Source organism: Gossypium raimondii, chromosome 9 (assembly GCF_025698545.1).
Source record: "Gossypium raimondii isolate GPD5lz chromosome 9, ASM2569854v1, whole genome shotgun sequence".
Classification (NCBI taxonomy): Eukaryota; Viridiplantae; Streptophyta; class Magnoliopsida; order Malvales; family Malvaceae; genus Gossypium; species Gossypium raimondii.
Genome location: NC_068573.1, coordinates 48956053 through 49009179, shown reverse-complemented (window position 1 = coordinate 49009179; position 53127 = coordinate 48956053). Strand labels below are relative to the sequence as shown.

The 53127-nt window shown below is 32.1% G+C and overlaps 9 protein-coding genes across 13 annotated transcripts; 6 read left to right on the top strand and 3 right to left on the bottom strand.

Annotated features, from left to right (window-relative positions):
* Positions 1-2853: 2853 nt before the first annotated feature.
* On the bottom strand, positions 2854-4993 carry LOC105800727 (pectinesterase). The gene is made up of 2 exons (XM_052620534.1): positions 3864-4993; positions 2854-3784 (listed from the first exon to the last, which is right to left on the bottom strand). The coding sequence occupies exons 1-2, from the start codon at positions 4852-4854 to the stop codon at positions 3084-3086; spliced, it is 1692 nt and encodes a 563-aa protein (XP_052476494.1). The 5' UTR covers positions 4855-4993; the 3' UTR covers positions 2854-3083.
* Positions 4994-7993: 3000 nt separating this feature from the next.
* LOC105800725 (exopolygalacturonase) lies at positions 7994-9834 on the top strand. Its single transcript, XM_012632018.2, has 5 exons — positions 7994-8289; positions 8358-8684; positions 8798-9087; positions 9247-9466; positions 9582-9834. The coding sequence occupies exons 1-5, from the start codon at positions 8080-8082 to the stop codon at positions 9813-9815; spliced, it is 1281 nt and encodes a 426-aa protein (XP_012487472.1). The 5' UTR covers positions 7994-8079; the 3' UTR covers positions 9816-9834.
* A 684-nt stretch (positions 9835-10518) lies between these two features.
* Positions 10519-12331, top strand: LOC105800724 (multiple organellar RNA editing factor 3, mitochondrial). Its single transcript, XM_012632017.2, has 4 exons — positions 10519-10973; positions 11080-11177; positions 11765-11830; positions 11942-12331. The coding sequence occupies exons 1-4, from the start codon at positions 10618-10620 to the stop codon at positions 12052-12054; spliced, it is 633 nt and encodes a 210-aa protein (XP_012487471.1). The 5' UTR covers positions 10519-10617; the 3' UTR covers positions 12055-12331.
* Positions 12332-14244: 1913 nt separating this feature from the next.
* On the top strand, positions 14245-15910 carry LOC105800723 (ethylene-responsive transcription factor RAP2-3). Its single transcript, XM_012632016.2, has 2 exons — positions 14245-14533; positions 15045-15910. The coding sequence occupies exons 1-2, from the start codon at positions 14329-14331 to the stop codon at positions 15629-15631; spliced, it is 792 nt and encodes a 263-aa protein (XP_012487470.1). The 5' UTR covers positions 14245-14328; the 3' UTR covers positions 15632-15910.
* Positions 15911-19414: 3504 nt separating this feature from the next.
* Positions 19415-21842, top strand: LOC105800721 (60S ribosomal protein L19-2). Of its 2 annotated transcripts, none has more exons than XM_012632015.2 (5): positions 19415-19628; positions 20301-20423; positions 20515-20828; positions 21351-21397; positions 21484-21842. In XM_012632015.2, exons 1-5 carry the CDS (start codon positions 19517-19519, stop codon positions 21512-21514), a joined length of 627 nt encoding a protein of 208 aa, XP_012487469.1. In that variant the 5' UTR covers positions 19415-19516; the 3' UTR covers positions 21515-21842. The 2 variants fall into 2 exon arrangements, with proteins under 2 accessions (XP_012487469.1, XP_052476504.1); XM_052620544.1 differs by having other exon boundaries at positions 19467-19628; positions 20306-20423.
* A 4534-nt stretch (positions 21843-26376) lies between these two features.
* LOC105800720 (probable polygalacturonase) lies at positions 26377-29287 on the top strand. 2 transcript variants are annotated; one of them, XM_012632013.2, is made up of 6 exons: positions 26377-26566; positions 27195-27512; positions 27592-27712; positions 27785-27959; positions 28051-28121; positions 28309-29287. In XM_012632013.2, exons 1-6 carry the CDS (start codon positions 26555-26557, stop codon positions 28983-28985), a joined length of 1374 nt encoding a protein of 457 aa, XP_012487467.1. In that variant the 5' UTR covers positions 26377-26554; the 3' UTR covers positions 28986-29287. The 2 variants fall into 2 exon arrangements, with proteins under 2 accessions (XP_012487467.1, XP_012487468.1); XM_012632014.2 differs by having other exon boundaries at positions 26378-26570.
* A 751-nt stretch (positions 29288-30038) lies between these two features.
* LOC105800719 (uncharacterized) lies at positions 30039-33762 on the bottom strand. 2 transcript variants are annotated; one of them, XM_012632012.2, is made up of 7 exons: positions 33629-33762; positions 33477-33531; positions 31720-31838; positions 31190-31326; positions 30873-31020; positions 30629-30785; positions 30039-30389 (listed from the first exon to the last, which is right to left on the bottom strand). In XM_012632012.2, exons 2-7 carry the CDS (start codon positions 33487-33489, stop codon positions 30298-30300), a joined length of 666 nt encoding a protein of 221 aa, XP_012487466.1. In that variant the 5' UTR covers positions 33490-33531; positions 33629-33762; the 3' UTR covers positions 30039-30297. The 2 variants fall into 2 exon arrangements, with proteins under 2 accessions (XP_012487466.1, XP_012487464.1); XM_012632010.2 differs by having other exon boundaries at positions 33625-33734.
* Positions 33763-36922: 3160 nt separating this feature from the next.
* On the top strand, positions 36923-39192 carry LOC105800717 (hypothetical protein). Of its 2 annotated transcripts, none has more exons than XM_012632005.2 (6): positions 36923-37540; positions 37676-37893; positions 38148-38379; positions 38445-38530; positions 38610-38701; positions 38799-39192. In XM_012632005.2, exons 1-6 carry the CDS (start codon positions 37238-37240, stop codon positions 39044-39046), a joined length of 1179 nt encoding a protein of 392 aa, XP_012487459.1. In that variant the 5' UTR covers positions 36923-37237; the 3' UTR covers positions 39047-39192. The 2 variants fall into 2 exon arrangements, with proteins under 2 accessions (XP_012487459.1, XP_012487458.1); XM_012632004.2 differs by having other exon boundaries at positions 38796-39192.
* Positions 39193-39570: 378 nt separating this feature from the next.
* On the bottom strand, positions 39571-41959 carry LOC105800718 (protein DEHYDRATION-INDUCED 19 homolog 4). Its single transcript, XM_012632006.2, has 5 exons — positions 41624-41959; positions 41381-41529; positions 40936-41013; positions 40358-40617; positions 39571-39865 (listed from the first exon to the last, which is right to left on the bottom strand). The coding sequence occupies exons 1-5, from the start codon at positions 41703-41705 to the stop codon at positions 39757-39759; spliced, it is 678 nt and encodes a 225-aa protein (XP_012487460.1). The 5' UTR covers positions 41706-41959; the 3' UTR covers positions 39571-39756.
* Positions 41960-53127: the final 11168 nt, after the last annotated feature.

The following is a 53127-nucleotide window of genomic DNA, read 5'->3' as shown; positions in this document are numbered from 1 at the left end:
TCTTCTCGATGAATTTAGGTAATCAAGTGTTCATTTTATCGAAACCATACCATTTTTAAGATTTCAAAATGTTGGATCCTAACTTACTGGATATGACATTTTGTATCTCGATTTTTAAAAAAATAAAAATAATAAAGGCAATATTTGGTGTTTAGGAATTTCGAGGAAATCGAACCCTAACTCACTGGGTTTTGATTTTCTCATTTGATCCAAATAATCAAATATCCTTCTCAAAATGCATAGCTTTTAAAAGTCAAAAGATAAACTTAATTTTGAGGATTTGAAATGTTGCACTCTAACTTATTAAGTGTGACAATTTATTCCTTTGAAATAAGTGAGTCTTATCATCCAATCCATTCTATTCAAGATAAAAGGATCGTATTTTAAAATCTTTTCAAATTTTCGACATTAAGACATTAAACAATCAATTCGGTACCAATTTTGGGCGTCACGAGGGTGCTAACCGTTCCTCGTACGTAACCGACTCCCGAGCCTGTTTTCTCAAAATTCGCAGACCTAAAATTATTTTTTAATGATGAACCGATCACACCTTAATAAAAGATTGGTGGCGACTCCCATTTTATTTTCAAAGTTGATTCCCGTTTTTCAAATTTCAAATGAAAAGGTGGTTTCGACAGTTTGTTTTTGTTTATTATTATCAGCGAAGGTATAGTTTTATTAATAGGATAAAATCATAAGCCAATGTTATAAATAAAGACACGAAACATAAGGCGATACACAGAATAAGGACCAAACCGCGTCAGCTTACCACCAAAGGAACATGTCGAGACATTCCGCTTCTCTAAAGATGTTGATGAAAGTATTAGCAGAATTTCCAGATCAGTTGATTCAATCAACAAACCATGAGATTCGAACTTACCAGCATTGACAAATAGCTCCAATGCCATTTTGATGGCACTTAACTCAGCTCCGCAAACACCGCAAGTATTAGTAGCTGCTGCAGGGAAGAGAGCAAGGATACTGCCATTTGGTCCTCTAAGACTGCCACCACAACCAGAATAGTTGCCTTTTACTGATGCATCGACGTTAAGTTTCAAATATCCCAAGGGTGGTGGGAGCCATTTAGAATCCTTTCACAATCCCACGGATTCTCCCACCCAAAGCCTTGAGAGATATCAGCACCATCGTAGTTAAAAAAAGAAGTTGGTCTAGAGAAAGAGATTTCTTATGAGCAAGCCATAGGAACCAGAGAGCCACTCTTTACGACCTTTGTGCTGGGAAACCGTTCCAAGACATTCCACTAACAAGTCTTTTTAAAGAGTTTTGTAGGCAACAGGTCAATTTCCACCACTCAAAATTACAAGTGAAGAGAACATGATATGTCGATTCAATGGTTCTTCTACACCATGGAGCAAAGAGATTGCTCTGGACTTTGAATAAGAAATGACATCGAGGGGATGCGGTCAATAAGGACCATCCATATAAAGCTTTGAACCTTAGGCGGGACAGCAATAGACCATATTGTTTTAAAAGTGTTACCATTATCAGAATGTAAAAGAATAGCCGAGAGTTTCTGAACAGAAAATTGTCCCTTGGGATCGTGGCGCCATATAATTCCATCTTTCAGGTGTTGAAACAACGTAGTGTGCTTGACCAAGGCTTGAAGCTGAGATATCCCGATCAAGGAAGCATCGGACGAAGAATAAATGCCAGCTATCATGATCAAGGCTACCATCAATGGCGTAACCAACAACTTTTGCCCATTAATTTAAAGCGAGAGCAAAAAGACTGGGAAAAGAATCTTTAATCGGTTTCTCACCACACCACCAATCGATCCAAAAGTAGAACACCCTTACCTGAACCAACAAAGCAAGAAAAATAATTACAGTCAATAAACTTAACATCTTCTATGATGCAACGCCCAAAATTCGGCATGGATTGAGGTTTTGATCAAGGCAGAGAGAATTGGCGTCGCTAGCACATTTCCAAAGCCACTTGGCTAGGAGAGCTTGATTTTGGAGCTGTAAATTCATAACCCCAAGACCTCCTCCTTTCTTGCTTTTGCACACCACTTCCCATTTAACACGTGCTAATTTCCTTTCCGATTCACTATGTAACCTCCCCAGGGAAAGGCGTTCCGCAAAACTAAGAAGCTTTCGTTCCCATTGCGGAAGCTTGGACCTTACCGTTTGAATAATAGGTTCCCAATCCCGAGGATTAACACCCAGACGGAAGCCCAAATATTTAAGCGGAAGGTGGCCAATTTTGCAACCACGCTAACACCAAAATAAAATTTATAGAAAATATATCATTTTCAAAAATAATATTTGTATTCAATAGTATATTTATAAATTAAAATAATATTTATGTTAAATGATAATTACAAATTAAAAATATTAAAAACTGTATTTATATTAATTAAAATATATTAAGACATTATTTTAATTAATGATATACATAACAATTTTTTTATTTTTTTGTTTAAGAGCATATCTATACTATACTACTACATATCAAAGGAAGGCTCCTACTTTTTAATTATATAAAATAGTACTATATTAAAATTTAAGATTTAATTTTTATATTTGAGTTTTCTTTTATATAAGATCATTAACTAATCTATTTAAAATGCTGAGATAAATTTAAAGAATTGCTAACATCATTAGCTTCTTTTTCTTTTTTTTTTTGTTAAATTCAAGTTTATTATAAAGATATTTTTTGTGATATTATTATCAAGTGAGTTTTTGTTTAAAATTTAAAATGTCATACCAACAAATTTAATAAAAATTTAGGATTAAATTTCAAATATAAAAAAGTTTAGAAACTTGAAGCCTCTTATAACTTTAAATTTTAACTATTTAGTCCAAAATAATTAACCCAACACAAAGCATCGATCGAAATTAAGTTGGTTAGACTTTGTATCTATCTCCGATAACATATTATTACTTTTAATTCTATAATAAGAAAATAATTACATATTGCAACTTCCATAATAATGATGAATTTTCCCTTTTATTCTCATATGGGAGGAGGGGATATATAATAATAATAATAATAATAATAATAATAATAATAATAATAATAATAATAATAATAAGACTAATGGCGATGGTTTTGAAAGTTTACACTACAGGGACCATGTCGGGATAATAAGGAATGCCGGCTTGTGGAACCCATTGGTCAGATCCAAGAAAGACGCCAGGGGTCCATTTCTTGGCTTCATTTATATCAATTTTCTTGATAGCTGGCCATGTGACCCTGCCTTCAGTTTTGGCACCAGGTCCCTTGTTTTCGAACTCAGCAAAGTAGGCAGTGTCCAATCCTTTGGTGCCTTCCATGGGGGCATAACCCTCTGGTGTAATGATGTCTTCAATCGTAGATTGCATTATGATGGCTCTCGCCAAGGGTTTCCAGGGACGACCAAGGTACGTCTTACTCTTGTCCTTCACGGGAAGGTAATCAGGGGCACCCGTGATGGTACAGTTTTGAAGTACAAGGGCAGAGTCAGTGTCTATGTATTGCCTTCCAGGTGCTGTAATCATGTTGTTTTGGTTCTCACCTGGCTTTCTCACGATGATCAAACAATTCTGGAACACGCTTGCCGAATCCCCAAAGATGAAGTCCACCGTCCCACTGATGACACAATCCCTATAAAATTGTTGCCCTTTGTGAGGGTAAAGGGTGTCTTGGTACCCAGTGAAATGGCAATTGAACATGATGACTTTATTACTAGTTGCCCTAAAGGCCACTGCTTGATGACCTTCGGGTCCTGCTGTGTTCTCAAATCCAATGTCCTTGGCCATGAAACCGACCCCATCCACACCTACAATATTTCACAAACATATATACTAGTTAGTCACCTCACCTCACTACCAAACTTATATGTACATAATACTACTTACCAACTGTTGCAGTTTGAAATGTTTTGAGCGGATGATTGTTAATGCAGTTAATGTCATTGGTGATGATGGTCTTGGTTGGGCCATCACCGATGAACATAACATTAGTCATTTGCTTGGTCACATTGATTTTTTCCTTGTAAATACCAGCTTTAATGTGAATAACAAATCGATTGGGACTTTTCTTAGGGACTTCTTCCAAGGCCTTGGTGATGGTGTCATATTTCCCACTACCATCCTTAGCAACCACAACATCAGGCTTAATAATCGGTGCCTGAAGTAGTTTCCTCTCAGCATGGCCCATCCACTCAGGTCCATCATTAGACAAGAGCTTACGTTCGAACCCAGTCGTGTCGATGCCATCGAGGCCTGGAATGTTAAGGTCCTTCAGGACGGTGGATAACTTAGTGACCATGGTTAAAGCATTAGCAGTAAGCTCCATTGAAGTCTTCAGCACTAATTTCATCTTCTCCGCTTGTTCATTACTTACCTCCGCGAATGTGTCTACACATGTTTGTTGGGTAGTTAAGGCACCGCTTAACCACACTCTCAGGTTCAGTAAGTAATCACCGATCTTACTCATATCGTATTCCCCCATCTTATCAAACGACAATTGCAGGTCATCAATCGATAAATCCAACACTTCTTGACAAACCTTAAGCGCCTCTCTGTTGTTGTCATCTTTATTTAAGTCTTGGATCGTCGTTGAATTCGCCAACACTTTCCTTACTTCCTCTATCGCTGCTTGGAAACTCGACCTTATCAGCTCCTTAGTGTCGGTGGAATTAGATGACGCAAGGCTCTTCTCACAAGCATCCTTGAAATGTGTGGGTTGACAAACCGCCTGCACCGCTTTATTTGAACTAGATATACTATTGCTCTTTGAATCACTCTCCTCTTTTGTATGAGTCTGTGACACACCCACCACTACTGCCACTACCACTGCCACCAAGAACACCGAACAAATACCAATAACAGCAACGTTGTTCGCCATTTCTTTTATTTATTTTATAATAAAAAAAGCATAAAATCTTTCTCCCCTTTCTTTCCCTTGAAAGAAAGTCAGAAAAAGAAAGAAAGAAAGAAAGGAACTTAGTTTGAAGCTGTGGGGGCTGTTTATTACTTGATGCCCCTTGAGCTCAGGCTTGAATAATCTCTCTTTCAAATGTAATATTTATACTACCAAAGTAACCCCTTTTTAGCAAATTAATTACTATTTTTAGTTAATTATTTGCATGGTGGAGAGTGATTCTCCCCAAATTGTTACCAATTTTCATTCCTGTATGTAAATTTGTCTCATTCAAATTTAAAAATATAATTTAGGATTATGAGAGAGAAAAAAAGATTATTTTATCATTTTCAATTTTTATATTATTTAAATTTTGTAAAAGATTTTCAATTCCAAATTTTATCTCTTCAAAATCAAATTGAAGATAAGATTAATTTAACAAATGATATATTTAAAATACGCACAATTTCTATTTAGATTATAATCTAATATTGAATTTATTTTATTTAAATTGAAATGTAATCATTTATTATGAATCAACTTATATCAAAATTTTAAAATATTTTCCTACTATTTACCCGGCTTGGATAGCAAAAACTGAATTTTATTTTAAATTAATAGGATATATAATTATATAAATATTAAGATAACATAAATGTAGGCCTTTTCTAAACCAATAAATTTATCTCAAATTTAAAATATAAATTTTGGAATTTTTTAATTTTTGTTAAGACAGATACCAATTTACTCATTTTCAAAATTGATAGGGATCAAAGGGATATTTACATCAAATTGTTACTTGAGTTGTTGGAATTGTAAAAGCCAACTCGACTCGAACTCAAACTTATTCGAGTTAATTCGAAAAAATCAAATAACTCAAATAACTTGTAATTCGAAAAAATTTTGATTTTTCAAATTAAATCAAGTTTTACTCATTGTAAATGGAAGATGAGTAGTGATTTCAATTTCATCTATATTTCATGTTAATCAAGAATAGAATCAAAAAGTTAATGGAAGAATAATGGGGAACCACTTCCTTTTCTTATTTTTTTTTTTTCATTTCTTTTTCCCCTAAGAAAATTCCTTGATAATTTTATTAATTTATTTCTAAAAAATTTAAATTATGGTGGAAAAAAATGGGAAATGAAAAAGCTTCAGCTAGATATCCTAGACTTCCTATATAAATATGGGTGCCTAAGCCTCTAATTAACCATATAAGAAAGGGCAAAAAAACCAACACCAAACGAAAAGAAATACGTAGCTCCATGGCATGTTCAATAGGTCATCTTATCAAGGTTGCATCGGAATCAAAAGGCCGGCAAGTCGGAGACGCAACGGTTTATCGATGTGCAGTTCCGAACCAATACATTTATCATGGACCGCAAGTTGTTACCCTTGTCCAACAACCCGATACCGGAGTTTATCATCAAATTCCAATCACCACCAACTACGCAAGATGGTATGTTTGTCAAGTTCGCAGCAAGTGCCATCGATTTGATCGAAGGTCAGATTGTTCAGCAAACCCGGCCCAAATTGAGCAAAGTCTCATTAATAGTAAGTAATTTTGAATAATTTTTCAGCAATAGTAGCTTGGGTAGTAAAATACATGTGTTTTTTAGTGATTTACCATAGTTGTATTTTCTTTTTGTCTTCTGTATTATGATCTTATGTTTCTTTTTCGTTTGATTTTCAAGCATCAGGGTCTATAATATACTTATGCTTTCAGTCGGTTGAATCAAATCACGTAAGAAAATTTAAATGTTATAGTAATTAGTTAATAAAATGTATATTTTAGCTTCTACTTACTTGAATTTAAAACCGTTAATCAAATTGATACTTTTTATTGATACATGATTAACTTTGTTAACCCATCATCTTGCGTCACGTATTTTAAATTAATAAAAATTTATTAAGTACCAATAAAAAACTAAATTAATTAGCGCTTTCAATGGTGCTAAAATATAAAATACAAATTTAACTAAATGACATGATAAATCATTTAAATCTCAATATTACATAAATTAATTTATTTAAAAATTAAACTTAAATTAAATGTGGGTTCTTTGGATTAACAAATATTAGATTAGATTAATTATTAATTTTATGAATATTGGAATCAACTAAGGATGACAAAAGGCTTTGAGAATATCACTTCGTTAACCAAAATAACTTACTTTTTTCAAGTGGAAAGTATTTCTCCTTCTTTTCTTTTCTTTTTTCTTGTCTCAGCAATGAATTTGAATAAAATTATTCCTACTTTTCCAAATTTGATATCCAATTAAATATTTTGACTTCAAAACTTGATTGGACTTGTTGGTAGAATTAATCAAGTTTTTCTTTATTCTACTTGATGTTGAGGGAGCTTTAAATAATTCCATTTCTATCTCTGAATCTCAATCCACTTCAACCATCTAAGCTATTATCTTCCAGAATTTCATAGTCCTCTAAATTTCTATTTCAAATATTTAACTTTTTTTTTAAGGGAAAAGGATGACATTGAAGAGCAGTACAGAGGAAAAAAATTGGGTTTCAATTGTTGACTTTAAAACAAATGAAATATTGTAATTCACCATCGAAAAAAAAAGTTTCAGTACCTCGATCAAAAAGTAAATTCATCATTTAATTAAAATTCCATCCACTTCTATTATTAAAAATAGTCAACATGAGATACATGTATTGCATGTCATATGTCATTTTTATTATTCTGTTAGTTTTAACAATAATAACTCATAATTAATTTGAGTAAAAGGGACAAAGATATTTTTACCATGAATATATCTTCTTCATCCACCTCTAAATAAATTTGAGAATTAATATTTAATGGACTCTAAGCCATTTCACTCTTATCAACCAAGTTTCTAATTTTCGAATTTGAAGTACAATTAAAAAGCAACCAATCATCTAACTTTCGATATATATATCAATCACGCCGGGTTTTCTCTACACCATTCACGGCGAACACACAAAAATACAGAAGGATACTTACAGAAGCTATATTTAGAATAAAAAGGTGACCAAACTTAAATTCTTCCGATAATTTAGTCCTTTCCCATTGTAAAATTGTGGCAAGAATTTTTCTTAAAGGGCTAAAACATTATAAAAAAAGAAAAACTATGGCTTTCCACAAATTAATCTCATTGTTAAGTCTCTTCACTTCAATCCTTCAAACTTGAAAAGAAAAATTGTAGCTCAATTTGAAAGGTGACAGCAATGGCATTCGTCACTAAAGCTCGAATTAGCCTCATTCTTCTCTTGTGCTTAGTTGATCGCAATGGTTGCGAACGGACAGGTCCGTTTAATCCAGCCGAAGCTTTAGTTAAAGCTAAAAATGCCGCTGCCGGTAAGTTAGGCCCTGATGTTAAAACTTTTAATGTGTTGGACTACGGTGCAAAGGCCGACGGAAAGACCGATAGCTCGATTGTAAGTTTCGTTCCATATATGTGTATATATATTATGGTGTTGTTTGATTGAATTGTGGTTTGCTGCAGAATTTTATAAGGACATTCAAAGCTGCATGCAATTTCCGTGGAAATGCTATGATGGTGATCCCTAAAGGGGACTTCTTAATAGGGCCAATCATATTTCAAGGGCCTTGCTTCAATCCATCTTCTCTAATTATTCAAGCTAACGGAATAGTGAAAGCACAAGCTGATTTGTCGTATTTTACCGGAGGAGCCGACGATACGGATTGGATTACGTTTCAAAGCATCAAGGGATTGATTCTAAGCGGCACCGGTACATTCCATGGCCAAGGTGCTAAGGCATGGAAATACAATGATTGTGCCCATAAGTCACATTGTGTCCGTTTAGCCGCAGTAAGCTTCAAAATAACAATTGGAGATTAGATTTTTTGTTTTTTCTTTTTTTCCTATGATTTAGTTTGAGATAAATTGAAGGATTTAACATTTATGGTGTACAAAAAATGCAGAATTTCAAGTTCAATAAGGTAAATGATGCAATCATCAATGGGATAAATTCCATAGATCCGAAAGGGTTCCACATAATGGTCACCGTTTGTCAAAACTTTAGGCTTTTAAACCTTAAGTTGCAAGCCCCTGGAGATAGCCCCAACACTGATGGCATTCACATTAGTAAATCGACTGTAGTGAAAATAGCCCATTGTGTTATTGGCACTGGCGATGACTGTGTCTCGATGATCCATGGGTCTATCGACATCAGTGTCAACAAAGTAATTTGTGGCCCAGGTCATGGTTTCAGGTATTTTTATATCTTCCATATCCATTTTACAGTCTATGTAAGATTTGAACATGCAATCTCTCTTTAGCAGTGCATTGTGCCTCACTACTGCACCCACCTATACATTAGACTGGTTAATTTTGCATACTCAAAGGTTTGCTCATCTATAATCATTGACAGTGTTGGTAGTCTCGGCCATTACGATGACGAGGCAGATGTTAATAAGATCGTCGTGACAAACAGCTCGCTAACAGACACAACAAACGGGGTTCGAATCAAAACATACAAAACCGATTCCCCTAGTAAAGCTTCGAGCATATTTTTCACAGACCTAATTATGAATCGAGTCAAGAACCCTATTATCATAGACCAAGAATACGGAAATAGACGTAGTACTCAGGTAACTTAAACTTATTCTCCCAAATTAACAAATACCAATTTCCCCGTTCGGAAAACTAAAATTTTGAGCTTTTTGGTTTCGCTTTTTTGTTGCGTATTATACGAAAAAAAAAAAGACATCGAAAGTGAGTATTAGCGACGTTCGATTTGTGAACATCAAGGGAACTTCAATAAGCAAAGTTGCGGTACAATTCCTTTGCAGTAAATCGAATCCTTGTGAAGGCATTCAAATGAATAATATCGACTTACAGTACGTCGGTCCACCACGTGACCAACAGCCTTTCGAATCTAATTGTACTAATGCCAAGGTTTCCTACATTGGGTTACAAAATCCTCCGCCGTGCCGTTAGGGCGGCGCATGGCATTCAAAATCACAGGGTAAAAAAGGATAGAAAGTAGTGGAGCTAGTGTACAGTACCATGGTAATGTTGTGAATACATCTTAGCCAATATAGGGTTTAGAGAGTATTTTGTAATGCATTCAAAAAAAATATGAATTCCAATTGTCTGTAAAATTTTGGTATAATTATGAATATAGTTTATTTTGCTTTACGTAAGAATTTGGTTCTAATACTTTAAAAAAAATTAAAATAAGTCATAAGTCTTATATTTTCAAAATTCCTATAAATAAAATTATAAAGACAAAATTTTAAATTTATAAAGAGTATAAGAACTAATGATATATTTTAACCTAACAAGAATTTAACTATTATTATTTCAATCAAAACTGAAATTTTAAATTTTTAAAAATACAATGACTAAATCCACGTGTAATATAAAGATTATAATTATAATTATTTAAATTTAAACTAAAAATATTTTTTTTATGTAAATTGAATTCTATTCAATCGGACCGGACTGAAATGCAAAAATTATTATACTTGGGCCGGGCCCTTGAACAGCTATACATATAAGCTTTAAACTAAAAAGGTTAGGGTTTGTAACGCATAATTGGTTTTTTATGGCATTAATGAGTTTATAATTTTTTCAATTTTTTTAATTTTCTGATTTTTTTTATCTATTATTTATTTTTTCGAAAAATTCCTTTCTTTTAACAATAAATCGTTGGAACCGGTGACCTACATTATAGTCACAATCTAGTAGCGTCGAAGAAACAAGGCTTATTATCAGAGAGAACCAGCGTTGCCGGAAAATGGCTTCCGTCAATGCCCGACGATCTCTATCAACCCTTCTAAGCCGCGCCCTCTCTTCTTCTTCTTCCTTTCCTTCCCATTCTCGCCTCACAGTTGCTCTCCTCAACAAAACCCCAGTTTTTACCCCCCAAGCAACCAAAATCCAGACCCGAACCAAGACATCCGCGTCCGGTTACTCGCCTTTGAACGATCCATCTCCTAACTGGAGTAACCGACCGCCGAAAGAAACGATTCTCCTCGATGGCTGTGATTATGAGCATTGGCTTATCGTTTTGGAATTCCCAGAAGACCCAAAACCTTCCGAAGAAGAAATGATCGATGCCTACGTTAAAACCCTCGCTTCTGTTGTCGGCAGGTTTTTAAATAATAACAATTCCTTCAAATTTCATTAATTTTGGGGGGTTTCCGGGAATTTGAGAATTGGGTTTTATTTTTCTTTTTTGTTTGTTCTAATCTTGTAGTGAAGAGGAAGCAAAAAAGAGAATATACTCTGTTTGTACAACGAGGTATACTGGGTTTGGTGCTTTGATTTCTGAGGAGTTGTCTTATAAAGTTAAAGGTAATTTCATTTCTCATTTATTAGGGTTTAAGGTTTACATGGTTTTCTTTCTTTCTTCCTCTTTTTTTAGTGTACTTGGAGGAAGAATTGCGTTTTCTGAAGCAATGGGTTTTCAGAAAAAAAAAAAAGAGAGAGTAAGAATTAACAGTGATTTTCATTGTATGTGATGTTTTATTAGCTGTTTTAGGGTTTTAAATCTCCCAATGTTATTTCTTTTTATACTATTTTATTAGGGTTTAAACGGTTCCCCCTCATTCCCCAATTGTTTTGAAGTGCGCAGAAGTTGGATTATATTTTGCCTTTTTCTACTCAAAAAATAGCAAACTAGCCCCTATAATTCTCAAGAGAATGACTAATTTGCTCTTTGATCTAACATACGTGGACTAACTTGCCCATTTTCTAAGTAAAGGGGGCAAAATATAATCCGACTCTTAGTACAAGGGCCTCCACGGTACTTTTAGGTTTTAAAATTTCTAAATTGTTAGTCTCATTTGTTTTTGTGAGTGGTTTTGAACTTATCATTGATGAGCCTGCCACTTTGTTCTAAAATCAATCTTTTTCATACAATTGACATTATGTTTCTATAGGGTTACCTCATGTACTCTGGGTTTTACCGGATTCGTATCTCGATGTTCCGAACAAAGATTATGGAGGTGGGTAGTTTAAAGAATTCAGGAGTTAAAAGATTATGTTTGTTGCTTATAGCCATAGAAATTCCCATTCTCAACAAATTTATTCTCTTTTCTTGATGGATTGATTATCAGGTGATTTGTTTGTTGATGGGAAAGTCATTCATAGACCACAATATACAAGCTCGGTGCAGCCATCCAGCGGCAGCAGAGTTCGAGGACGTGGTGATAGGCATATAAGAAGATAACCTTTTCGAGACTATGGTAACAAGAAACCGATCACCACCGCCATCTACATCTTCTTCCCTTTCTTAGGTTCACCGTGTTGGTCTGGGCTTTTCCTTGATTTAGGAGACTTTTAGAGTAAAATGCTATTGGTTGACATATATCTTGTTTGATGGTGATGAGTTCATACATGTTTATCTAGCATATTTATGAAAGTTGGGAAATATGAACATTTGCATCAATGTTGGTTGAAATCTTATATGGACAGGTAAGTGTATGATACGAGTATGTTTTTGTATATTTGGAGGATTTTTGTTGGATCGGGTCCTTGTATCTATTTTTAAATATATGTTTAACACATGAATCGGGTGCGGGTTCTTTTAGGGGTGGAAATTATGAGGTTGGGTAACATTGCTTTGAAAAAATGATTCTAAATACTTAGACCAGCCTTAAGCACTACGCAGATCCTTTGTTTTGTTTCTGTATTTAAAAAATATTACTAAGATATCGTCAACATTGTCATTACCCTTCAACATTATTTTTCTAACTAATGATTATTTACTCGTGATCTTTCAAAATTCCTCCATTGAATCCCTCATACTTTTCTACTTATTTAATTTGGTCTTAATTCATTCATTTTTCTTGGTTATCATTTCGCCTTTAAAATATTTACATTAATGACTCTTCAAGTTTTTTATATTTACACTTTAGCCCTTACTTGAATCAATACATCGTAATATACTTCTTAATCAAATTTTTAATTAATATAATTCAACTTCTCTCCCTTTTATCACTTTATTTCCTTTATTTATTTATTTATTTTATTTCACTTTATTGATGATAAAATCTCAATTTTTCAAACTTTCAAACTGTAACGACTTTTGGGGTGTTACAGTTAACGCCAAAGGTACACTATAGTTCATCAGCTTCGTTGAACCTTCAATCTTGGCCTCAGATTAGACCTGTCCATGGGCCGGGCCGCCCGGCCCAGCCCGACGGCCTGCCCGAAATATGGGAGGGTTTGGGTAAAAATATAGGCCCGAAATATGGGCTTGAGCAAAATTTTAGGCCCGTTTAAAAAGGGCAGGCCTCAGCAAGATTTTTTGCCGGCCCGCCCAAAAAATATTAAATATATATATTTTATTTTAAAATATAATAGTTTTTATTTTAAGTTTTTTACTTTCATTTCCTTAACTAGTGTTACAAAATAATAATAATAAAACATCAAGTTTGTTTTACTAATCAAATGTTAGATTTTGTTACAACAATTAATACAATTAATAATTTGATAAATTTACTAATCAAATGTTAGATTTTATTACAACAATTAATACAATTAATAATTTGATAATTTTACTAACAATTAATTTTAATAACAATTAGTTTTAATTTTATTAAAAAATAATTTTAATTTTAATTTTAATTTTAATTAAAAACTGGTCGGGCTGGGCCGGGCTTGGGCAAAATCTCAGATCAACTCAAATCCCTCAATGACCAAAAGATCAAAACCCTATCTTCATTTTCATCTGATTCATCTACTGTACAATCAAATCCCGCTTGGCAACCCAACAAATCGTCACCCACCAACTCGTCCCGAATGAAGCCATTCCAGGTTATCTGGACCCAGTTCCATGGTGGGTGACATTTTGGGAAAGAGCTGGACCTCATCGGGTCCTTGAGCAGGTAATCGTTCTGGGATTGGAATTGTTAACAAGAACCCTAATTTGTTTGGGGATTCGGTTAGCTCTGCTTTTGGACAAGGAAAAATTAATAGTAATTCTGATGTCCCTTCGAAAAATGGTAATCCCAATTTAAGGGCCTAGTGGATATAATAATAATAATAATAATAATAATAGTAAGAGTCAGAATTTAAAATGGTAGGTTTGTATGTTATATTAAAGAGTAAATTGATCTTTTATAGTAAAATTTTCATTAAAATCTATTCTTAAAAATTAACGTTGCTATTAAAATAACTGCACAATTACACTCAATTGTATCATATGTATCTAATTCGATAGAAAAATTAATTTACTCTTTAATATATTATTTTGAAAAGGATAACTCTTAATATAATCCAACTCCATAATATTATTACCTTCAAAGATACACCCTAAAATCTAATATTAAAATAAGAAAAGCTAGAAAGAGGTGATTGCAAATTTGTCCGTATATTATAAATATATATTTTGGTTTGTATTATAATTTATAACCGTCGGTCTATAAATCCTAGACCCCAATACCAAAGCTTTTTCCATCTGAAAAAAAAAACAGGTTTTCTTTTAAGATAACACCCAAAAATGTGTGGAGGTGCAATTATTTCCGATTTCGTCGCCCCCAAATATGACCGGCAATTGACCGGCGATGACCTTTGGTCTGAACTTGACATATTCTCCGACCTCCTAGGTTTCGACAACAATGGCAAAAGCTTTGTCAATCATCAGTTTCATAACAACAACAACAACAAGAAGCTCATTAATCCAAAAGACAATCAACTTAACAAAGGTCTGGTTTTCTTTTTCCGGGTTTTCTTCAAATTTTTGGTTCTTTTTTTTTGTTCATAGAACATTTTTCTTGCATGAACTTGAAGCTGGAATATAGAGGTTTAATTATGATTTTAGTCCTTCTATTATATTAAAATTTAAGATTAATCACTTTAATTTAATTTGGTCTTATTTGGGATTTAGTCCCTTAATTTAATGTTATTAGTAGACTCAGCTTGATAATATTATTAGTTATTATAGTAAGGTGGTCTTTTGAATTTTTTATGGCTGCGTGAAAATCCAAATGCTTAAAGTTGCTATAGAAAAAAATTCAATTTAATATCAGCAAGTAATGGTGTTAATAATATGATCAAACTATGTTAAATTAAAATGAAAAAATTTAAATTTCTAATTTCAACATAGTAGAAGAACTAAAACCAGAATAAGACCAAATATAAACATACAAAAAAATGGGGGTTTTTTCTGTGAAATTTTTTTTTTATTTTTTTCTTTGGGGTTGATTTACTGATTAGAGAGAAGCGAGACGATTCAGAAGACAAGCCAAGTCACTAAAAAGGTTGAAAAGACTCAGCGAACTCGGAAAAACTTTTACAGAGGAATAAGACAAAGACCATGGGGCAAATGGGCGGCTGAGATTAGAGACCCTCAAAAAGGCGTCCGAGTTTGGCTCGGTACCTATAACACAGCCGAAGAAGCGGCTCGAGCCTACGATGAAGCCGCCAAGCGTATCCGTGGTGATAAAGCCAAGCTCAACTTCCCTCAAACGCCCACCAAAAATCAAGCAGCTTCACCAGCTCTTACTCTGCTTCCTCCTGCTAAGAAAAGGTGCATCGTTCCCGAGTTAACTCAACCGAGTTTCCAGACTGACTCACCACCTTATCCTATGGGTCTTGGGTATGGAAGAAGTGAAGATTATAAGCCGATTGAAGTGGTGGAGAGTGAGTTGGAGTTGAAAGAACAAATCTGGAGCCTGGAATCATTCCTGGGCTTGGAGACTAACCATGAGACTATGACTCAGCTGAGTGGTAACGGTGGGACTGACTCACTGGAGCTTTGGACACTTGATGACCTCGTAACTCAGTATAAGCAACGGCGCTAACATGTTCATTAGTGGGGGCGAAAATTAAATAATAGTTAGCGTTAATCAATGTTTTTGTGTTACTTAGGGTTTTTTTATTTATGCTATCATGCATTATATATATATATATGAGAATAAAGGATTAACGCTTTGCTCTTGCATGGATTAGTTAGCGTTAATCAATGTTTGTGTGTTAATTAGGGTTTATTATTATGTTGTTATATATGTATATGCTTATGACTTTCATGTTTGTATCAATCCATTAGTTGCATTATATATATAAGAATAAAGGATTTAACACGCTGCAGTTTATCAATGCATTTGATGTATCCTTCATGTTTGAATGGATATGGATGAAGATTTTAAGCGGCCGGCTCTATGTATATATGTATCACATACCTGCATTGTTTTTTATACGTATTTGGAGTAATTAAAAGTATATATTAATTTTTATCAAATATATATATACAGAGGTATTATTATTATTATTATTATAGAAAATCCAAAGCTAATTTTTGTAACAATATCTTATTAAATAAAAAATCAGGTTGCTTGGTTTCGATATTTTAGGTAAGATCATTTAATTTGTAAAAAATATAATTATTTAAACTTATTAGTTGTTTTCAGTAATATTGCTTATGAAAGAATATATGTAAAAAAAAACAGTCTTAATTGATCCCTCAAAATTAAATATCCAAATCCAGAAGCGTAGAGATTATCAAAGAATCCAACTCCAAATTGACAGCTTTTGCAACGCAAGGTTCAGCCTACTGAAAGGGATGGATGTAACGAAAAAATAGAGCATGCATGCACCAAGAGGAAACACAACTTCACTTTTTACTTGCGAATAAAATTAATTATTGCTATTATTGTACGTCCAAAACTACGCCTTTGCCGCATCAATTTGGTGTCTTTTAATGCTATATTAAATGTATCCATCATGAAAAACCCCATTTAAAGAGAGACGAATCTAAGGGGTTTAAATTGTGGTGAAATAATATATTAATAACTTATGTTTTGACATTTAAAAATTTTATAGATTGAGAATTTGTTGGTGGGAAAGCAATTGAAATTTGACAGCTCCATAGGGAAGATGCATGAACCTAATCTATTGGTGCGTCATGAATATTTGAATGATTATAATCATATATCATTTTATTTCAAAAATAATTCCTCACTTTTTGTCTTTATTTTGTAAACAAACCTCTACTAATAGAATCATCGTAGAAATAGAGATTTATATAATTAGTCAGCCTAATGTTACCTTAATTTTAACTTAGTTTATATAATTAAATTAATGGGTTTCTTTTTTTTAATTCCGTATATGAATAATGTTTAATTATTTCTACTTTTTTTTAATTAGTAAGTGTTAAAGATTTTTAATGAAAGTGGTTGAAGCCCTCTCCTTATTCTATTTGAATTTTTTTTGTTATTTTCTAATTAAAAGACAATGAAAATTTTATTTTAACTTTTTAAAATTTAATAGCATCCTTGGTTTTATTCGTTAAATGGTACAACTGCACATTTAATCCCTTCTGAAATTTATAATTTAATGTTAATTAGGTTTTGGTCTTGTTGATAAAAATTGAAGTTTCAGAATATTGAGCATCGAGATTGAAGCCTTGCCATGTCTGAGATATTCCCCGTATTATTTTGAGTTTAAGTCTCATTATATGTGGGCTTTGTTCGTATATACTCTAAATTTCAATCTGTGATTACTTTTATTAAGTTGATTCTAGTTCGAATTAATCAGACATGTATTATTTATAATTCGTATTTATACTCTTAAATATACTTATGAACTCCTTAAAAAATTAATAATTCAAATAATTATTTTTGACATTATGATTTTATTTTTAAGTTTATCTAATCCCATACATAAATTTTATAACTTCACTAATCCCTGATTGTATGATTGATTGTCAATCTTAACATTTTTATAATAAATATACACCCACATTATATCCAATACACATAATTAAATAACAATATAGTATGATTTTGGGAGTTAATTTGGTCACAAGTTGTTTCATGGGATCTTATCTGATGGGTCCTTGAAAGCAACCTTGGAATGCCACTTGAAGGGTTCTTTATTATTATTTTGTCCAACAAAACATTAAAACATTCAACTTGTAATATTTTAATTAAAAGAAATGTACGTATTCGAATCATATATTATTTATAGAAACATTCATGCACAATTCTAGGATTTGGTTCAGGTTTTTTTTTTTTTTTATAAACTCACTAATATAATTAAATAATTTCATAGATTTTGTCAAACGAATTGATACATAATTGCTCAAACTTTAATGGGTTACTTCAATTCAATCATAGCTAATGTCCACTTGTGTCTTCTTTTTGGACTTCCATTTAAGAAAAAAAAAATCTCTCCTTCTTAAATGCCACTCAATGATGTAATGAAAATTGGATTTCTCGAAAAAAAAAACCATAAAAAGGTTTAGGCAAATTACTTTTAATCGATTAATATAAAGTTAATTAAATTATTAATTATTTTAAAAGTTTAATTAAGAGTTTAATTTCAATATTCAATTTATATTTAGATTAAATGTCATCACGTAGCCTAATAAATGTTTGGCACGGTTACTCTAGTAGAAAAACATAGGTGCTTAACTGAGACAAAAAATATTTTAGTATCAAATTGAACATTAACGTCAAACTCAAACATTGAACTGAGGCAAAATAAAACTCAAGTATTAAATTAAAAAAATTTAAATATCAAAATAAAAATTAAACTAAATTTAAGTATTAAATTAAGACAAAAAGATTTAAGTACTAAATTGAAAACTAAACTTGTACCAAATAATATATTAACCTTAATATATACGGCTCAATTTAAATCTATACTAAATAATTTCAATTTTGATTTAGTAAGATATATTTTTCTTATTTTGTACATTTCAGAATGTTTTGGTGGATATCAATTCAAACCAGGTTGGTAAAAGATATAGATATTTTAAGCTAATTATTAATCTCTTTTTTTTTATATAAATAAACATACATTATTATATAAGATTAAAAATATCAAAAGTATCCCTCATTTTGTCCTGATGAAAAATATTTGAGACTTCATTAGGGATAGCATAAAAGACTCGTAAGCTTGATTTTCACGTAAGATTCAACTTGGCCAAGTGATCTACAATTATGTTATATTCTTTAGATATATACCTCAACCACCATTGTTCTTCAGCTCTCAAGAGTTGTCGTGCCCTTCTAAATACTATAATGCTTGAATCTTCCCACCTATTATTAGCCAAGGCTTTGTTCATTTCCGTATTGTCAAATTATTTGTATATTAGAATTACTATAAATATAATTAAAAATTATGAAGCACAACTCGAAAATAACCTATCATAAATCAGAATTTACGCAAAGTTGAAGCACTTCAAGTCTCAACCAATATTCAATATTCTATCACAAATAATCAATATTCAAAGTATGGGGAAAAGAAAAGGAAATCAATATTCATATTAATATTTTAATTGAATTAGTTAACGATGATAATTTTTACCCTAACTAAGGATATTATAAAAGTAAAATAGATAAATTTAAGTAAAATTAAAATGCATAAATTAAATGTTCGAGATTTATTAATTATTATGGTTTGGGTCCGGATATATTTTGATTGTAATGATTAAATTTAATTATAACTATTGCTATGTAAATTATTTGAGATTGTACTAACTTAAAAAAATTTACACGGACTAAATGCATAAATTAAACATAATTGAGGGATAAAAACAAAAAATATTACCTTCATATTTCAATACCCCAAACCCTATCCCTAAATAAAAATATCGTTACCGTTAAAATAGCCACCTCCACATTTCTTCCCCCAAAACCCTCGATTTTCCGGTGATAGAGGGAGACGAGAAAGGGGAAACAACAATGGTGTCTTTGAAGCTTCAGAAGCGGCTTGCCGCTAGCGTCCTCAAGTGTGGTCGTGGCAAGGTCTGGTTGGACCCTAATGAAATCAATGAAATCTCCATGGCCAATTCCAGTAAGTTACTCTCTCTTGAACTTTTTTTTTCTTTCTTTCTTTGATTCTTTTTAGAAATACAGTCCAAATTTGTTAATCCAATATGCTGTAGTATATAGATCGAAGCTGTTATTGTTTGTCAGTGATTGTTTAGGGTTTGTTTGGTTTCTAAGTGAACATAGGAAAGGAAAATGATAGATTTAGGTTCTGAATTTCAAGTTGTAGGAATAGCAATTGATAGTGCAGATTCGGATATTTGCAGTTATTCAAATTGCTTTTGTCGGATTTGGATGTTTTAATTACCATGTTGCAGATTCGAAGCAGATACAGATATTTATCTATTATTTGAATTTTCTTTATTTGGTGGATATTACTTTTTAAATTATTTTTCACGTACTAAATGTGAATATTTGACGGATTCAATTATCTGATGAATAATTCAATTAATTTCGATTCAAATAGTAATAAAGCATTGCAAGTAAGTCAAGTCAAGCATTATTATGTTCGAATTTTTCTCTCTTGATAGATTGAGCTGCTTGAACTTGACAACAACTGAGTTGCATTCAAGTTCTTTTTTAAGTTGAACTTGAGTAGTTCGAGTTACATTTTGGATGGTTCGGGTTTGTGTTCTATCTTAATGTGAAGCAGCTTCATGGCTTTTTTATTATGTTAAAAAATCATCACCGGTTGCAGGGCAGAATGTTAGGAAACTGGTGAAGGACGGTTTTATCATCAGGAAGCCTACAAAGATTCACTCCCGTTCACGTGCACGTAGGATGAAGGAGGCCAAGAGAAAGGGCCAACACTCTGGATACGGTGTACGATTAATCTATCTCTGGTTGCTTATGTTTAGTGTGTTGCATACATGATTGGGTTCTGTTCCATAATTTCTATTAAATACTTTCAGGTAAGAGGAAGGGTACAAGAGAGGCAAGGTTGCCGACAAAGATCCTTTGGATGAGGAGAATGCGTGTACTGAGGCGATTGCTTTGTAAGTATAGGGAATCCAAGAAGATCGACAAGCACATGTACCATGACATGTACATGAAAGTTAAGGGCAACGTGTTTAAGAACAAGCGTGTCTTGATGGAAAGTATTCACAAGTCCAAGGCCGAAAAAGCGAGAGAAAAGACTCTATCCGACCAGTTCGAGGCCAAGCGTGCTAAGAACAAGGCAAGCAGGGAAAGAAAGATGGCCAGAAGAGAGGAACGCCTTGCACAGGTAAATGCAAACATCTGTTTCGATTTACCTGTCGATAATCATTATGTGAGAATGAATTGTGGGTTCTGAATTTTTCGAAAGTTCAACATAAATTTACCTTAGAAGAAAACCGGAACATGGTAGCTTTTGCATACTAGGCTATAGTACCTTAATGTTGGTTACTCATTGCACCACCCCAAACACTACACCAGTTTACACTACCCTCTGTATTTCTAGAGGAAAGCAGTCGGTTGGTTCGTCAGTTTGGTTAAAAAAAGGGAAAAATCAACTTAGCTAACCAAACCGGCATAACATTGGTCTGTTAAATCGGTTTCATAGCAGATAACCGACTAGCGTAACCTATTTTAACTGTCTACAAAACATAATTAACCATCATAACCTACTTGACTGAATTGACTTGGCCTTCACCGGTTTAACCATTATAATTGGAATCACTTTTGCTCACCCCTATGTTGTTAGTTTTGGATGTTTCGAGTTATAGTTGGTTCTTAGCGACTGAACCTCTGTTTCTTGACCATCCAGGGACCCGTTGAGAAGACCGCACCTGCAGCTGCAAACCAACAGGCCGAGTAAGATGCATGATAAAGATCACTGCATTGCTGTCTTATCCGTTTCTCAACAGTTCTAATTTGGATTTCCCTTTTTCTTTTTGCAGGATGGTTAAGAAAGTGAAGGCGAAGAAGTGAATGAAATAGCGAAAATCAGTAAACTTCATGTCTTAATCCCTTTTATTTTTCTCTGTGGCAGTTTGTGTGCAAAACTCAGTTTTCATTCATGTTAAAATTTTGAGTCATACATTACAGAATTTTGGAAACCTCAGGGCTGTTATATTAAAATGAAGGTTTTTGTGGAATTTGTGTTATATTAAAATGTCGGAACATCCGATGTATCCCGATTCAAAGGTGAATGCCAGATAAGGGTATGTTAAGTTTCATATATTTGTAAAATCATATTATGTAGTTATGTCTATATATATTAAATACGAGTGTTGGACATGAGTATTTTAAGCAACAATGAAGATGATTATTATTAGGATTAGGGATGTGATTGAGTTGAGCTCTGATTGTAATAAGCTTAAACTTGATTTGACTTGAATCGAATTTCTAGAACTCAAGTTTGATTAGAGATAAAATATTGAACTACTGTAACATTTTTAATCGCCTAATTAAAAGTAATCTCGAATTTTATGCTTGACTTCAAACACAATTATGTTCAAGTTAATAGTGCAAATTAATTTTTGAATAATATGAATTTTTCCTTGACAATTAGATTCTCATTTTGGTACTTCTTCTTTTCTTTTCTTTTTTGGTCTATTTTGCTATTTGAACTTTACAATTAAGTTCATTTTGATTTCTGAACTTGAATAATATAAAAGTTCGATGATGTTGCATTTTGAGATTGTGCCTCATTATTATTTCAAAATTAAAAAAATTATATAAATTTTCAAGTGGTGACATGGTACAATCTCATGGTATCCAAACTGATGGTTGAACTGGTTAGACCATTGGTTTCTGATTCAATTGGTTTAATCAGTTGGACTGCAAGACTAACAATAATTAAATAGTTAATTTAAAATTCTTACAAAACTAAATCAACATGTTAAATTGTGTATTTTTATCCTGATAATCCATTGTTGTCAATTTCAAGCAATTTTCTATTCAATTTTTTGTTCGAATTTTTATATTGATCGATTCTCAATTGGACTCATTAATCTAATCTTATTCTTATAATATTGATCATATTGTCAAATCTTAACATTATATTGTGACATCAACATTTTTCACAGTGATTAGGGTGACCTGGTAGTGGATCATGGTATTTTGTACGGTTATTACCATTTGGAATTTGATATATGTGGTTCAGGCTTCAACATTATATATATATATATATTGGTACAACTTCAATAAGAGTTCCAACATGTAAAACGTCGAAGTTGGTTTTAAAAAATTGATTGGTATATAATTTTAAATAAAATAAAGTATTTAAATATTTTAAATAAATTATACCCAAGCGGTAAAAGTATTATTGAAACTGTTGTATTGAAAGTTAAATTGTATTTTGTCATTTTACTAAAATAATAAGAATGGTCAAAAAGTAAACTAGTCATTTCTATTAAAAGTTCATTTATTTCTATAATTAAAATTAGTGTGATTGGCGAATAACTAAACAGATTTTGAAATACAAGGATTAATTTTAACTTAAGAATGGATGGAATTTAAAACAGACTAGTTTTCTCCTTATAAAACAAATTTAAATATCATGAATCAGAAATTCAAATCCACATAATCTTCTTCTTCGATATTTGACTTAAAAAAAAACTTAATAGCCTAGTGATCTAAATAAAAATTTTAAACAGTTCATTAACTTGAATGAAAACTCTCAAACAGTTCGATAATCATTTTATAAATTTTAAAATTGAGTGAAATTTAATGATAATTACCCTTATTTTTAATATAAGGAGTAAATACAGCAAATGACTTTACGTTTAAGGCTAACTAAAACAAGAAAGAAGCTCTTAAAAAAAACCTAAAACAAGAAAGAAAATCTGAAATAAATATAAATAGAATCTAAATAAAATTATAATTTAAATAAAATAAATAAATCTTTCACCAAGAAAATAAATGAAGAAAAAAAGAATATTGCTGAATTAGAATATATCAAATCAATTAAATCATCTATTTTGGTTGAATTGATTGAACCTATACTTCAATTTAACAAATTATTGAGACAATTAATTATTTCCCATTAAAATGATATTAAATCACAAAATTTAAATTTTTTTAAAACCCATCATGCAAACAATAAATCCAACAAAATTCCTCCTCAACACAATATTAAAACTAATAAAAATCAAATTATATGATATTAAAATACAGAAATTAAAGCACAAAATCGATAATAGACCATAGTTTTATCTCATTTTCCTATATTAGCTGGAAGCCTTTGAGAGTTGTTCAAACTTCCAACAGCGTCGAAGAATTGTTTGAGGCCTCTCGTGTTAAGTAAAGCATCCTTTTCAAACAAAACAATGTTTACATTTTTTTTTCAAATATGTTATTATTTACATTCGAATTTGAGTTTTCGAATGACAATATCCCATTAACTATAAATAATGTTACATTTTATCGATTATATTATTATTTTTCTATAATTTCATAATTAACTTCCACTCTCAAAATAACTTTTTATTATTATTATTTATGATTAATAAAATATAAATTTATATGATCCATTATAAACATAAAAGGGATGGTTGATTTTCATTCACTGGCATTCAATTTATATAGAATTAGATGCAGGATTGTGATCCCATTTAATTTCAAATTTATAATATATCCCACATTAACCTACTAATAAATTAAAACTTTCTTCTTTTGTACTTTTTGAAATTTGTTCAAAGAAATTCACCAAAAAGTTAAATATATTATCTTATTAAAATAAATTTATTCACACATATCTATATATACAATTTTGGTGTGCCAGTAAGAGCTTGTTTTGTAATTTGAAGCAATGGGCGAGTTGGATTTATTTTATTTTCTTTCAGATTATTAATTTAATATTATATTATAATGGTTTGTTTTAATTGTAATTGTAATTATAAATTAATTTAGGTAAACTCGTTAAACTATTAATAAGTTTATATTTTGGTCATTCAATTTAAAAAAAAGTACAAATTAATCATTAAACTATTCGAAAATTTTTATTTAAGTAATTAGGCTGTTAAATTGTTGTTATATGTCATCTTCTGTTCACACTATCTACACTAATCTAAAGCTCTCATTTCTTTGTTCACACCACTTACACCAATCTAAAGCTCTCATTTTCTTCTCTTCTATAATTCATTTTTTTATTCGTAAATTCTTACCCAATATCTAACACTATAGAGCAACTTTGATATAAATTATATTATTCTATTTGTCGATAAGTATAAATCCATCGTATTAATAACTTGGAGCTCATTAGCCGAACTTTTTAAAAAAATAACCTAATAACTTAAATAATAACTTTAAATTATTTTGTAACTTTTTAAAACATAAACCTACTAATTAGGAACGTGTATATAAATATATTTGTTGTGTGAATTTTGATGTTTTGTCTGTCATGTGACTAACGCCAGGCTAGCAATCTTGGGCATGATTGAAGGTGGGGCCCACTGTCAATCCACCACATGCCATGCACTCTCTCACCCATCGTTTCACCTCCTGCCCCTTACGTGTCAATCTGGGACCTTTCATCTCCCAACATACTGACAAACCAACCAAAACTTGCCTCCTCTAACTTCAAACTTCTTTTAGCGGTGGCAACGGGATAATGCGGGTACGATTTTTAATTCGCAGGAATATATATATTAAGTTTAAGTTTCAAACAATCATTTAATAGTATATCAATATTCATCAATAATTAAAATAATATATTTTAGATCTTAATGATAAAGATTAGAAAAGAAATTATTTAAATTTTTATTTGCAGACGCGTGATATTTAAAATTATTTTATAAAGAAAAATTGAATTATATATGATAAAGAAAAGGAAAAGTCCAAGAATAATTTTAATAATCCGTAACTTAAATGAATTGATTCAATGATCATTTTATAACTCTTTAAAATTGAGTAACCAAAATATAAAATTACTAATAATTGATTTACTTTAAATACAATCTACTTAAAACTGCTAAACATTATTTGTTATAGGATTAAATACGAAACTGGTCTTCAAATTATATAAAACTTTCATTTAAGTACGTAAAGTAAATATACATTAATTTTATCTTATTTTGCTTTAGAAACAAGGTATCAATCAGTAAAATGTAACACGCAACAAATTCGTGCTAAACATCATACATTTTTAACTAAAATAAAATGAAATTAGAAATTTAAGTACTACTTTTAATCATTAGTGAAAATTGCAAAGGTAAATTTTTAACAAATTACAAAAATCAATGACTTTATAATTCCCCACCACCTCATTTATGTTGATTAAAAGAATTTTTTAAAGTGCCATAACTACAGTATAATTATAAATATTAAATTTAACTAGAAACGATACGATTTAAACTAAAACTAACTAAACTAAAACTTTTATACATGATGAGATTCACGACCTGCATATATAATTATAAATGATAAATCTTAAACTTAAATACTCAACTGGCTCAAGTCTCATTCAGAAGAATATTATAAAAAACCTTTTACATTATTTATAATTATCTTATTTGTTTTATTATAATGAAGGTAAGAAACAAATATTTCTGTAGGGTTTATTGGATCTGTGGAGGGACCGTTTTAATCATAATATTTACTTAAACAGGTAATTACTATTTAAAATAATTTAATTAGATCTCATCATTTGTTTGAGTACTTTTTTTCTCCTATATTCATCATTAAATATCTAACCATTTATAATTTATATTATATTTAAATAGTTTATTTTTCATTTTAATTATATGCAAATAACAAAAAATGTGATTATATTCAGTAAATTAGCTCCTCATTATTAAATTTCCATTTATATATATAAAAATGGTCATTATATATATAATTAATGATCATAATTCATATGCTTCCAGGGAAGTCCTGTTTTTGCGGTCGTTCTTTTCTTCTCCTCCTATTCTTCTTCCATTCTTTTTTTCTTTTGTTTTTCTATATCTTTTTCTGTTTTATTTTTTTAGGGGTTGAGTGTTTTTCAGCTTTTCTTTTATTTTCTTTATTCACTATAATCTGAAACCTATGAAGATGCCAGTAAGTACGTTTCTTTGATTTGATTTCTGAATTTTTAAAATTTAAATATGGTTTGATGAATAAAATTCATTGTTTTCCTGGTTTTTTTAAATATTTAAATTAATAGTTGCAATTCACATATAATATATATTGCCTTCTTGTTGTTTGATGTTATGTCTCTTTGAATTTTTCGGATTTTTATTTTTCTTTTGTAGAGTTTTGGTTTCATTGGATTCTAAAACTTTCAACTTTTCATCTTCCCTGCATTTAGAGTTATGATTTTTCTTTTGACATTGACATTTAGGATGCTTTTTAGTTTTTTTCTGCAATTAATTGTTACCTTAATGCTTGCTTAATTTACTGATAATTCCTTAATTTTAGTCAAAATTTTAGATTTTTTTTCCTTAATTACCTTGATTTGTATTGGATTCTTTTGGTTTTTTCACCTTAAATTATAATATGTATTAAAAATGGCTCTTTTTTTGGCATTAATGTATTACAAGGCATAGTTTTGATACCCTCAAGCAATATTTCTAAAGCCAATAATGGTTTGATATTATTTTCTCTTTTATCTCCATTGTTGTGTTTGCAAAGGTACAAGAGTTTCAACTGGTTTGTCTTTTTTGTTTGTGTTTTCATGGTGGTGCAGGTGGCGTTGCTGGTGCTGCTGGCATTATGCAATGCAATCAAAGTTAATGGAGAAGGTAACTATCTTCAATGTGATCATAACCCGACGTCGCAACCGAGACCCCATAGCGTTTCAATATTAGAATTCGGTGCTGTTGGCGATGGCAAAACTTTGAATACCATGGCCTTTCAAAATGCCATTTTCTATCTCAAGTCTTTCGCCGACAAAGGTGGTGCTCAGCTCTACGTTCCACCAGGACGATGGCTTACAGGAAGTTTCAATCTCACTAGCCATCTCACCCTTTTCCTTGAAAAAGGTGCTGTCATTCTTGGATCTCAGGTATTATGATTGTTCTATAGTTTTAAGGTGTGATTCTCAACAATTTTTAGCTTTAAAATTGTTTGTCTTGCTTGTTAAGGATCCATCTCACTGGGATATTGTTGAACCATTACCTTCGTATGGTCGAGGAATTGAACTTCCCGGAAGAAGATACCGAAGTTTGGTAAATGGATATATGTTACGTGATGTCGTAATAACTGGTAAGGTTCCCTTCGTTTTTGCTTGTTCTTGGTTGTGTCTTGGATAAGCTCACAACTTGCTTCTTGCATTAGGTGACAATGGAACCATAGATGGGCAGGGCTCAGTTTGGTGGGAATGGTTCACGTCTCATTCTTTAAATTATACTCGTCCTCACCTTGTGGAATTTGTTTCATCTAAAGATGTACATATTTCGAACATTACTTTCCTGAATGCCCCTGCATATAATATCCATCCGGTTTATTGCAGGTTCATGTTCATTACTTTTCTGAATGCTTTACTCATTCTTTGACTTTTGTTGGTCTGTCAATAAATGGATATCTGCTCGGATTTTATGCAGCAATGTACATATACATAATGTATCAGTCTATGCTCCACCAGGATCACCGTATACCGTCGGCATAGTCCCAGGTTTGCAATGTTTAATATCTGATTTTGTTCATATCAAGAACCTAAGCTGCATTTAGATATTACCTATTGACAACATCTTTCATTATATGCAGTTGCTTTACTTGCAAATAAGATTTCTCAGTTCTGTTTAGTGCTTTTATCTGCTGCAAAAGCTTTCTGAATCGTTTTTCTAACGTTTTGCTTTCAGATTCTTCTGATAATGTTTGCATTGAGGACTGCAACATTAGTACAGGCCATGATGCGATTGCCCTCAAGAGTGGTTGGGACGAATATGGCATTGCCTATGGCAGACCTACCACAAACGTCCATATCCGATCAGTCCACCTTCAGTCGTCAACTGGCTCTTCCCTTGCCTTTGGTAGTGAAATGTCTGGTGGCATTTCCAATGTCCAAGTGGAACATGTCCACCTCTACAACTCATTCACCGGTATCCAGTTTAGAACAACAAAAGGTCGAGGTGGTTACCTTAGAGAGATCATCATATCAGACGCCAACATGCTAAACATTAACACGGCGTTCAGTGCTATCGGTGATTACGGGTCTCATCCGGATGACAAATTCAATCCCGATGCTTTCCCATCCCTTGAGAAAATTACCTTGCATGATATCATCGGTAAAAACATCATAATGGCCGGTAATTTCTCAGGGATCCAACAAGCACCCTTTACATCCATGTGTTTATTCAACATCTCCTTATCAATGAGTTCGGCCTTTTCATCTTGTTGGTCATGTTCCAACGTTTCGGGTTATTCTGAATTGGTTTTTCCCCAACCATGCGCCGACCTTAAGAATTCAAACGCTTCTTCGTGCTTTTCCATCCTAATGAGGCCGAATGGTAGAGGTGGTACAGGTGCGATCTTATAAAACAATTTCTAAGAAGAAAAACAAAATAAATTCGGAAAATTTTACCGGTTTACAAAATAGGTCAGATTCTTTCCAATAAGATACATCTAGAATACCTGTTTGTTCATCCCTTTGAGTTGCAATGTCTTGCATTTGTTTTGTACAGTTTCATTTATTCATTCTTGTGTAAACAAAATTTTGTCATTTGGTGAGTAAAAAAAAACAAAAAAAAGGGGGTTTTGGGTATTTTTAGTATTGAGGACACTTAATTTTGTTTTAATTTAATTTTGGTCCAGCTACATTAGTTAAAAAGAGATTCAAAATGGGTGTTTAATTTTATTTTGATTGAATAAAGTGTTTTTAAATTTTATTATTTTTCTTAGTTGTGTAAATTCATGTATTTGAGTATATTTTCGAAATGAATATAATATTATTAAATAAGTACTATCTCACTTCTTGAGAAGGTAGATTCCATTGCATTGGATTCTTTTGCATTACAGCAGAGAATGACAAAAATGGAAAAAGAAATCATTTTAGTTCTTGTCTTATCTAGTTGTTGGTCTATGTTTTTGGAAGCAATATTTCTCGTCCCTCGAATCTGTCAAATCAATTTTCAGTTTTTTATCTGATTGGCTTCATCAATTATATTATTAAAATTCATAAAATAAAAAAATTAATATCTCTGTTCAATACATTTGTGAATTAGTTGGTTGATCCCATCAGATTTTCTAAAACCAAAATTCAAATTTAAGACTCAAGCTAGTAACATTCTAATTACATCCATAAATTATCGGCGTTATGTCAATAAATTTAAAATGAAAATGTAAAGAACAGTATAATTTTGTCACGTAACTTTTACAACATACAATTCTAACAATGTTCATTTTCTTTAAATTTTTCATTATAAATTGTCATATAAGATCTTGTGATTATTTAACGGTTAAAATAGCATTTTTAATAATAGAAAGACCTTATTGATATAACTTTGATAATTTAGAGATGTTTAAGGACCAATTAAAATATAAGTTATAGTTTGAGGATATTTGGTGCAATTAACTCATCAAAGAATATATATATACATAGACACATTTATTGCTTCGTCAAAAAATCTTAATAAATCGTGTGAAACATCCAGTATTCAATTCATGAATTGTATAATCTTACAATAGAAACAGTTCTCAAAACATCATATGAATCATTTTTAAGGTTAAAAACACATTGAAACCACCATGAACCATCTCCAAGACTCTGCTTCTCAAGTTCAATGTAATGACTTTCGGCTCTTCACCAAGCCACTGGGCCGTATCCAACTCTACGGTGGCATTTTGCCGAATCACATAAAGTCATAATCATCGACATCAACGTAAGCATTAACGACCAAATCATCATCCGGTTTATCGACATGGAGCTGTTTTTTCTTACCACCTGGGGAAAAAAAGGGTTGAAAAGCAGTTCGAGAATCCTTCTATTTAATTGTTATTACGAACATCACATGAAGATTTCGTTCAAACAAGCTAATCTAATCATAACACATTGTTCGACCCTAACCTTTCGGGGCTAAAGCCTAAGGCTCTCAAGGAAGAAAGATATATAAAGCTTTAAACGCATGTATAATATATACATGTGAGTGTGTGTATAATGGGATTCGAGAATGAAATGATTACCTGTCTTTTTTTTACTTGTGGCTTCTTTCTCGGCTTTTAGCTTTTCATTTGCGATTGCGATGATTGAAGATGCAATATCTTTGGCATCGGCCGCCTTCAAAGAAATAGTTGATAGTCTCATTACTGCCTTGAGTAGTGCAATATAATGATAACTTTTCTGCATCGAAAGAGAGTATTTGAGCAATGTAAGAACTTTCTCAATATACAGGCAAGACACAAAAAAGAAAAACGATTAAAAACTCACATCATACAGGCGAAGCTTATGAGAAATAAGCTCAGCATATTCCTCAAAGTCGCTTTCGGATTTAGGAATAAAGTTATCAACAGTCTTGATATCACCTTTCTTAGCAAAAAGTTCGGTAGTCGACCTAAAATCAGCTTCTTCCACGAGCCTACGATAGAAAGAAAACACCGAATTAAAACCACAAAAAATATTGAGTTTGGAGACATATACAAGTAAAACGAGGTGCCATAACAATCCTGAGATCCAAGGATGCGGATGTGGAGAAAAAAACAATATGGCTTCGGTTAATTTCGGGAATGACCTAAACTAAGTTCTACCTTTGTTGGCGAAGTTTCTCGGCAACGGGATCAAGGGGCTCTTCTTTAGCTATTTCGATAGTTTTCCCTTTTTTTTCAGTAGCTTTCGATAAGGGTTTCTTGGGGGCCTTCTCTTCAGTAGCTTTTGCTACGGGTTGCTGATTATGGATTAAGGAAAAGAAAACATCAATACAAGCAAATAGTTTATATGGACATTCTTGTTTCTTGGCATAGAATGTCCGTACAAAATGGCCAAGTAACAACTTCGATACACAATAAGTAATGTTTGCTAATGAATTCAAAACATATTATCTATGAACACACGATTGCACTAAGTTCGTGTTAATATTTCCATCAGTTTATTCGGTTGGAAAAGTAATGAACTTGTAACCAGATATTCTAGCCTATGGTTATGGTTAGGTGGTAGAAATTTGTTACTATGAATGCCATTTTGTCCCCATTTTACCGCATAAACATCCAAAATTATTCAACAGACCCAAGAAGATTAGTAAAACCAGACAGATACCAAATTATAACGAAAATCATCGTACCAGAGGAGGTTCTTCATCTTCATCCTCCCATGATTCCTTGATATCAGCATCATCAACATCTTCATCATCCCATTTGCTTTTAGGTTGCTCCTTTGAAACAAGAGGCGGAATGTCATCCTCTGCAATGACAACATATGGTTTCGTGAACAAAAAAAAAAAAAAAAGGGCATATTAAGACAGGTACTTCAATTAAGATTGAACGTACTAAAACAGAATAAAATTTTGTTACTTATCAACAACTTAAAAGCAAATGAAACATAAATTGAAGCTGTTTTAAGGTAAAAATAGGAGCCTCTTCACACCTTAAACCACCTATGATAAGATTCTGGGGCTACTGTTAGCTGATGGCTAAAGCTCGATTTAAGCTTATGTTACTCAGGCTCAAACATGAGTGTCAGATATGGATATGTATCGGACAAGCATTTGTGAATCCCAAAATCAAAGCCTTGTTTGGCTTAACTACTAAAAGGAGGTTTTTAAGGCAATTGGAGGCTCTTCACACCTTAAACCACCTATAATAAGATTTTGGGGCTACCGGCAAGCAATGTCTAAAGCTCAATTTGAGCTTATGTTACTCAGAGTCAAGCATGAGTGTCAAACTATGGATATGTACCGGACAAGCATTGGCAAATCCCGGAATCAAAGCCTTGTCCAGCTTAACTACTAAAAGGAGCTTTTTAAGGCAATTGGAGCCTCTTCACACCTTAAACCACCCAGATAAGATTCTTGGGTTACCATTAGGCAATGGCTAAAGCTCGATTTAAGCTTATGTTACTCGGACTCAAACATGACTGTCAGACATGGATATGTATTGGTCCTATCCGGCAAGCATTTACGAATCCCACAATTGAAGCCTTGTTTGGCTTAACTACTAAAAGGAGCTTTTAAAGGCAATTGGAGCCTCTTCACACTTAAATAAGATTCTGGGGTTACCATTAGGAAATGGCTAAAGCTCAATTTGAGCTTATGTTATTAGAACTCGAGCATGTGAGTTTCAGATACGGATATGTTCCAGACAAGCATTTGCAAATCCTGGAATCAAAGCCTTGTCTAGCTTAACTACTAAAAGGAACTTTTTAAGGCAATTGGATCCTCTTCACGCCTTAAATCACCTAGATAAGACTCTGGGGTTACCATTAGGCAACGGCTAAAGCTCGATTTAAGCTTATGTTACTCGGACTCAAACATGAGTATCAGATATGAATATGTATTGGACAAGCATTTGCAAATCCTGCAATCCAAGCCTTGTCTGGCTTAACTACTAAAAGAAGCTTTTTAAGGCATTTGGAGCCTCTTCACACCTCAGACCACCTGGATAAGATTCTGGGGCCACCATTAGCCAATGGCTAAAGCTTGACTTTAGCTTATATTACTCGGACTCAAGCATAAATGTCAGATACAAATATGTGTGGTACAAGCATTTGCTTGTCCCGCAATCGAAGCCTTGTCTAGCTTAACTACTAAAAGGAGCTTCTTCTTTTTTTAATGAAAAGAAAAAAGAAAACCTACTAAATTTCTCCATAATCTACTCCATTTCCCAATAAACCCTAAACCCCATTAAAACTTAAGCAAAACAAACCAAATAAAAATTCCAAATTTCAATCAACACAAATAATTATAAGCTAAAGCTTGCATATACAGGTTCATAACATAATAAAACAAACAAAAGAAAATTAAATATAAATTTATAATCAAAGCCCTACTTAAACAACAAAAAAGTAATCAAATTTGGGCTAAAAAGAAAAAAAGGAATTTACCCCAGTCCTCCATGTGTTGTTCACTTAAACAAATTCCACGAATCTAAGAACAACCCTGAAACCAGAAAATGAAAACAAAAAAAAAAGAGTATATTCCTTTAAATTAAAAAATATATATTAGCAAAGAAACAAATGAAAATTTACTTACTTGCCTTGAAATAATTATAGTTGGGGAATTTTTTGCTCACAGTTCAGACGCCAAAAGCACCAATTTAGAGGGAAATGAATACTATTTTAGGGTTTTTACTGCAATTTGCTAACCGTTACTTAAATGAACGTTAAAAATACTATAGCGAAATTCTCAGTTTGACCCCTTGTACAACAGTAAAATTCTCACTTTGGTCCCTTTATTATTGTCCACGTCTTCACATTTGATTGGCTTAAACAAACATAGGGGATTTTCTTAAACGGAAATGATCAAATGGCTAATGTGATGGAAGGAATAAAAGTAAAGGGAGCAAAGTGATCGGATAAAAAAAAAGGTAAAAGTGATAATTTTACTATAATATAGGGACTAAAATAGGTATTAAGCTATTTTTAATTATATCTTAAATGCTAAAATAATCTCAAAATTTTTAAAGTTTTAATTAAAATAGGTATAAAAATATTCGCATTACATCAAATAAATTAGGCATAATAATTTATTCAATTTCTAATTTTATTAAAAAGATTATTTTAGATCTCTAATTAATTTTTCTCTTTTTATAGCTATTAAGCCTGTGATGTTTGTCAAATCACCTCAAAATAGATAAAACAAATAACATTTGTTAACTTTGTTGACATGACAACCCACATATATGCTACATCAACAATTAATTAATTTTAAATTTGTTAAATATTAATTTTAATAGTTTTTTGAATTTTTTAATTTTAAAAATTAATTAATTGTTTACGTTGCATCCATGTGGGTGACATGCTAACAAAGTTAACAAACGCTAATATTTCCATCCTTTTTGAGTGATTTGATAAACAATTCAATTTTAAGAGTTAAAAGAGACAACTAAAACAATTTTTTTTATATAAACTTAAAAGGACAGATAAATCATATGCCATTAAATTATTTCTTTAGCTTTAGCTCTAAGTGTTTAAATTATGAGGGTAAATGTTGGTAAAAAGAAATTTTATTAACACTAATTTTCTATCCATCGAATTTAAGATGTTGATATGATATGATTTTAAAATAGATTTAACACTTAGCGATAATTTAAACTTTAAAAATATGAACCAACCTTCTATTTTGAGATTAAAATATAATATATTGTATTTTTATTCCTAGTAAGTACAGATTACAAAATTAGTCTGTATATCACAAAAAATATTCAGTAAAAATGAAAACATTCATTGTTGAATGGTTATTTATACCTGATTAATCTGAACTAAAACTCCAGAATATTTCAAATTTAGAATGATGATGACAATTAATTTCAAATGATTCAAATTTGAGTATTAAACTCATATGAAAGAAAAACTTGATATTATCAAGAAAAATATTCAAAATTATCCCAAAATTAAAATGATAAAGACAATTAATTTCAAATGATTTAAATTCGAGTATCAAACTTATATGACAAAACTCGATATTATTGAGGAAAAACATCAAAATATGTATTCCAAACATAGAATGGCTAAGACAGTTAATTCAAATGATTCAAATTCAAGTATCAAACTCATATAACAAAACTCGATATTATAAGAGAAAAAATGATTCAATCTGAAACACATCCCAAACTTACAAAGACAATTATTCAAATTTGATTATCAAACTCATATGACAAAACTCGATATTATCAAAAAAAAAAATTCAATCCGAAACCGACATAAAAAAAATGTATCCCAAGCTTAGAATGATGAAGACAATTAGTTTCAAATATTTAGATTCGAGTATCAAACTTGTATGACAAGACTAAATATTGTCGAGAAATAATGATTCAATCCGAAGGTGACATCAAAAAATGTAATCCAAACTTAGAATGACAAAGACAATTACTTTCAAATTATTCAATTTCGAGTATCAGACTCATACAACAAAACTCAATATTATTGAGGAAAAATGATTCAACCCGAAACCGACATAAAAGAATGTATTCCAAACTTAGAATGACGAAGACAACTAATTTCAAATGATTCAAATTCAAGTATCAAACTCGTTTGACAAAACTCGATATTATCGAGAGAGAAAAATGATTCAATTCGAAACCGATATAAAAAAATGTATCCCAAATTTAGAATAATGAAGACAAATAATTTCAAATGATTCAAATTCAAGTATCAAACTCATATGACAAAACTCGATATTATATAGAGAAAAATGATTCAACTCGAAGCCGACATAACAAAATGTATCCCAAACTTAAATGACGAAGACAATTAATTTCAAATGATTTAGATTTGAGTATCAAACTCATATGACAAAACTCGATATTATCGAGGAAAAAATTATTCAACTTGAAACCAACATAGAAAAATGTATTCCAAACTTAGAATGATGAAGAGAATTAATTTCAAATGATTCAAATTCGAGTATCAAACTCGTATGACAAAATTTTATATTAACGAGAGAAAAAATGATTCAATCCAAAACTGACATAAAAGAATGTATCCCAAACTTAGAATGACAAAAATAGTTAATTTTAAATAATTCAAATTTGAGTATCAAACTCATATGACCAAATTCGATATTATCAAGAAAAATGATTCAATCCAAACTGACAAAAAAATGTATCCCAAACTTAAAATGATGAAGACAAAAAACATGATATTATTGAGAGAAAAAATGACTCAATTTGAAACCGACATAAAAAATGTATTACCAACTTAGAATGATGAAAACAGTTCATTTAAAATGATTCAAATTTAAGTATCGAACTCATATGACAAAACTTGATATAATCGAGAGAGAAAAATGATTTAATCCAAAACCATCATAAAAAATGTATCACAAACTTAGAATGAGAAGACAATTAATTTTAAATTATTTAAATTTGAGTGTCAAACTCATATGACAAAAATATAAATTATCGAGAAAAATAATTCAATCTTAAACTGACAAAAAAAAGTATCCCATACTTAAAATGACGAAGACAATTAATTTTAAATAATTCAAGTTTGAATATCAAGCTCATATGATAAAACTCGATATTATCGAGAAAAAAATCTGTAACTGACATAATATTTTAAATATGGTTGTTAGATTTTATTGAAATAATAAATGAAAAAATTCATTGTGATTTAAGGAGTGAGTTAACAATTTACTTAAAATAAAAATAATATTTAATTTTATTTAAATATGATTAATATATTATTTATTATTAAAGTTTAATTTCAATACTTAGTTGCCAAAATCAACATTAAAACAAAATTTATTTATCAAATTGAGATAAAAATACTTAAACATCAAATTAAGTATTGATATTTGTGTATTTTTTTTGTCGCACTTAAATATTTAAATTTAATTTTAATGTTCAATTTGATACATAAATATTTTTATCTGAATTACGTATTTCCTTTACTATTAAAACACACTTGTCAAATATTCATTTGACCACATATTTATTTGATTTAGGTACCAAATTAATCTTTAGAACCAACCAAATATTATATTAACTTTTTTTCCTAGATAATTATTCAATTATTCATCAATAAAAGAGTAATTAGAAAGGCATCAACCTCGACCATTTCCCGCTCGAACATCACCCAAGAAAACGAGACTAACATCTTAAACGGTATCGTTTCTCCTTCTCGAGCCCTGGTTTTTTCTCGTTATGTCCCGTACAATGTCGGAATCCGGCGTCGTTCGGAACCGAGGCGGTGGAAGGCGGTTGCCGCCGAGGAGGCACCAACAACAGCCACAGATGGAGTGGCGGCGTCGGCAGGAACAAAGCCCGTTGCTTCCCGGGACTTCGTCGGAGAACCGAACGGAAAACGAGGTACCCCCAACATCATCTTCTTCGCCGGCGAATAGTGGCTACGATGACAGTGAAAGAAACAATAACAATATTCCGACGAATTTGGATCGGTTCTTGGAGTTCACAACTCCGGTGGTTCCAGCTCAACGTTTACCTCAGGTAAAAAACCAATATTTTTACCTTCCCTTTTTCCTTGTTTTTACCTAGATTTTAGGGATTTGTTTTTTTTTTTTGTTACTTTCAATTCTGGTGGGAAACCCTACTCTGTTGATGAAACTTTGTGTGATCCTATAGACAATCATAACCCGACGGCGTCGGCGACGGCGACACTCACCGGAGAATCCTCTGTATTTTGTTCTCAAGGATTTGTGGGAATCTATGGAGGAATGGAGTGTGTATGGAGCTGGGGTTCATATTTTGTTGGAGGGGTACCCTGTAATTCAATACTATGTCCCCTACTTGTCTGCCATTCAGCTGTATATTGACCCTTCAAGACCCTCCACAAGCCAAAGGTAAAAAACTAAAAACCATTCACTGTTTCTTACCTTTGTATATCTTAGTTTCCCGCTGTTGTTCCGAGCCTTGAGCAGAGAATCCTTGATGGCCCTCGACTTTTGCATGATCATGTTGCTCAAAGTCTGATAACTTGGATTGGTACTGATACGTTTTAAAAGATCTGCTCTCCAGCCTGTACTCGTCGAGTAGTTCAATCGAGCTGTGAATCGTGCTTGTTGCCTTACTCATTTTCTGCTATATCGTTGAACAGGAGGCCTGGTGAGGAGAGTAGTACCATGTCATCGAGTAGCAGTGGGAGCAATGATGCCATCCAGGGAGCTCAGAGTCATGTCGAGATTGGAGATGCTGAAATCTCGGCATTGAATAGATTGTCACTTAGAGATAGGCCTACAACTGAGACTCGTAACAGTCCTGCAGGTCAACTTGTTTTCGAGTACTTCGAGCAAGATGAGCCATCTAGTCGGAAGCCTTTGACCAACACAGTAAGTCCCTTAGCATCCATTTTTTCAGTTCATCGTGCTTTCTCTAATAACCTTTCATCCAACAGGTTTCGGATCTAGCATCCCAATTCCCAGCTTTGACGACCTACAGAAGCTGTGATCTCTTGCCTTCGAGCTGGATTTCCGTGGCATGGTATATTTTCCTCGTTTATTGTCATTTCGAATTTAAATCCGATAATATTTGACAGAAATGTCTTTTTTTCTTCATGAAGGTATCCTATATATAGGGTGCCAATGGGTCCTACTTTGAAAAATCTGGATGCCTGCTTTCTAACATATCACGGCCTTTCTACACCATCAAACGGTAAGCATCTTTTCTACTGTTCACATTCCATCAAGTGTCGTCGTTATTCTCTGTGAGACTTAAGTATGACAAGATCTCGGTATTGTTTTTCAAGTAGGTACTGCCACAGATAGCCTACCCTTCCGAGGCTTTAACATCAGGGAGTTTGATGCTGCCGAAATGCCCTCGAAGCTAGCATTGCCTACCTTTGGACTTGCCTTCTATAAGTTCCAAGCTTCCATCTGGAATGCCCCCGACATTATCGAGTCTCCGAAAGCCAATTCCCTTTTACAAGAGGCTGATAATTGGCTGAGGCATTTGCAAGTTGATCATCCAGATTTCAGGTTCTTTGTTACCCATACTTGAAACAAGTGAAGTTCCCATACATATAACTCAAAATTGCATATCAAATATGTAGGTTGATACAACTTTATTGTTTTTTTTCCGAATCTTTGGTGCTTATGCATCTCAAAATCTCAACTAAGACATTCCCTTGATAATTTACTTCCTAATTCTCTTTGAAACAATCTTCTATCGATCACTCCTTTAACAACCTAAAACGAGTTTGCTCTCATTACTATGATTTTGATTCCTCTACTATGCTAAAATTAGAGATTTAGTTTATATGATCCCTCTGCTTTTATAATGTTGTTAGCTAATCCAAATAGCTCCGCTTAAAATGCCGACATGAATGGCAGCTACTCAGCTAGACAGTATAACCCCTACTTTTCAACCCAAGACAAAGCCCCAATTGCAGATAATGACATGGACATTCAATTATTATTTGACATGAGATATATGCAACTCTTTCTTGGAACGTTATGCATATTCGTGGCTATATATCAGGAAACTCAGATCTTCGATGGTATATAAAAAGCAAAGCATAAATATAGGATAAAGTTCTTCCATCTTTTCATTATGCACAGAAGCTCTAAATACAATAGATATATAAAGTTCCGGGGATCTAACCGGTTTACTGTTTTCCTGAGGTAGGGTGAAGGTCTTCTTTATGCTTTACTCTCTCTCAGACCTAATATTATATTGGCATAACCACTACAAATGCACCCCCAATCAACTTATAAGTTATTGTCAAGAAAAGTGGACATCAACAGTCCTTGGATGAACTCGCACCTTCTAGCTTTCTCCTCGTGATCCTTGTCCGACAGTTGGGACTGTTGAGGCTTTCTGTCGAGATAAACTAGCGTTAGAAACTTAGGTCCGGTTAATAACTTACGAGATTGAATGCCAACCGCAAAAAAGCAAGCAGACTCTATGCATCCAATACGATTAATGTGTTCATCAATTGACAGTAGGGATCTAAGTTACTCAGACTTGGAAATCTGTCTGAGATGGATAAGTTCACCTTTTTTTGAAGCTTTTCTACGTATTTGGACAGTTTTTGAATGTCATATCCCTATACACATAAAATAAAATGAAGAAACAACGCCTACGCCACTATGATTTAGAGATTATCTACCTACTGACCAGAAAGAATAATAACAATAAAACAAATTAACTTAAGCCATGACATTTCCGAGCCGTAGTGACTTTGCTTGAAGTTGTTCACTAAATCAAAGGAGCATAGTGGACTACCAGTAAGCCTAGTCATTTTTTGGGGACCAAACAAAGAAACAAGTGGACTAATATAGCAAATATAAATCACACCGGCACTTATACCTTCCCAGAAATTCTTTATTTCCACTTTCCTTTACCACACTTGCTTCGGCAATAGAAAGAGGTTGCAAGCTTAAAGGCTCATCACCTGTGGGAGGACTAAACATAAATGAAGATAATAACGGATCGGCTTCAACATTGGGAGAAGGGAGAAATGAAGATCCCCCAAGAAGGGCCTGCAAATTTCCTTCTCGCAGCTCTTTTCTCAACATCGAAAATGTCAAATTGGACCCACCCTTGCGTAATCTCCGCTTGCGCTGAACGTAATGTCCAGTCAAGGAATAAACTAAACCATTCACCATGGCATGCTTACTCACAATTAAACTAAAAGAAATTAAAACGTACAAATGCTAATAAATGCCCCTCCCTCACCATGGTGTGCGTAGATGACCACCATGGACATGATGAATATGAAAGCATGTCAAAGTGTATAGCCTACTAAAATAAACAGATAAAATGTTTGGACCACGTGTCACGTCTATACGGATTTGGTATTATTTAACCAGCATCGACATAAAAAGTAAGTGAGAGATAACGACTAAACCGAACAGGGCAAAATAGACCAAAAAAAGAAAGGATATCTTAAGAAAATTCCCATGTTGCATGGTAATGTGGCTGACAATATCCATTCCGACCCTCTTCGCACAAACCGGGCACACCTGAAAACGTAACATCGAACCAAACACACATTAAGCAAAATTCATAAGCAACACTCAAGCAACATCATATATCCTACAATGCACATCAATTGGATTAAGGAAAAAGAATCATAGAACTTAAAACAATTATTTTAAAAGTTAAACAGCTTAAAATGCAACTTTCAATTATCACTCTAGCAGCAGTGAAATTCACCAAGACACATAGCTGAGAATATTATCAAATTTCTTATAAAGTTAATCCCAAAATTTTCAATCTCTTTTTGTAATAAACCCTATAAGAAAATTACAAATTTCATCAACAAAAACATAAAAAAAAAGAGTAATAATAAATCAGATTATTTTAAACAAATTAAGCAAAAAAGGGTACCCCGTTTTTGGCTTCAACAGGATGTTCTTCATCGATATGGCAACAAAGTCCAACAATGTCGAAATCCTCAGCGCAAAATGGACATAAAAACTGTGCCTTGAAATCCTCATCTCCGTCAATTTCTTCATATCCTCCTCCTAGAAACAGATCTAAAAAACAACATTTAAAAAAATTCAAAATTCATCACAAGTTCTAACCATTTCTAAAATTTCCAGAGAAACAAACGGAAACAAAAATACTAACCAGATCGTGATTGACGACGCCTTGACGAAGACGAAGAAGAAGAAGAATGGGAGAATCGAAAGCTCCATGAATTTGACTCCATTTTCTCGAGAAAACAAAGCAACTTCTTCTGTTTTGATCCAAATATTTATGAATCTTTTTCGTCTCTCTTCTTTTTGAAAATCTTTTGATAAATTGATTGAAATGAAATGTCTAAAAGCTTCATAAAATTATCAAAATTATTTTCAAGATTAAAAAAATAAAATTAAACCCTAAAAAGATGGAAGAAACAATCGGGAAAAAAAGAATAACAGAGAGAGTCTCTCCACCGAATTTCTGCTAACTTTTATGAAACAAATTGTTTTTTTAATCTTTTTTGCCTTTCTTTTATTTTATTTTCATACTTTGCCCTTTAATTGTAGCCGAATTGTGAAAATACCCCTACTTTTACAATCACTTGGCTGTGATTGCGTTACTGGGCGAGGACGTAAGTACGTCACGTACGAATTTGATTGGGTATTAGTTGAAACGCGTTTTATAAACGTTTTGGACTGTCCACATTGCCAATGGAGCTGTCATTTTTACTTTTGGGGGTTTGGGACAACGAATGTTGTTATAGAATCGGACAAAAATATTATTTTTTAAATTTTGGCAAAAATAATAATTTTTAAAAATATTAAGCTTGAACATAATGTTTTTATTCAATTTATACCTTTTTATGAATAAATTGTTATTAAATTAATTTTTAAAAAAATTAATAGACTTGACCATTTTATCGGGTTTTTTAAAGAGAATTTAAATTCTATTTTTCATGTTTATGAGAAATTTATTTATTATTTATTGAACCAAATGCTCAAATATATCAGAGCAAATGGAGAAATCAAATTTTCTGAAAAAAAATCATGTATTGGAAAGTTTTTCGGAGGGTTGTATTCTCGAATCTGTTATTAGCATATATCAAATATAAACGTTGAATATTTTAAATCCATTAAAAAGTAGGTTAAACTAAATAACTATCGAAATACATTAAATTTATATTCCCAAATTTATATCTATTATAATATCCCCAAACCAATTTATATGTCCATTATTTGAATATCCTAACATTAACAAAAATTAAAAATAATAAAATTCATTATTTTTTCGATTAAATCAATTAATTGATTGGACCAATTGGTTATTGAAATTATTGAGATTCTTTAAAATTGTTTGGACAATATTTGATTTTATGTCATCAGTTGAATCACCAACTTTCAGTTCAACCAGTTAAAATGATTCTAACATTGTTTGGCCTTTTCAAACTATTATAGCTTTCGTTTTGGTTAAAGTATATTATTAGTATTTATACTCTTTAAAATTTTATAATTTGGTCTTTATATATATATATATATATATATATATATATATATATATAAAATTTAGTCTCTCAACTTTTAAATTTTAAAATTTAGGTCCCTTATTAATTTTTCTTTATTAAATTCATGTTAATTATAACGTCAAATTGTTAATTACATAATTACCAAATAAGTTTCTTTTTAATTTCAAAATATCACACTAACAAATTTAACAAAAATATTATAAGTTTATATTTAATGTCTTTAAATTATTAGTAAGTTTATATTTTAGTCACTTAATTTAAAAAGTTATAAAATAATCATTGAACTATTTAAAATTTTTCATTTAAATTACTAAATTATTCAAAAAAAATTCAAGTCATTGGGTTGTTAAGGTTTTTTTTAAAGTCCAACTATTGAACTCCAAGTTGTTTGGATTTTAGTTCATAAATTCATGATATTCAAAGTTATTTTATGGGAAAAAAACTAAATTAGAAAGGAAAGCTTTCAATTTGTGCAAGTGGTGCGAACAAAAAATATCATAAAATAATAATTTTAACAGTTCAGTGACTTAAATAAAAATTTTCAAATAATCCGATGACTATTTTATAACTTTTTAAAATTGAATGAATAAAATATAAATTTACTAATAATTTAATAACCTTGAATATAATTTATTTTTTAGAATCAAACTTATCCAGGAAATCAACCAAGGAATGAAGATGATAGCTAGCCACTAGGCTTAGCATGCAAACCATTGTTTTTGCATAAAATTCTCTTTTTCATTTAACAAGAAGCTAGGTTGTGGGTAGTGGCACCATCCAATGATGGATGTTGACTTAGGGATAAATCCAATAATGTCACTCCCTTCTCATTTCCCATTCCCAATGCACCCTTTTTTTTTTCTTCTTCTTCATTTGATTATATAAGATGCCAACCACACGCATTGGCCCTTATAAAAAGACACAAATGGCTAAAAAAAATGGGTTTCTTTTTCTTTCATGATTTATTTTCTTGGAATACTTGAAAGTACAAAAATCAGGTTGCTTCACTAACATCACCCCATGTGCAATTTAAATGGACAAACACTTTTTAGACATAATTTCATAAAATTTACCTTAAAAATTATTTATATATATGGACCCAATACAAAGTCCAAAGTTGATGCACTTTTTAGGAATTGCAATATGAAGAACTACACAATTCTTCATTTTGCACATTGGATGCCAATTGATTCATAAAAATTCTGTTCGCAAAATGATGCATAAAGTTTCAAACTCCCATCATCATTAGCTTTGTACCACACTAAGGATAATGTCATGCTATGATAATAAATATTGTGAATATCATTTTAAAATCTGATTTATAAATTTTAAATAGATTAAAATATAATTTTATTATTATACTGATTTATAATTACATAAATTTTGACAAAATTAAATGAAAATTTTATTAAATGAGCCAAGGTCTTTATATGTCCCTTGTGTATACCTTTACACTTTGCATTCAATAAGTTAGAAATTTTAATTTTAACATTAACAATTATGCTCAAATTTTAAATTTAGTCTATACTTTAATTTTAAGCTTTTATTTCTACATTGTCATAATTAGTTCAATTAGTTATAACAACAATTATTTCGATTAAAATGTTAAAATTTATTCTTTTTTAATTATTGTAACTCATTATGTTGATCACTATTTAAAAGATCATGTCAACATTGTAATAAAAACAATTTTAATATTAATTATTTGGAAAAAAGTAATAGCATCATAAAAATAAAGATCAAATAATATTAAATTAAAATATAATTACTAAACCTTAATTCTAAGCATAAAAAGAAAAACCATAAATTTACCCTATTATTCACATGGTGCAAATTATTAAAGTAACTTAGGTCTTTTCCATTAGAATTTAAAAGAAGTTTGAAAATTTTAGAGTGAAAAAATCCAAAGAAGTGCCCCCCACTTTGGATTTAAGTTTTTGGCATTGGAGAAAACAAAACAAGACAATGATTGGCAATCTATGGGTTTTGAAACAACAAAAGACTAGAGGCATTCAATGGTTAAAAAAAAAATTTGGGTTTTAAAGAAAAAGTAGTACTTAGGAACTTTAAAATTTGATGGCATTATTTTTTGTTAATATATTAATTGATATCGAGTTTAATTTTAATATTCGATATGACATCTAAATTTAGTTTTAATGTGTAATCTAAATTTTAGTACAAAGACTTTCATAATATTTTTATTGAGTTTATTCAATTTGATATTCAAGTTTTTTTTTATTTCAATTAAGTACATTTTTTTTACTAGAGCACGTGTTAAATATTTATTGAGCCACATAATTTTGTTTAATTTAGATATCAAATCAAGACCAAGAAAACCTCAAGTATGAAATTGAATGTCAAAATCAAACTTAAGTACAAAATGCAAGCAGTCTCTGTCTCGAAACACTAGGCAAAGTGGCAGTAGCAGCCTGTTTTTGCAAGGCTGGCAAAGTGTACCATAAGTCTATAAACCTTTATATGTGGATCTATTTTCAAAGTACCCTTTGTCCCTTTCTGTTAGATACTATGCAGAAAATGTATGAAAAAAGATAAACTACTGAGTAATCCTTTCAATCAATATTTCTTCTATTTTGAGTGAATACATTGACTATGTTTATATACTCATATGAGAGTGACTGTTATTAACCAACTTCATATCAAACTGATTACCAGATTTTATAACAAACTAACAACTGTAACAGTCTTTATACTAATGTTTAACATTCACTTAACTTCTTAATAGGTAAGACCTGAAGTAAGCTTCGAAATCGAGTAAATAATAAGACAAACAAAGGTTTAGTGAGAATGTCTGCAACTTGATCACATGCTGGCACTTCACTGACAACAAGAGACCCATCAGCTACCTTTTCGCAAACAAAAAACAGGTCAAGTTCAACATGTTTGAATTTATAGTGTAAGACTGGATTAGCTCTAACAGCTACCGCATTTGAATTATCACACCAACTGTAGGAGGATCAGTAGAATGAATTTGTAACTCTGTTAACAGAGAAACTAACCACGCAATATCAGTAGAGGCTGCAGCAAGACTTCGATATTCAGCCTCTGTTGTGGACCATGACACAACTTGTTTTTTAGAACACCATGAAACAAGTGTATGACTGAAGTAAACACAAAACCCTGTAGTAGATCGACGATCATCAAAATCAAGACCCCAGTTAGCATCAACATATCCAACCAAAGATAGTCTATCAGATCGGTGAAAAACTAACCCATGAGTGATAGTACCATATAAATATCTCAGGATACGTTTCAAAGCTATCAAATGAACTGTAGTAGATGCATGCATGAACTGGCAGACACGATTTACAGCATAGGTAATATCTAGCCTAGTTAGAACCACATAATGAAGAGCACCAGCTAGACTTCTGTATTTAGTAGGATCTACAAGCCGATCACTTTCATCCTTAAACAAAGTCAATGAACTAACCATTGGCGTATGAACACTATTTGCATTATCCAGAGAACTCATATCAAGAAAGTCTCGAATGTATTTGTGCTGGCATAAGTGCAGACTGCCAGTGAAAGACCTATTGACCTCAATCCCTAAAAAATAATGAAACTCACCAATATCCTTTAGAGAAAACTCGGTATGTAGTTGCTGAACAAAACAACTTATTTCATCATTCGAACTGTCAGTAATAATAATATCATCTACATAGACTAATATATAAATAGTGGATTTGGTCGAAACTTTAACAAACAATGAAGCATTAGCTTTAGACATGACAAAACCGGTAGAGATAAGAAACTGTTTTAACTTCTCAAACCAGGCACGAGGAGCTTGCCATAATCCATACAAAACCTTCGTTAGACGGTACACCAAAGGCTCACAATTTAGTCCATATTGAACATATCTTGGAGGTCGCTGCATGAATACTTCATCAGTCAGGTCTCTATTTAAAAAAATATTGTTTACGTCAACCTGACAAAGGTTCCAACCATTAGATACAGCAATAGATAAAATGGTTCGGATAGTAACAGGTTTGACCACTGGGCTAAATGTTTCTTTGAAGTCACACCCAGGAACCTGAAAGCATCCCTTTGCTACCAATTGTGCTTTTCGATAATTAACTGACCCATAAGAATTCTTATTGATTTTGAAAATCCATTTGCACCCAATTACTTTCCGATTAGGAGGTAGAGAAACCAGTTCCCGTGTAGAGTTGGTCATTAAAACATCAAATTCAGCTTGAACAACACTTTTCCACTTCGTATGAGCAAGAGCATCCTCAACAGATCGAGGCTCAAAATCTACAACATCAACTGACAACGCCTTAGGCTTAAAAATTCCTGCCTTAGACTGAGTACCCATAGCATGAATATTTCCTACAGGAAGAGAATGAATAATTGGAGACACACTGGATCGATTGACCGGACTAGCTTCTGTGGACAAATATGAAAGACAACGCTCTCTTATATTTTTTCCAAATTGAGCCGATAAATCAACTGAGACTGACTGACTGGGATGACACGTATTTGGTAACTCAACAGAAACAGATCGATCAAAATGGTAGTTTGGAGCAGGAGGTAGAGGTACAGCCGGTGACGAGATAGTGGTGTTGTTGGGTTCTGCAGTAAACCGAACGGAAGAGGTTAGACCAACATGAACATATGTGGGAGATCTGAAAGAGGACTGAACTGTGGGTAGAGCACGCAAGTGAAACAAAAATTGATATTCATCAAACACAACATGACGAGAAATAACAACCTTACCCTCTGGTGTGAGACAATGATAGCCCTTATATTGAGAGCTATACCCTAGAAACGTACATGGCTGAGAGCAAAAATCCAGTTTGTGTGACACAAAATGACGTAAGTACAAAAAACAATAACAACCAAACACCCTTAAGTGGTCATACGTAGGCTCATGACCATAAAGATTTTGATACAGAGACTGACCTTTTAGGATCGAATGAGGTAGACGATTAATAAGATAAACAACACTGCAGAATGTATATCTCCAATAATCCATAGGTAGATTAGCTTGGGCCAAGAATGTAAGACCGATTTCCACAATATGTCTGTGTTTACACTCAGCAACCCTATTTTGTTCTGAAGTATGTGGATAGAAAACCTGATGAAGAATCTCATGACTAGTTAGAATTGATGTAAATGCACGAAACTTACCACCCCAGTCACTTTGAAACTTTTTAATTTTCTTTCCAAACTGTGTGACAATTATTTTTTGAAACTGAAGAAAACAGTCAAGTACTTGAGACTTACGTTTAATCAAATAAACCCAGGTAAACCGACTACACATGTTTACAAACGAAACATAGTACAGATTGCCCCCACAGGAAACAAGAGCTGGCCCCCACAAATCGGAAACAACCAATTCAAACAATTTCATATATTCGGTAGTAGAATGTAAAAAAGGGAAATTTACGTGATTTCTCTTTCTGATAGGCAATACAAACATTATCAAGACATTTTTTATTTGAAATAATTTGACATTTATCAATAACATGTTTAACAACTGCAATAGAAGGATGACCAAGTCTGTTATGCCACAGAATAAAAATATCATCAACAGAGGAATTGTCTCGAACCCCGATGTTGTGAACAACAGGACTAGAATCAGATGAAACTGACTTACTAGCCAAAACTGATAGAGACCATCACACACTTGGCCCCGCAACAAAATTTCCTAAGTCTGGATGTCCTTAAAAACACAATAAGATGGATGAAATTCAAAAAACATATTATTGTCCGTAGCAAACTGAGACACAGACATAGGATTTTTCTGGATGTTGGGTACGCACAAAACATTAGACATATGTAATAACTTCTTTGTTGCAGGCAGAATCGTATTACCAATAGATAAAATTTTAGCAGGAGTTCCATTTCTCATTACCAAAGAAGAAGTACCTGAACATGGAGTTGTCGTATTTAACCGAAAAGTATTCTGACAGACATGATGAGTGGCTCCTGAATCTGGATACCAAGACGAGGTCCCTACTGGCACAGGAACATACGAATCAGTGTTATTAAAATTAGAGTCATACTGTGTGGCAGCCAAAAAATCAGATGCACGAAAGTCAAGAATTCGGGGTTTAGTCCGCCACGTAACCTCAGGACCATTATGTCGCATAGAGGTGTCAAAGACCACATAATTAGCAACGGGCTCAAAATTTTGACCAGCATTAACCTGTCCATTATGCGGCCCACTAGGACTATTTAGCCCAAATGGTTGGCTTGAAATAGTTAGCCTGGGCACCTCAGCAACAAGCTCAAACTATTGTTGGCCCAAGTTACACCCAAAAGGAGGCCCAAATTGGCGCTCCATATCACGCCCAAAAGGAGGCCCAAACCCGCGCTCCATATCACACCCAAATACACGGCCCAAATTACTCCCACATTCACGTCCACTTTGCGACCGTACATACATGCCATACACCACATGCGGGCCAGCCTGAGGCCAGGTACAACCGTCACTAAAATAATTAGGGTTCTTCCAATTGGAAACCCTATATCCAAATGCTGAATACGACGACCACATTTCCCATGAAGTCGGTCCGACCTCCAGATGCTACCTAGGTCCATCATAGGCAAGATTACTAGGCATGATTTGACTGGTGTGACTGGAATGAAACCGCACCGGAGTTGACTCGCTCAGACCGCCGTAATCACGGTTGAATCGATAGAAACACCATTGAGCGGGATGACCATATCGACTTTATATTTGGCACTACACCCGAAGATAAAAATCGCACCCACGCGAGCCAGAAGAGAAGTGACCACTACGCCCAGGACGTAGAGCAGACTCGGTTACCGTCACAGTCGGAGAAGTTTCAGCCAAATTCGCATGCATCGGCACGTCTTGCATTACTTGCGTTTGACGAGTCTCAAATTCCATCAGCACATCAACCAACCATTGAAACGGAAGTGTCTTCGATGAAAATGATGCGAGAGTCAACACCGTATCAAAATCGGACGGAAGACCAGTGAGAATCACTTTAACCTTTTCAGCCTCCAAAACGACAGATCCAGAAGCCTCAATGAGGGCACATGTGTTCTGAACCTTGGCTATGAATTCGGTAACAATCAACGCACCTTCCTTTAAAATGTGCAACTCATGCTTGATTCGTGAAATTTTAGCACCGGTAGAGGCAGCAAACAGCTGATTGGCAGTAGTCCAGATATCATACACTATTTTAGCGGCTGTAAATGAAGATAATAAATACGCATTAATGGTAAAGAGTAGCCAGTAGACTAAAAGCTTATCTTGTTGAAGAAAGACAGTTGCATTTGGATTTGAAGTCAGAGTACCATTCGGAGACGCCGCGAACTTAGGAAGAGCAGGAAGAGTACTATCTAAAAAACCTTGCAGCTCATATATTTCTGTGATTAATCTGATATGTTGCTGCCACTGCACAAAATTATTCTCATCTAATTTCACTGTGTCGTGACGAGAAAAAGCTTGAATTAATCGCGAACTAGAAAACGACGAAGTAGAACGATCGACGAACGTGAAATCTTGTGAATTAGCCATAGAACAGCGACGAACGTCGACACCAGGAGGTTAGGCTCTGATACCATATTAGATACTATGCAAAAAATATATGAAAAAATATAAACTACTGAGTAATCCTTTCAATCAATATTTCTTCTATCCTAAGTGAATACATTGACTATGTTTATATACTCATATGAGAGTGACTGTTCTTAACCAACTTCATATCAAACTGATTACCAGAATTTATAACAAACTAACAACCGTAACAGTCTTTATACTAATGTTTAACACTTTCTGTTATTGTTCTTTTACCCCCTTCTCCTTTTGTAGGACAAGTGGATTAAAAATTTTAATCGGTCTAATTATGAATCATATCCCTTTATTTTCAGAAATCTAAGAAGTTAATTTGATGGTCACTGTGCTTTATAAAGATCAAGACATTAATCCAATTACAAGTACAACATGTGAACTTGAATCTTAAATCTGACGAGAATAATATTTTGATAAATTAAGATATAGAAAATGATTTATCAATTTTCGTCCTAACAATAATGTGACTAGTGCAACTTGAACTTAGATCATACTTGGGACAGTGAATACCTTGATAATTAGACCAACATACGGGGTTCATAATATTCTATTATTTGATTGATTGAATATAATATTATCAAAAAGTATATTTCAATATTACCAAAAGATAAAAAAAATTAAAGATGAAATTCAATTAGAGATAAAAAATCGTATTATTTAGTATTTGGCTAGTTTATCTAATAAAAATAGCTTAATTATCAATGTTTCAATTTATATTTTAATTCCAATATAAAATTTTAAAATAATAATTAAAAACTTATAAATTTATTAAATAAAATAATAAGATATCCAAATTCGATAATTCTTTTGAGTGTCCATCCATGGCCAAAATGAAGTCAAAGTTTTTAAAAATTCAAAATTGTAATTAATAATTTTATTTAGTTAAAAATGCATATAGTTTATGTATTTTTAAAAATTAGGAATTTAGTCATAATATTTGTATTTCTAGAAATTAAGTCATTCTATCATTCGATTTCAAAATTTAAATCTAACTATTAATACTAGCAACAAATTTAATCAAAAATAATAGTGTTTATAGTTGAACCTTAATTTTAAAATATGAAAAATAGTTAGAATAAATTCCTAGAAATATAAGTACATGGATTAAATTCTTAATTTTCAAAACATACAGGGACTATAAGCATTTAATCCCTCTACTTGTATTTTTAACATACTAGGAACTTTTTTTTTTTTAATCTTCGGTGGAAACGGACGTGTTAAAAGGAGACGCACGTACACTGTAAAAGCGTAGGCCCGCCATCTCTGAGCGTTGGTTTTTCCCCTTTTTTGTTTTTTAGTATATGATGGGACCCACTCTTTAGCCACAAGAGACCGCACCACGTGTTCCTCATCCAACACGAAACGTTTGATGCTCTATGCTGACGTGGGTACCTAAAGTAGGTCAGTGGGTCCCGTCTTTTTCGCTAGCTGGTGGGTCCCTTCTAACACTTGTTGTGTCAGCCATCTTAGTTGTACTTGGTTGGATCTTTTAGGAGTAGTTTTCATTTTCCTCCCTTTTTTCATATAACGTTAAATCATTTCGTTTTTTTGCTAAAAATTTATGAGTAAATTTTATCCAATGTCACTAAACAATTAGTAATTTTATGTTTTAGTCATTTAACTTTAAAAAGTTAAAAAAATCATTAAACTATTTGAAAATTTTCATGTAAGTCACATGCTGTTAAGTTTTTTTTTTAAATTTAGCTAGCAAACTCCAAGCGATATTTCAAAAATCAAATATGGTGGATTAATACATGTTAACAAGTAGAATAACATACATTACATATAAAATTGTTTGGATTATGATTTACATGTTTGTTACATTCAAAGTTGTTTCGTGAAAAAAATTGAATTACGAAAAAAAGAGAAATGAGACCTTTCAATTGGTGTAAATATGCAAATAAAAAAGCCATACAACACGATTTTAATAATCTATTGACTTAAATGAAAATTTTGAATAATTCAATGACCATTTTGTAAGTTTTTAAAGTTGAGCAACTAAAACATAAATTTACTAATAATTTAATGATATTGGATGTAGTTTACCTAAATTTATTTAAAATATTTTAATTATAAGTTAATTATACTAGATGTCCCCAATTTATAATTTAGATTCTTAATTGGTCTGCAAATTCCAAAATGTTTTAATTAAGTCATTAGAGTATTATTAATACAATATCAATCATGCTATTTTATCAGCTTTTACTATAAATGTTAGCTCAAATATGATCACAAGCGTAGCCATCAAATATATAACTTAGATTTAACATGTAAAAATAATTCATAAAATTTAATGAAACTATTTTCTTTTAATGCTAGATAAAAATTATCTATGTAGTAGGTACAAACATGAGGAAAGCTTGTTTTAAATTTAAGGAATTCTTTCGATAGTGATAGACAAATATGTATTATTATTTAAAAAAACAAAGAATTATTAATTTATTTTTTCACTTTTTCTAGATAAATTTTTTTGAGACTGTAAACGATTTTAAACAAAACCTTGCTTTTTAAAAAAAATTTACTGTAATATGTTTATTACGGTTAATTTCATCATAAATCCTAAAAGTATAATTTATATTT

Excerpts from the sequence above, each read along its gene's own strand:
- LOC105800727 (XM_052620534.1), bottom strand. The coding sequence starts at position 4,854 with ATGGCGAACAACGTTGCTGTTATTGGTATTTGTTCGGTGTTCTTGGTG. Across the intron at positions 3,785-3,863 it reads ATTTCAAACTGCAACAGTTG|GTGTGGATGGGGTCGGTTTC; the intron begins GTAAGTAGTATT and ends GAAATATTGTAG.
- LOC105800725 (XM_012632018.2), top strand. The coding sequence starts at position 8,080 with ATGGCATTCGTCACTAAAGCTCGAATTAGCCTCATTCTTCTCTTGTGC. Across the intron at positions 8,685-8,797 it reads ATTGTGTCCGTTTAGCCGCA|AATTTCAAGTTCAATAAGGT; the intron begins GTAAGCTTCAAA and ends CAAAAAATGCAG. Across the intron at positions 9,088-9,246 it reads GGCCCAGGTCATGGTTTCAG|TGTTGGTAGTCTCGGCCATT; the intron begins GTATTTTTATAT and ends AATCATTGACAG.
- LOC105800724 (XM_012632017.2), top strand. The coding sequence starts at position 10,618 with ATGGCTTCCGTCAATGCCCGACGATCTCTATCAACCCTTCTAAGCCGC. Across the intron at positions 10,974-11,079 it reads CTCGCTTCTGTTGTCGGCAG|TGAAGAGGAAGCAAAAAAGA; the intron begins GTTTTTAAATAA and ends CTAATCTTGTAG. Across the intron at positions 11,178-11,764 it reads GTTGTCTTATAAAGTTAAAG|GGTTACCTCATGTACTCTGG; the intron begins GTAATTTCATTT and ends ATGTTTCTATAG.
- LOC105800723 (XM_012632016.2), top strand. The coding sequence starts at position 14,329 with ATGTGTGGAGGTGCAATTATTTCCGATTTCGTCGCCCCCAAATATGAC. Across the intron at positions 14,534-15,044 it reads AGACAATCAACTTAACAAAG|AGAGAAGCGAGACGATTCAG; the intron begins GTCTGGTTTTCT and ends TTTACTGATTAG.
- LOC105800721 (XM_012632015.2), top strand. The coding sequence starts at position 19,517 with ATGGTGTCTTTGAAGCTTCAGAAGCGGCTTGCCGCTAGCGTCCTCAAG. Across the intron at positions 19,629-20,300 it reads AATCTCCATGGCCAATTCCA|GGCAGAATGTTAGGAAACTG; the intron begins GTAAGTTACTCT and ends CACCGGTTGCAG. Across the intron at positions 21,398-21,483 it reads GCTGCAAACCAACAGGCCGA|GATGGTTAAGAAAGTGAAGG; the intron begins GTAAGATGCATG and ends TTCTTTTTGCAG.
- LOC105800720 (XM_012632013.2), top strand. Across the intron at positions 27,713-27,784 it reads ACGTGATGTCGTAATAACTG|GTGACAATGGAACCATAGAT; the intron begins GTAAGGTTCCCT and ends TTCTTGCATTAG. Across the intron at positions 28,122-28,308 it reads TACCGTCGGCATAGTCCCAG|ATTCTTCTGATAATGTTTGC; the intron begins GTTTGCAATGTT and ends TTTTGCTTTCAG.
- LOC105800719 (XM_012632012.2), bottom strand. Across the intron at positions 31,327-31,719 it reads AAGATGAAGAACCTCCTCTG|CAACCCGTAGCAAAAGCTAC; the intron begins GTACGATGATTT and ends ATCCATAATCAG. Across the intron at positions 30,390-30,628 it reads CACAAGTAAAAAAAAGACAG|GTGGTAAGAAAAAACAGCTC; the intron begins GTAATCATTTCA and ends TTTTTTCCCCAG.
- LOC105800717 (XM_012632004.2), top strand. The coding sequence starts at position 37,238 with ATGTCCCGTACAATGTCGGAATCCGGCGTCGTTCGGAACCGAGGCGGT. Across the intron at positions 37,541-37,675 it reads CAGCTCAACGTTTACCTCAG|ACAATCATAACCCGACGGCG; the intron begins GTAAAAAACCAA and ends GTGATCCTATAG. Across the intron at positions 38,380-38,444 it reads GGAAGCCTTTGACCAACACA|GTTTCGGATCTAGCATCCCA; the intron begins GTAAGTCCCTTA and ends TTCATCCAACAG.
- LOC105800718 (XM_012632006.2), bottom strand. The coding sequence starts at position 41,705 with ATGGAGTCAAATTCATGGAGCTTTCGATTCTCCCATTCTTCTTCTTCT. Across the intron at positions 41,014-41,380 it reads CTGTTGAAGCCAAAAACGGG|GTGTGCCCGGTTTGTGCGAA; the intron begins GTACCCTTTTTT and ends TTACGTTTTCAG. Across the intron at positions 40,618-40,935 it reads AACATGGGAATTTTCTTAAG|GTTCAGCGCAAGCGGAGATT; the intron begins ATATCCTTTCTT and ends ACTGGACATTAC.